At 43.6% G+C, this 71,596-nt stretch overlaps 2 protein-coding genes and 1 long non-coding RNA gene across 10 annotated transcripts in view; all 3 read left to right on the top strand.

The window, feature by feature from the left end:
• Zfp62 (ZFP62 zinc finger protein) overlaps nucleotides 1-11,138 on the top strand; it is a 17,231-nt gene extending 6,093 nt beyond the window's left edge. For both annotated transcript variants that reach the window (XM_075992802.1, XM_075992803.1), the window contains exon 2: nucleotides 7,375-11,138. In XM_075992802.1, the coding sequence (XP_075848917.1) occupies nucleotides 7,375-10,154 (2,780 nt within the window). In that variant the 3' untranslated portion in view covers nucleotides 10,155-11,138. The remainder of the gene's footprint in view (nucleotides 1-7,374) is intronic.
• Nucleotides 11,139-32,932: 21,794 nt separating this feature from the next.
• Mgat1 (alpha-1,3-mannosyl-glycoprotein 2-beta-N-acetylglucosaminyltransferase) lies at nucleotides 32,933-50,828 on the top strand. 7 transcript variants are annotated; one of them, XM_075992809.1, is made up of 3 exons: nucleotides 32,933-33,070; nucleotides 33,918-34,311; nucleotides 48,359-50,828. In XM_075992809.1, exon 3 carries the CDS (start codon nucleotides 48,477-48,479, stop codon nucleotides 49,818-49,820), a length of 1,344 nt encoding a protein of 447 aa, XP_075848924.1. In that variant the 5' UTR covers nucleotides 32,933-33,070; nucleotides 33,918-34,311; nucleotides 48,359-48,476; the 3' UTR covers nucleotides 49,821-50,828. The 7 variants fall into 7 exon arrangements, with proteins under 7 accessions (XP_075848924.1, XP_075848925.1, XP_075848926.1 ...); XM_075992810.1 differs by having other exon boundaries at nucleotides 32,967-33,059; nucleotides 33,904-34,311; XM_075992811.1 differs by having other exon boundaries at nucleotides 33,058-33,175; nucleotides 33,904-34,311.
• Nucleotides 50,829-56,203: 5,375 nt separating this feature from the next.
• On the top strand, nucleotides 56,204-59,688 carry LOC142859473 (uncharacterized). Its single transcript, XR_012912203.1, has 3 exons — nucleotides 56,204-56,394; nucleotides 58,564-58,632; nucleotides 59,213-59,688. It is a non-coding gene; the product is annotated as an uncharacterized LOC142859473 (long non-coding RNA).
• The last annotated feature ends 11,908 nt before the right edge of the window (nucleotides 59,689-71,596 follow it).

The raw sequence follows: 71,596 nt of genomic DNA, 5'->3' as shown, positions 1-71,596 counted from the left end.
TGTGGGGCGGGCTGGCCTTGGACACAGAGATAGACCTCCTCTGACTTGACTCCTGAGTCCTGGGATTAAATGTGTAGACACACCCAACTCTGGCACATTTAAAAGATGTAACAGTTTTAGCCTTCTTTAGCCTATAACATTTCTAGAACTTCTCTTTGTCTTACAAAGGTTTGAAAAATTGAGTTCCTCCACTCCCGACAGCCCTTCAATAGAATCATCTTCATTTTGCATTAACCTGTTTCCTTATGGTTCAGTCCATGTAATAAATTCTTGTCGGTCCTGTCCTCAGGATGCCTTACAGGAAGCATATGATGTTTCTCTGCCCCATAGAAATATTAATGTAGAACATCTGTCAAAGCTTTGCCTGATTTCATGCATAATTACTGTTTTCTCTCTAATAAGCATTATGAGAAGGAATATTTAAATCCAACAAATAGCCCATTCTTTGTAAAACTTTCTCCCTAGACTTAGAATTCATTGGTGGTTTTTATCCAGTCTTTACTCTGATATTTACAGAATGCTAATATATTCTGTTTTAATCAAGAGGCCTCCCCCTTTCTGGCTTTTATCTTTAGGGGTTTGTGTTATCCTGTTTGCAGTAGATTATTTGCCATTACTGTGCCTAAACTGGATGTTCAAGCCGGCTCTTGTAGTGCCTCACCTTCTGTTCTTTCCTTATCTGGGTAATAAACACCACACCACAGCTCATCTTGTGCTTCTCCTGTTCCCAGCCTTTTCTCTAAAGACTTTGGTCCTCTTTAGACTTTACTAGAAGAAATCAGAACTTGATATGCTTATACTATACCACTGTGGTAATTCTTTTTTCTTCTTGGCTTGCTGTCAACCAGAGCTACAGATTTCATTTTATTCTTTGGTTATGCAGAACTATGCATACTATGCTACCATAAGTGAAGACTATACTGTGCTATAGTCTGTGTCTCTGCACCTCCCCTCCCCCTTATGCCCTATTCTCCGACCCCACCCTGTGCAAATATCAGTGTTTCTTCATATTAACATAAAGATAAGCAGCTAAAATACTTTTTTTTCTTCATTTTTTTGATCTGCACTTTCTCAGTTTTTGACAATACAATAGATCCTGGGATTTACTACCTTTCAATGAGACGTTCTCCTTTCCTAGTACTCCTTCCTGTGTATTTTATGTTTTACGTAGCTATTTTCAGTTAAAATTGTGCCATAAAATTTGTTACCTGTACACATGTCCCTATGAGTGCACGCATACTTACATATACACACTTTTTTAGTATTAGAAGTATTTGTTAATTGTAGATTTAGGGGAAATGCATGTATTAGCACAGATTTTCCCACCACAGCTTTATGTAAGTTTGCATTCCAAGCAATCTGTGCGAATAATTGTTTTCATCATTGTCGTATCAACAGGGCATATGGCCAGGCTCCAAACACTGGTCCACATAATGTGTGAGAAACTATCTTACTGAAGTTTTAATATATATTTTAATATATATTTCTCTTATAATTTTTTAGACTACAATAAGAAGGCAAGAGAAAAATCTAAAGGGTGATCAAAAGGTTGAGGAAGTCGACTAGTGACTAGCTTTAAAGCATTGTAAGATTTTTTTTTTCGAGACAGGGTTTCTCTGTGGTTAGGGAGCCTGTCCTGGAACTAGCTCTTATAGACCAGGCTGGCCTCAAACTCACAGAGATCTGCCTGCCTCTGCCTCCTGAGTGCTGGGATTGAAGATGTGCGCCCCCACAGTCTGGTTTGTAAGATTATTTTGGTCATAGAAATAGTCCACTTTTCAAACTAGAGTTTCGTCATCAAAGCCTGTGCTCCAAGAAGCTGTTTTCTAGTCGGGGGGATAAAATTTACCAAGAAAAAAAAACTGAGCCATATTTATGTTTCTATGCCATTTTTACCATAGAAGTATATGTATGTAGTTAATCATCAGTCCTGTATTGTGTCTTGGTTATGATTAGGAAACTTTCTCTATACCCAGGTTATAGGGTCATTACCTTGTGTTTCTTTTCCTAGTATATTACTCTAGTGTCTTATTTTATTTCTATGCTTTCTCTCAGAGTAGTCACTAACCTTCTCTAGAACAGAACCTAACTGAGGTTTCCTCCTTTTTTTGTAATCCCCAGATGAACAGTGTTAAAAAGTACAACAGGAAGTAGCCATTGGGCTTCTCAGCTTTTCTTTGCCAACTCTGTCCCCAGTAGCAGGCATTTCTTTGTGATTTTACAGTGGGGACCTGGTAAGTCACTCTGAAAAGGAACTGATCTATGACTTGGAAGAGATCAATGAGCCACTGCAGTTTGGTGCTTTAGCTTGTCCCGTTAGCTGTTCTGGAAAAGCAAAACCACATATTTAGGGACTCTTTTTCTCCGGCTTAGGTTTGGGTTCCACTTTATCCTTTTCTTCTTTCTTCAGAAGCTATTCTACACAAAGCTAGCTTTTCAACACCCCCTCCTGTCTTCCTTTCACTCCTTCTCCTTCTCACGTTCCCTTCCTTCCCTCTCCCGCTCCTCCTTCCCTTCTGAAAGTTCATACAAGGCTCAGTATATTCCAGATGGTCCTGATGGCTTCTAGACAAGCAATCCTGATGATGCTGGGAATGGCCAGTGGTTTCATGGCTTCCAAGATTGTCATTCAAGCACTTCAGATTTTTTAGATTTTCAACTTTCTACATTGTTGGACTGGTTATGCTAGAATTGGTACAAGAATTGGGCTTGACACTGTAGGGCTCGTCACATACCTGGAATGAAGTTAAATTTCTCTTAACACCCCGGAGACCCTGTTTTTCCAGGAACTTCTTGTTACAGATTCTTAAAGGAGTCACTTTTCTAGGCCCTTTAGGTAGGTTGACTCAGATATTACAATGGAGTCTACAAAGTCTGGCAGAAAGAAATCTGAGCATTCTACAAAGTTTCTTTTGTCCTGGGTGGCAGAGGGTGGGGGGGGGGGTGCTGAGTATATATAATGAGCATGAAGACCAGAGCCAGGTTTGCTTTCAAGAAGCCATTCACTAAGAACAGCTATACTGCTGGATTTTGACTTCAGTCTAGCCCTTGGGATATAACTTACTTTCTGGAAGGGCTCATCTTTGATAAACTAGCATGAGGTATCAGGTGCCTGGGAATCAGAATTGTCTTGAGGGACTCAAATGTAATGGCCTGGTTCAGAGCGGTTGTATCAGCTTTAAAGATCAGGACAGTGGGATCTCTAGGCTTAATGGCCAAATTGCCCAGTCTTTCCAAGCACATAGATAGTTGATTGGCTGGATTTCTATTTGAGTGTATTCCAATTAAAGACAAATGTTTTGTCCCAAAAACCATTAGAACAGCCTATTCTGCTACTGAAGTGTCTCTTTAAGCTGATAGATGTCATCTACCCATTTATATAACTGCAACTCCGGTCTTCAGAGGCATTGTCATGGTTCATACAACTGCATTGTCATGGTTCATACAACTGCATCAGCATTTACCAATTGCATATCATCTGTACTTTGTTCATCCTGTAGTATTCCAGCAACAGAAAACTCCAGCACATCGTTATGCCTTGACAGCAGTTCTAGTACTGAAGCAGCCACTCTGTTCCAGGAAGATTTCTTTTTGCTCACTTAGCTTAGAGTACCAGTAACTATTGATGAGCAAAACAGGCTTTGGACAGACCCAGACACCTTGTCATGCAACCTTAGGTCCTGAAATAGAGTTCTTGAGAGAGTATAGCCTTTTGCCTTACCTTACTACTCTCTTGAGAGTAAGGGTTAGAATTTGTGGATATGCTATTTTTATATCAGTCTTCTGCATCTTGTTTATGATTAGGAAACTTTCTTTATACCCAGGTTATAGGGTCACGAACTTGTGTTATTTTTCTAGCATTTGTTATTCTAGTGTCTGTTACATTATTTCTAGCTTCTTTATATTTAGAGCTCTGTTCCATTTGGAGTTTGTTTCTTTGTATGGTATAAAAGATCTAATTTTATCTTTGTTATTCCCCAGATGGCTTTATATTTGTTACAACACTATTTTAAAAAACTGTCTTTTCTCCAGTAATGCCATCCTCATCATCAATTTCTGTGTGTTGTTGAGATAATTTCTGGCTATGTTTATTTATATGCCAGTAACACATTTAAATTATAGAATCACATTTTTAATTATAGTTCATGTTAATAGCCAATATGGCTAGTAGTCACTTACAGCTCTTTTTCTTCCCTAGCAACTTTTATTTTAGGAAATTGATTTTTATGGCTGTAAGAACCTTCACATTTTTCTCTTCTGAAGAAATTAAGATGGAGTGGCTAAAATTGAAAAGGAAGTGGATAGGATGTCTTCTGTTGTATGTGGAAATAGAGTATAAATAATGTGTGCTCTATGGATTGTGCCAGTGTCGTACAAAATGCCATTGTTCTAAACATCTTTGCATTTGCTTATGCTTGTAGACTACTGTGTTCTCTGTGTGAAGCAGGTCTTTTCTACAGGGGGACAGTTAAGGAGGCCCAAGCTGACTAATTCCTTGTTGCAGGCTCAGTGAAGGGAAGATCTGGTTCCCAGCTCCCTCGGGACCCCAGACCTTAGCACACTGACTTCCATGATGGAAATAATTCAGGCCATAAAGCTCAGCATGTAGACAACACCACCTGCCAAAATGAAAACAAAAGACTTAATCCATCAAAGTCCAAATGTTCTGGGAAAGTCTCTAAATGTACTACCATTGCTTTTTGACTTCTTTTTTTTTTTTTATTTGGTTTTTCGAGACAGGGTTTCTCTGTAGCTTTGGAGCCTGTCCTGGAACTTGCTCTTGTAGACCAGGCTGGTCTCTAACTCACAAAGATCCGCCTGCCTCTGCCTCCCTAGTGCTGGGATTAAAGGCATGCGCCACCACTGCCTGGCGCTTCTTTTGACTTCTATAGCTCTGCTTCTGGCTAACTGTTCTTGTTAACTGAAGTATGTCAGGCCAGGATATGGTTTTTGCGCTTAAAAGCTCACCCTGAGAAGGGCTCAGGGCTATACTGGAATCCCAAACACCCAGTGTAGTCGCAGCTGCCTAATAAAGACTTTCTATTGGCTTAGAAAAAAAAATATGCTGCTGTTGAAGCTTCCGGAACTACACTAACCCACCCATGAGTTCCACTTTTGAAGTGTTGTGGGCTCTACCCAAAGTATTACAGGAAGTCATGGAACTAGGCTGGGCTACCATTCTTCAGTGACCTCATACATGGGACTTAACATTATTTATTTCTTTCAGCTGAACCAGCTTTTGTTTTAATGTCTTCTGGGTGATTCTTTATCTTCTAAATGGTCGTCTAAATTTCTAGCTATTTCTATTCCTAAAGGACATCATTATTTCTATGAAGATGAGTTGGGTAATATGACTCTTTAACATGTTCACTCCAAATTATATATCTTTTATTGCCCATTTTTTCCTCAGATGCTTACATATAGAGTTTTGTAAGATTCACAGAATTTCACAATAATGTTCTGAAATGTTACCCAGGGCAGGAGAGAAAGATCACAATTTATATTATTACAAATGCTTCATTTTCTAGGATTTTACAATAAGTTAGAACAGTTTCTTCTTAGAAGTCGGTATGTCAGAAAGTAGGTATTGGTGTCATGTAAAGTACCTTCAGTAGAACAGGATCACCACTTGGGTATTATCTTCTGCTTTGGGAAGTTTATCTTTTTCTGAATCATGCTTTTTCCGTACATTTTAACCCTGGTCCAATAGCTTAACCTTTAATACCATAATAAATAATAAAATGAATTTTATTAACATTTTTCCCTGATCGAGGGATATGTATTGTTCTTACTGGTTTTACATGGCTATCATCTAGTATTTACAAATGATGCTACTACTTTCATTTTACAGATGAAGAAACTGCTGTACAGAGAAATCAAATAGCTTTCTTGAAAGTCATGTAACTAGGTATTTGGACCTAGTCAGTATTCTAGTCATATTCTGGTCTATATGAGTGGTTGGTATGAAGATCTCACAGATAGCAGAGTCTAACACAGATGCTCAAGTCCCCTACTTAAGATGATGTAGTATTTACAAATGACTTTCACACATCATCCTGTGTACTTTAAACCATTTTTTAAATTACTTACAGTGCCTAAAAACAATGGAAGTCTTTGTTGTATTGTATTATTTATGGACTAATAATAAATATTAAAAGATTATGTTCAGTACAAAAGTAACTGTTTTTCTGAATACTTTTCATCCATGGTTGGCTGAATCTGCAGATGTAGAACCTGCAGGTATGGAGGACCAGCAATACTTTGCTCAGTGGCTTGAGGTGTTGTCATTGTTTCACCATCCTCAGGACAAGGTCTTACACTGTAGATCAGACTCACCTGGAACATGTAGCCAGCCACCTTCCTACTTAAGCCTCCAAAGTGCTGGAATTATAACATTGAGCCATCACACTTTGCTGTTTATAATCGTTGGCATGCTATATGACTAAATTATTCATAAATAGTAATGAAAACTTTATTCTTTGGCAGGCTGGAACATGTTCTACCATATAAGTTCTTCCATAATTAGCTACTTTCCAAGGACAGTGTTTTCCATACATAGAAAAGTCCAGAAGGCCAGATCAGTTTCCAGTAGCTGCACATTTCTTTCTTTCTCATTTCTTGGTCACTGTCCTCATAATCTCATAACACCAACTACCTGTCTCATCTCTCTTCTAGGGTACTGATTTAGTTTTACCTAAAACTTCATTAGTTTTACATACTCTTGTCTTGACTTATGTCTAACTTTCCAAAGAAGAATTAACCTTGCCTTTGTTTTTCCAATTTTTTTTTTCTGTCATCTGCTTTTCAGAAACTTTTTGTTGTTTTTCTGTGAGGTGACACTGAAACTGATTGGTATTGGCTGTGGTTCTGTGCATTAGTCTAACCCATTTCTAACTTTATTCATGCTAGGTCATTAATGCAGGAATGAAAGAGCTCTTTGGATCGTTAAGAATCTGGGCTCTAGTTTAACAGTAGTTCTGAAAGTTTTGAAATCTTATTAATGTTCCCCATTATATATCCCCAACAGTTAAAATGGTGCTTATGGGACTGGAGAGATGACTCAAAACTTAAGAACACTTAATGCTCTTGCAGAGAACCTGAGTCCAGTTCCTAGCACTCAATGGTGGCTCACAACTCCAGTTCCAGAGGATCCAGCTACATTTTCTGAACTCATTGGGCACCAGGCAAATACATGGTGCACAATCCTACACACAAGCAAACACTCTTACAGTTAAAATTTTAAAGATTATTTTGAAAATGGTACCTATCACATAACAAGCAAATACCTGTCAAATGGATAAGTTGATTTTGTTATTTGCTATTGTTATGCTTTCATTTTTTTCTAAACATATCATTTTCATTTTCTTGGTCTAGTGTCACATTTGAAGACAAGCATGGAGGATGAGGAATCAGCTAAAAAGAATGAAAGTAATTCAAATGCAGAGTCTCAGTGCACAAATGTGAAAATTCTTCACAAGGCTCATATGCAGACATTTCAGATCGGTGACACTTGTGATTGGGTAGAGAAGCAATTGGAAAGACCTGAATGGAAAATAATGAAGGAAAACAAAAGTAGCATTAGAGAAAAGATTGACAAATCTAAGAACACAGAAAATATAAAAATAGAACAGGATGATGAGGCATCTGAAAAAAGTCTGTACCCAAGTGCACAAACCATATACCAGATTATCCCTATTGAACCAAAAATTAGTGAACAAGGTGAGCACGTGGAGAACATGAATGGAAACGTGCACCCTAGTCCACAGCAGAATTCTGCTGCTGTTGAGAAGTCACATAAGTGTGATGAATGTGGAAAATCCTTTAAATACAATTCTCGCCTTGTTCAACATAAAATTATGCACACTGGAGAAAAGCGCTATGAGTGTGATGACTGCAGGGGAACGTTTCGTAGCAGCTCCAGCCTTCGAGTCCATAAGCGCATCCACACTGGGGAGAAGCCCTATAAGTGTGATGAGTGTGGGAAAGCCTACATGTCCTACTCTAGCCTTATAAACCACAAGAGCACCCACTCTGGGGAGAAGAACTGTAAGTGTGATGAGTGTGGGAAGTCCTTCAACTACAGTTCCGTTCTGGACCAGCACAAAAGGATCCACACTGGAGAGAAGCCCTATGAGTGTGGGGAGTGTGGAAAGGCCTTCAGGAACAGTTCTGGTCTGAGAGTCCACAAGAGGATCCACACAGGGGAGAAGCCCTATGAATGTGACATCTGTGGGAAAACCTTCAGTAATAGCTCTGGCCTGAGGGTCCACAAAAGGATCCACACAGGGGAAAAGCCCTATGAATGTGATGAGTGTGGGAAAGCCTTCATTACTTGCAGAACACTTCTAAATCATAAAAGCATCCACTTTGGGGATAAACCTTATAAATGTGATGAGTGTGAGAAATCTTTTAACTATAGCTCTCTCCTCATTCAACATAAAGTCATCCACACTGGTGAGAAACCTTACGAATGTGATGAGTGTGGGAAGGCCTTCCGGAACAGCTCAGGCCTTATAGTGCATAAAAGAATCCACACAGGAGAGAAACCTTACAAGTGTGACATCTGTGGCAAAGCATTCAGCTATAGCTCAGGCCTTGCAGTCCATAAAAGCATTCATCCTGGAAAGAAAGCCCATGAGTGTAAGGAGTGTGGCAAGTCCTTCAGTTATAACTCACTTCTCCTTCAGCATAAAACCATTCATACCGGAGAAAGACCTTATGTATGTGATGTGTGTGGTAAAACATTCAGGAACAATTCAGGCCTCAAAGTCCATCGGAGGCTCCATACTGGGGAAAAACCATACAAGTGTGATGTGTGCGGGAAGGCTTATATCTCACGCTCAAGTCTTAAAAATCACAAAGGAATCCACATGGGGGAGAAGCCCTATAAATGTAGCTATTGCGAGAAATCTTTCAACTACAGCTCTGCTCTTGAACAGCATAAAAGGATTCATACAAGGGAGAAACCCTTTGGGTGTGATGAGTGTGGAAAAGCCTTCAGAAACAATTCAGGCCTTAAAGTACATAAACGAATTCACACAGGGGAGAGACCTTATAAATGTGAGGAATGTGGGAAAGCCTATATCTCACTGTCAAGCCTTATAAATCATAAAAGTGTACACCCTGGGGAAAAGCCCTTTAAGTGTGACGAGTGTGAGAAAGCCTTCGTCACATACCGAACCCTTTTAAACCACAAAAAGATTCATCTTGGAGAAAAGCCCTACAAATGCGATGTGTGTGAGAAGTCTTTTAACTACACCTCACTCCTTTCTCAGCACAAAAGAGTTCATACTAGAGAGAAACCCTTTGAATGTGACAGGTGTGAGAAGGTCTTCAGAAACAACTCAAGCCTTAAAGTTCATAAAAGAATACACACTGGGGAGAAGCCCTATGAGTGTGATGTGTGTGGAAAAGCCTACATCTCACACTCAAGCCTTATTAACCATAAAAGTACGCACCCTGGCAAGACACCTTTTACATGTGATGAATGCGGAAAAGCATTTTTCTCCAGCAGAACTCTTATAAGCCATAAGAGAGTTCATCTTGGGGAAAAACCGTTCAAGTGTGTTGAATGTGGGAAATCATTTAGCTACAGCTCACTTCTTTCCCAACACAAGAGGATCCACACAGGGGAAAAACCTTATGTATGTGATTGGTGTGGGAAGGCATTCAGGAACAGCTCAGGCCTCACAGTGCATAAAAGGATCCATACAGGTGAAAAGCCCTATGGATGTGATGAATGTGGGAAGGCGTACATTTCACACTCAAGTCTTATCAATCATAAAAGTGTCCACCGTGGAAAGCAGCCCTATATTTGTGAGTGTGGGAAATCTTTCAATTACAGATCTGTCCTTGACCAACACAAAAGGATCCACACTGGAAAGAAGCCATACCGATGTAATGATTGTGGGAAGGCATTTAATATCAGATCAAATCTTACTAAACATAAAAGAATCCATGCCGGAGAAGAATCTTTAACTATGTCACATATGGAAAGTCATAGTGGCACATTCCAGAAGATAATCTACTATGAGGGAGGTAGTGCTCTGGAAGGGACCAGGATGCGGATGCCTATGCCTATATGGGAGGCACAGCCTACCAAGTCTCAAAGAAATCAAATAGAAGAAAAACTTTATGGATGTAAGAATTTCTGAAATTCTTACTTAGAATTTTTATAGTGTAAGTGAAAAAATTATAAATGATGATGAGCAATTCTACATGATTCAGTTATAGCAAGGACAGTTCTAGTGTCAAAATAGTTGAGCCCTTTAGGAATATAAAATACTACTAGATATAAAACCTTTCAAAATGATGGAACATTTAATAAAAATCCTCCCAAGTAGGCATACATTTCTGGACATAAACATGAAGGCAAAGGACTTCAGTTAGAAATCATATTCACTATTACAAAGATGCTATTTGGATAAATGAGTGGATAAGAATGTAGAAAGGCTGACATAATTTTGAACTTTATACTTTGATCAGTGGGGAAAAAAAATCCAAGGGCCACTAACAGGCAAATTCAGGGAGAGACTAGCTTCAGGGAATATCAGTTTATTAGTGGTCATGAATTAGAGACTTAATGATGGTTTGCGTTAGGGAAATGACAACTCTTGAAACAAGATGTTCTAGGAAAAGGAATGGCATAGTCAAATCTGTGATATAGTCATATTAAAATGCAGAATTGTTAGAATATAATATTATATTAGACTGATAAGACTTTTAGAGTTTCAAGTGAGCTCCTTTAATAAGTAAAATATATATGATAAATGAAAACCTGGAAGGTGGCATTCACACATACTAAGAATGGAAAGGATTTCAGTATCTTCCGTAAGTAAGGAAACGGAACACATCTTCAACATGAGTTTGCACCTTACAGAAAAAAGTTCAGGGAATCCTATGAAAAAGATATTTCAAAGAAAGGCATTTTATTACAAGAGCAAAGTAAGTATCAGTAATTAGGAAGAGGAAATTCATGTTTTTCAATATTGTTTGTTTCGAAAGTTGTCAAGAGTTTATGTACTACATGTGTATATTGTCTGTTGTAAAATATGAATATGTTCAGAACTCACTTTGCCATAAAAGGCAGATAGTTATGGTAAGACAAAACCCCAATAAAGAAATGCCTCAAGTATAAAGATTGTGAATTAGATGGAATAATATAGAAAGCCATTTGTGTGTCGTAGCTTTCCTTGTAAGTAGTACAGGACCTAAGCCAGAAAAGCTTCCATCTCATCTGTGAAGACTCATCCACCAAGCTAATATCTGAGGTTTCACCGGAAGTTAGACCGTGCTTATCTCAGGAAAAACATGGTATTTGAAGAGAGCATGAATAAGCAATCTGATCCTGATATTGAGGCTGGATTGTAATTTATTATAGTAGGTAGGCTCTATGAGTGATCTAACACTATACAATTCATCATGAACAGAATTTAATACAAACTATTAGTTATTTTAGCAGTATTAGGTATCTCAACAGTAAAAGTAGACTTTTCCTGAGTTGAGCTCCAGTCATAGTATTTGGACAAATTATTAATACCAGGTGAAGTCTCAGTTTGTTCTCAGACTTCAGAATCTACAGTCATTACAAAAGACAGTCTCCAGCCAGACCTAAATTTCTCTAAGGATTCCTTTCTCACAAAATAATCTCCATGTCTCTCTCTGGGAGTACAACAGAGTACTTTGTCTCTGCCTCAAAATCCCCACCAGTGAATTTTGAAGATAGCGTGAAGAAAGGGAAATACATTGTTACCACTCGGTGCTTCAGTATAATGCCCATATTTGCATTGTTTTCTGCATGAGAGACTGGTGAATGTGACCGTATCCACAGATTCAGTTTACTTAGCAAATGTTTGTTGAGAATCTGCTGGGTACAACACACTGTCCTGGTACTAAGTAGGGGAAAGTGGGAGCAGGAATTAGTTAAGACTATCAGCAAATCACTCTGATAGACATACACATACATGCACACATGCTGGGGCTAACTTATAAAAGTGTTCAGAGAAAATTGACCATAGCCAACAAGGAAGAAAGGTATGGATATTGGGTTTTTTCCTGAGGAGTGAGAAATAGAACATCCTGATTAAGATAGCAGAACAAGTGTTCAGGAACCCTCCAGAATGACTTCTGGGGCAGGTAGACCAGATTATCTACTCCCAGTAGCTGTTGAACAAAGGGGTTGGACTTCATCTGCTAAAGAAAAGACCACTTTCCCCGTACCTTATGGCCAAGTAGCCGGTGGCTTCAGTCCCACCCCTCTCCACCCCTGTCCCCCGACGTGAACTCCAGCTCGACATAAGGTATTACCTAGTTTCAGGGATGACACGGGTTAAGTAAGAATGTTAAAGTTGGCCACCACCTTTCAGAAAAGATTGTGAATTTTGTGGTGCTGTGGATCAAACTAAGCACATTTATGCCTGCTATACATGTGTCTTACCACTGAGGTATATCCCTGGCTCTGGTCACCCTTAAAAAGTTTTAATATTTCCTCTTAATTATATGTATGTATGGGGCTATGTGCTTGTGAATGTATGTGTCTGAGCAAGCTGGAGGCATCAGATCCTACTGGAACTGGAGTTTGAAATACTTGTAAGCTACCTGATGGAGGCTAGGGACCAAATTTGGCTCCTCTTGGAGAGCAGTTCAAACCCTTAAGTACTGAACCATCTCTAGAAGCCTTTTAGATTGGCATCCTGATTGCCCCAATGGACTGAATGCTGGGGACAACTACTGCAGCCCCCATCTATTCAGAGGTGGGAAATAAAAAGGCTAGTGGCCTCTTGACTTGGCCTTGGGTATGATATCTAGGGCCAGATAAATGATACTCAGATGGACTCAGGTGTGAATGGGTCTCCTGGTTGCTAGTCCCAAAGGGATACCATGTTCCAGATTCAATGAGTTTCTTGTGGATAAGCTTGTTTGTACCAGTCCATGGATGTGAAATCCGTGATCATCCTTGCCTTTTCTAGTAAATGATATGCAAGAAGAAAAAAAGCAAAAATGTTGTCTTGTAAGTGAACCAAAATATATTTTTAAAGTTTGAAAAGTTAAGAGAGAATCGACATGGTTAAAAGTAAATTGGAATCTGGAAGACCAGAAGCCTAAAGTGCTATAACTAGGAACAGGTTCAAGATGTTTAGGTTTTATAAAGTTAAATATGTATGGAAGGTGTCATCGACAGGTGTTAACAGGATAAAGATAAAGTTTAAAAATCTATGATGAAGATCCTCAATATGAAAAATGAACACTCAGTTTCTGGTAAAGATGGGCTAAACTATTTGTGTCAATTTTCCACTAAAAATCACTTCCCAAAGGCCCAACCATACAATATATTGGTGATTAAGTTTCCACATAAAAATACAGGAGTAGGGGGCAGTCAACGTGAAGATACCTCGAGAGAGCACTGAAGCTCAAAGGACAGTGGGCAACCCCAAGACAGATAGGACTCTGGGACTGGAGAGATGCATCAGCAGTTAGGGCTTACTACTCTTGCAGAGAACCCAAGACAGATAGGACTCTGGGACTGGAGAGATGGATCAGCAGTTAGGGCTTACTACTCTTGCAGAGAACCCATACCATGTTTGGTTCTCAGCACCCACTGGGAGGCTTACAACCTTCTATAACTCTAGCTTCAGGGATTTTCCGTGCTTCTGGTCTTAATGAGTATGTGCATGCACACGCACACACACTTGAAAAATAATAGAGCTTTAAAGTGGGGTCATATAGGTAAGATAAAATTGAGACTATAGTGTAGACTGTTGATGCTCTCTGGATGAGAGAAATTCAGTGCCAACAAGGTTTCTATTGCTGTGAAGAGATACCATGACCACAGCAACTCTTATAAATGAAAATATTTAATTGGGATTGCTCACTTACAGTTCAGAGGTTCAGTCCATTAGTGTGGTGGGATGTAGTGGTGTACAGGAAGACATGGTGCTGGAGAAGAGACACTGAGCAGTATCTTCAGCATATATGAGACCTCAAAAGCCCACTTCCACACTTCCTCCAACAAGACCACACCCACTCCAACAAGGCCACACCACATAATGGTACTACTCCCTTTGGGCACCATTTTTCTTCAAACTACCACACAATCCCAAATAGTGATGAATGGGAGACCTTTGAAAAGCTACACTGGATTCTCAAACTGCTATACCCTACAGAGTATAGGAAAATAAGCCAGTATTAACCCCTGTCCTAAGTGTAGAGACAATGACCTTGTTAATAATAGAGTGGCTGGGCAGTGGTGGCACATGCCTTTTAATACCAGTACTTGGGAGGCAGAGGCAGGCGAATTTGTGAGTTTGAGGCCAGCCTCGTCTACAGTACTATCCCAGGACAGCTAGAACTGTTACACAAACCCTTTCTAAAAAAAACCAAAATAATAGAGTGGTAGAAGAAAAAGTGAAAACATTCCTGGTTTTACTCAAGTTTAGGTAATAGCAGCCTGAGACATGGCAGACACATGAGAAAACTAGCTCAATTTAATCTCAAGTTAACACTTAAACTACCCACCCCTTCTTTTTTCCTTTTGTGACAAAGTCACTGTATCCCAGGTTACCCTCAAAATCACAACCCTGCTCCTGCCTTCTGAAGTTTTGAGGTTACAGGTATTTGTCTCCACACCCAGTTTCCGTAGTTAATTTTTACAGCAGTAATCTGCAAGCAAAGGTAATCAGATATATTGGGAAAACAATATAATAAAGTCCAGCAGAAAGAAGCATACCTAATAGGCTTGCCATACTGAATTAAAAGTGTATTTATAAAAATACTTAAAGAAGATTATAATACTTAAAGGAGCACTTGGCAAATGAACAGGACACATGAGAAAACAGGTTTTGTTTTCAACTGAAAGACGTATGAAGTTGCCTAGGATGTAGCTTCAAAATGGGAAAGTTAGTTGTATGGTGAAGTTCCATTGACACTTGTTTTTCAGTGCAGAGAGACATTTTTAACATTTAATCATAGTTGAGAAGGGGAACTGAGCTGAGAATTTACCAGTATTGAAAACTGCAGATACAAAGCCCCAAGATTATAAAGTGGGTAATTTATAAGAATTGCATTTCACCACACTTGGGGCAGAAGAAGGTGTATCTCTGAGTCTATCCTCAGAAGAAAAGAAAAATAAATAGGCCTCAGAAAGGCATGCAGACACAGTTGAATCTCATGATGCTTGCCTGGGACTGCACTAGGGGATTAGGAATTCTGGAAAGAAGCACCTTATTTTTAAGGTGAACCCACCTTCCTGGAGGTGGCTGGTCCCCTAGCTAGGTCCCTGACACTGTCCAATTGGATTCACCATTAAGAGCATGTCTCTACCTAAAAGTAGATCCCAGTCTTTACATGCCCATTGAGAAACTTCCCATTTAGTTTCAATTTCTTCTCAAGCCATGAGTTGTTACCAGAGGTTTCTGTCCCTCTGGTCCCATAACCATTCAGTCACAAAGAAACACACAGAAGTCTATATTAATCATAAACTGGTTGGCCTATTATCTCAGGCTTCTTATTAACTTGTCTTACATCTTAAATTAGCCCATTATTCTTGTCTATGTTAGCCACATGGCTTGGTACCTTTTATCAGCAAGGCATTCTCATTTTGCTTCCTCTGCATCTGGGTGACGACTGCAGACTGTGTTTTCCCTCTTCCCCAAATTCTCCTGTTCTCGTTATCCCATCTCTATTTTCTGCCTGGTCACCCCGCCTCTACTTCTTGGCTGGCTACTAGCCAATCAGCGTTTTATTAAAATAATACAAGTGACAGGATAAAAGACCATTGTCCCACAGCAATGAGTAGTGTTGGTTGTGCTTAGAAAGCAGTGAAACCCATGCAAAGAGGCAACAAAATGCGGTGGCTGAAAGTAGGATTTCTCTATCAGGAAACCTGGATTTAAAAGAGGACTCTTGGCCAGGCAGTGGTGGTGCACGCCTTTAATCCCAGCACTTGGGTGTCAGAGACAGGCAAATCTCTGAGGGTTTGAGACCAGCCTGGTCTACAAAATGAGTTCCAGGACAGCCAGGGTTACATAGAGAAACCCTGTCTTGAAAAACCAAAAGATAAAAGAGGACTCTCACTTATTCCCAGATGGTCCCAACCCAGTAACTAAACCACTTATGTTGATGTTGGTGCTTCCTCACCTGCCTTTTGTTAGGATAAGAGTTCAAAGGTTGTAAAGAGACTAGAAAAGTCAGTGTAATTGCAGACCCAGGAAGAGTGCCTGAAGTGAGTAGTGTAAACGAGGATGTATCAAGTATGGCTGGCCAAATAGTAGCTCTTTCCCAAGCATTGTGGAACATTAAGACACTAAGATAACAGAAGGCAATTCTTAACTGAAACTCAAGAAAAATTCCCAAGGTTCATGTCATATACAGATAAAATATTTTCTCAGTGGTCATTTGCTCTAAAATAAGCCATCTATTGTTCTGAGCAAGTATGCTTTATCTTTGCCAGAGGGATTCAGAAGAGCCTCCAACTTGAGACTAGCATGAATTTTCATTTCTGGTTTAGGCAGCCTTAGGCAACCTAGACATTCAGGTTATGCACATTTTTGCTTCCCTTGACTCCTACCCCCACTTTTAGCTTTTGTTGCAGTTAACTATGGTGATTTTATTTTACGTAGTTATTCTCAGATATTCTAGAGATTATGCAAAACGAGTTAGTGAGTGCCAAGCTCCCACTATCTTAACTATGGCTGTTTTTAGTAAGTGTCCATTAAGGTCTAAAAAGATAAGAGATCCTGGGGTTGTTAGAGACTCACTGAAGAGAGCAGACAAAGTTCATCTGGTCTCAGATACAAACTTAGGGCGTACATTCCAGTCAATGCAGTGCTTAGGAATTTATTTCCTGTCCTGCCTTCAATTTTCTCATCTGTAAAACACAATTCTTTAAGATTAATAAAAAAGGGTCAGCAAAATTGCTCAGTGAGTAAAGGCCTGCCATACCTGACAATCTGAGTTTGACCTACATGGTCAAAAACAGGACTCCTGTAAATTGTCTTTTGACTTCCACATGTGTGCCCCCATACATATACATATGTAGATTGAAAAGTTTTTACGGCCCAATAAACCTCTCCACCGAAGCAATAATCCAAATCAAACTAAATTAGAAAAAGCCCAGGTTTAATGGATGCCAGACTCCCAGGTGGCCTTCTAAGCCCTCAGAGAAGAGATGGGGAAAGGCGAGAGAAAAACCACAGAGAGGGGAAAGGAAGACCTTGTGTTTGTTCTCTGGGGGTCAGTTTAAATAAATACCCTGTGGGAGTGGTCTTGAGCTTCTCTGGGGAGGGGTCCTTGTTGGCCAGGCTTTCTCTTCTCAGAAGTGGAGTCTGGACTGAGGCAGCTCCCAGAGGAGGGGGCTTGGGATGGAACTTTCCACCCAAACATTCCAGACTCCTTGGATACATGGATACCAGGGGCAAGAGTGAATCCTGAACCCAAACATTCCAGAGTCTTGGGGGTGTAAGAATGTTAGGGGCTGAGGTGACACTTCCTTCCAACCAAACACCTCAGACTCTTTGGGTATATGGATGCTGGGGCTGGGGTGACTCTTGAGGTATATGGATGCCAGGGTCTGGGGTGACCCTTGGGGTATATGGATGCCAGGGTCTGGGGTGACTCTTAGGGTATATGGATGCTGGGGCTGGGGTGACACTTCCACCCAAACCCAGATGTCCTGGAAACTGAACTGAGTTCATCAGGCTTTGCAGCTAGCACTTCCATTCCCTTGTTTTGTTTTTGTTGTTTTGAGACAGCCCTCACTTCGTTTGCTTAGCTAGTTTGGAACTTGCTCTATAGATGAGACTGGCTTCTAGCTTGCAATCCTTCTGCCTCTGCTTCCTAAGTGCTGGGGGTTGTAGGTATGCAGCACCACTCCCAATGAAGCCTACATTTTCTGTTAAAAATACCACGCAGACAGCTGCTTCCGGGGCTTCTGTTACGCTCACTCCCCTGCACTCTAAGTCAACAGGTGTAACTTTCCTTTTTCCATCTTTCTCTCTCTTTTTTTGGTCACTGGTCAAAAGCCTAAGCATGCTGCTCTGACACGGGTCTGTCTTATTCTTTCTCCAAAACTCTCCCACATCTACCATGCAGCTAGCTGTCTGGTGCCCTCCATTGCTAAACTTGCTTGCTTTCTTGGACACTAACTCAAAAGGCATGGCGAGCTCTCTTCCTTTCCTCATCTCCCACCCATCGGCTGCAGCTTGACTTTCCTGTTGTTTTTCTTTCAAACTCTAATAATACTGTCTTGGAGTTTCAAAAAAAATACTATCTAGACATTGTCAGATTGTATGATGTTCTGTCTTATTTTCAAAGCTCTGAAAAGGAGAATAAGCATTAATGAAAAAGACAACAACAAAATAGAGATCAGCAAAGTCAAGGCTGGCACTTCAAGTGTAGGAAAATTGATAAGCTTTTGGTGTGATTGAACAAGAAGAAACAGAAAAATATGAATAATCTAAGTTAGAAATGAAAAGGAGGGGATCATAGTGGAGATTCCATAAGAAGTTGGTTTATTTTTAGATTCCCTGATATTTGGGTGTCCTGGTTACAGTTTTGTTATTTTACTGTGTTCAGAAAACATTCTCTGTATTTGCTGTCCTTAAAAATGTGCTGAGACGTTTCTTCAGATCCAGCATGCTTTTCCTTTAGTGAAGGTTCGCAGCATTGGAAAAGAACATGTGTTCTGCAGATGTTGGATGTGGTCACCTCCATGAAGATATTACGCTGACTCTGTAATATACCACGCATATTCACTGTTACGAGTGAATGGTAGTTTGCTAAGTTACCCTTTACTGTGGATTTGGTTTTGTGGAGGCCACATGGATATAGGCTAGCAAGTTGAAACTTTACAGAGGAAAACTTGATTCTAGTGATGCCTTTTGCTTATTTAGTCTCTTTTCTCTGACATTAATATGCTAACTTCTTTCTGATTATTGTTGCATGGCCTAGCTCTATTTTTTTTTGCTTTCAATGTTTCTGTGCTTTTTTACATGTTTGATGTGACACTTGGAAATAACATGTAGTATTGTTTAATCCAGTCTAATAATTTATTTTAACAGGAATATTAATTAGCTTTTTTTAATGCATGATTATTGATTGCTTTAGATTTAAAGCTTATTGACTATTTTTAATTTCACCTGATATCACTTATAGCCTATCATGTCTTTAAACTATATCAGAATTATTCTATTTGAATTCTATTATAATTATTCTATTTTTCTCCTCTAGTATGAAAATAGTATTCTCTTGGAATGAATTAAAACCTATTTTTTGAGTTAGGGTTTAGCTATATAAATTAGGTTAGCCTTTAACTTGCGGTCTTTCTTTCTCAGCCTTCAGCTGCTGGAATTCCAAGTATGTCCCACCATGTCAACTTAAGAGACAGTTTTGTCAGGAATGCATCTCTTGCTGAGTCCCATGTTCTTTTGTCACAGCAAACCACCTGCCTTTGAATTTTATGCTGTCCATGTTTAAGACATATTTTAAGATTTCTTTTAAGGTTTGCTTCGGTATCTTTGGTTTGCTTGTGTTTTGTTACTAAGTATCTTAGTATAGACGATTGTTTTAGTGATCCTATCTTTGTTTCTCTGTGCTCATACAGTTGTGGCTTTATGCCTCAGCAAACACATGCTCGAATATTAGCTACACATTCTTCTCTTCCTTCCATGATTTAAATAAAGGTATATTTCCTTCTCATTGTAGCTTGTGTCTATTGGCCTTTTATTCCCATCTATCAGTTCCCCCAAGTTTCATTCCGTATCTAATTTGTCTTTCAGTCTACTGGTTTCTCTTCAAGTTATATGATCTACCACTAAATACATATATTAAGCATTAAGTTATGAATTTTTGTTTTACTTGCAGACTTCACAGTAAGCAGAATTCTCAAATTTAGCCTTATTTTCCTTGAAAATAGTATGTTTCCCCCATTTTTGTTTATTTTAGGAAGATGGCAGTCTTGCATATCATTGTTAGATATTGTCCATTTTCTATTAAGACAAAGTTTCCCATTCACTTGAAACACATCAAGTAAGTCAAACTAGTTGGCCAGCAAGTACTAGTGATCTATCTGCCTGACTGCCTGCTCAGCACTGGGATTACAAGCACATCCCACCATGCCTGGGGGGCATTTGGGGGGTAGGTTCTGGGGATCAAACTCAGAGCCTCATGCTTACAAGGCAAGTCCTTTACAGACTGGGCCATCTTCCCAGCCCCTAACATTTGTTACTTTGCTTTCTCTAATGCTGATTTTTGAGTAGTCACTGATGCACATCATTAGATTTCCTCTGTCCAAGTACTTAGTGGTTTTTTTTGGGGGGACATGCACCTTCAGCACCTTTAATCCCAGCAGTTGGGAGGCAGAGACAGATGAATCTCTGAGTTTGAGGCCAGCATGATCTACAGAACAAATTCCAGGATGACCAGGGCTACACTGAAAAACCCTGCCTTGAAAAAAACAAAGGCCAAACCAAACAAAGCACGGCTGTTTTTTTTCCTTGTTGAGATCTGATTGGCTACACTCTGGAAGCCTGTGAACTTGAGCCTTACATTTCCTCAGAATTATTTCACAGCTCACATCTCTTCTTGATAGTTTATTATTTTTCAGGAATAAGGAACTTGGCTCAAGAGCTCAGTAAGTTTTGTTCTAAAATCAAGATTCTAAAATGAATTCAACTGAACAAAAATTATCTGTTCAAAATCCTTTGGCCTTAGCAACGTTCAGTTTTGGGGGTGCCATTGCCATTTTCTCCATTTTGTTTCCGTTTATCTCTTTCAGAGCAATTTTATCTTCCACTTTTTCCAAAACAATATCTGAGAAGAGATTTACTGCCTATTGATAGTCGTGGTACCTTAAGGTCATTTAAAGTCAGTATCTTAGCCAGGCATGGTGGCACACCTTAAATTCCAGCACTCAGGTAGAAGCAGGTGGATCTCTGAGTTTAAAGGCCAGCCTGGTCTATGTAGTCAGTTCCAGTATAGCCGGGCTACACAGTGAGACCTTGTATTTTTTAAGAAAAAAAAAAGTATCTTCAATTTCTATTTTCTAAATTGCTTAAATAACTTCCAGATTTTTTTTTTTTATCTAGGCTCTGTTTTCTGAGAATGCCATTAAAACAAAAACAAAGCCAAGGCATGGGATGTCCTACATATCAGGAGGCTTCTTTTAAATTGAAGATGAAGCCAAGCCTGTTATTATAATAGAAATACTGCAATAGTAACACTGTTTCCTCTCTTCCTGTCATTTCACCACTTCCCTCCTACTAAAAAGAACTTTAAAAAAAAACTATTTTGTGGGAAAGGTTGCAGCTTTACCTTCTCCCACATCTAGAACCTTGGAAGCACTCTAGTTTTGTTTTGTTTTGTTTTGAGCGACCCCCCTCCCCCGCCCAAAGTTTTCATGTTCTGGAATCACCTTTCCCAGAGTGGTAGTAGAGGCGGATGGAGTCTAGTACTAACGGTTAAGTTGTAATGGCCATCACTGCTGGAAAGGGCCTAATGCTGGTCTCCTGAAGCTAGTAAGCTCTTTAAATAGGTTGTTAGAGGCCAGACAGTGGTAGCACATGCCTTTAATCCCAGCATTCGGGAAGCAGAGGCAGGCAGATCTCTGTGAATTTGAAGCTAGCCTAGCCTACAAGAGCTAGTTCCAGGACAGGACCAAAACTACAGAGAAACTGTCAGGGTCCAACCCCAACATAAACTATCTCTCTGGACTGGTGTGGAAGCGTGGGAATAATTGAGACAGTTCACACAGCAGTATCGGAAAGGAGTCTCAGGGTTCATTCAAATCCTGAAGATCACCCGCGTTTATTCTCCAAACAGCTCTTATCTCCAAAGGTAAACTGAGGGGAAAGTTCATTAGCATTCTGTTTCCAGGGTAGCAAGACTAAAGTCACTAGCTTGGATTAACACCTCTTTCCAGGCGTCCCCATAATTACAAAGAAGGGAGCAGAACAACTCAGCACATCCTGACCCAGGGTGGCAGTCAGTCTGTAAGTGCTATTGTGATCACCTCAGGTGCCACTGTGGCTTGAGAGCCTGGCCACCAATGCAAAGCAGAAGTATGTGGCCTGTATAATATTACCCCACAAGAAACCCCGTCTCAAAATAAGATAGGTTGTTAGAAAGTCAGTTCCAACCTTCCATTTCTATTCCTCCACTCCTCTAAGTTTTTCAAGACAGGGTTTCTCTGTGTAACAGTTCTGGTTGTCCTAGAACTCACTTTGCAGACCAGGCTGGTCTTGATCCGCCTGCCTCTGCTCTGAGTGCTGGGATTAAAGGTGTGGGCTACCACCGCCCGGCCCCAGCCTTACACTTCTAAAGCACTTTATTCTTTCTGTACATGGTTGATTCCCCTTTTGATTCTCTGCCAAGCTGTGATGCAGCCAGGTAATCCTCAGTAGAACTCTGGCACAATGCTGTTTAGAACCATTCAACTATCAAGAAAAACCCCACTGCATTATAATGTACACAGCATCAAGTACCTTGTTGTAGCAACAGAAAACAGACTAATACATTGGCTAACACTGGTGAGCCTTTAGAAGGGCATGTTTTGAGTCTCTCTTGTCCCACACGAACCTTTAACTTAACTTGAAGTTGACTGTCCCATTATGACTGATGCATAGGAGAAACAGGATGTGCCCTGGAGTTCATTACTAACCCCATCCCTATTGTGTCTCATCAGTCAGGAGCAGAGGCCAGTGCCCCAATGAACTTTTCCAAGAGCAAGGCCTCAGTGACTGAGCAGCCTTATGGCCCTTACTATGGCGCCTACTTGGGGACTCTTTGCTCACCTCTTTACCTTCCTGACAGTATTCCTTCAGCCAGTCTCAGAACTGCAAGATTGTAGGTAGGCTAGGGATGTGAGGGAAGGGACCACATGTTGATTGCAAGGTTAGATCAAGTTCTTGATTAGCCAGGGACTGAAAGGTTTAACGAAAGGAAGATAGTGGCTATGGCAGAGAAGAAACAGATTCCGCACATCACAATGAAGCTCTGCTCTGTAGTCTGAGATCCCTAAGAAGATAAGAGCCAACCAGAGTGGGAACATTCCTTCCTTGTAGAATACAACCACTGTAAACTCAAGTATTATGTATGTTTTGGAAGGAGCTAAACTAATAATCCTCCCATTTATACTTCTAGGAATTTGTTCAAACAACCACCTCTTAGTTCCTGAAACAGCCATAGCGTCACTAGGGCAACATGTGGGGGAAGTCAAATCAGCAGCTTGGCACCATTCTTAACTGCTACTCAGCATCATGCCTCCAAATGTGTACTTTCCTCTCCAAACATATGGTTTTGATTTTCTAACAAAAGGGATCTTAGCATTACCACATTTGCATTTATATAGTGACTCAACTCGCTTGTGAAACACACATTTTTTGCATTCTTCCTGAGGGATTCCTAGCTAGTTATCATCACTGTTTAGTTAATTTAACTAGCCTTTTCACTGGGTCCTTCAATACTTACTGTAGGAAATCAATGGTTACACTAGCCCTAGACATTGCCTTGGAAAGAACAGTCTATGTGTTTCCATCTAACCCTTGCTTCCTATCCTGCCCCAGTAGGCTTGTGTCACAAAACTGAACTCTTTCCCAGGCAGCCTGGGCCTTAGCTCAGTTTATATTCTCATGAAAAGATAAGATCTATTCACAGATGGATACCCTAGTTCGTGACTGTAACAAATTGCCACAGGCGTGTGACTTAAAACATAAATTTGGTATCGTAGTGTTCTGGAGATCAGAAATCAAAAATGGGTCTCATTGAGTTGTGGAAGCCATAGACTGCCAAGGAAAGGCCAACATTGGTGCCCGGATGGCCTCAAGAGGCCTTCAGCTGCTGCTCTGGGCCACCCACCTGCTCACCTGTGAATGTTACCTTAAGGACAAGATGAAGGCCTGACTTGTTGAGGCCAGTGGATTGGCCCATAAAATTATGTTCCCTTTCAGTTTTCTCTTCTAGTTTTTAACAGCCCAGGGGGTTGCAATCAAAATGAGTTGAACACAAGACAGAGGGGAACACAAACACCGTATTATCTTTTGCATGAGCAAGAAATTAGTATTTGGTGCCAATAAGCATTAAGTCGCTGAAGCTTGTATATCCCACCTTGGCTTATAAAACATCCACTGACCTCCATGCTACTAGTCAGAAAAGGCGAGGTTGCTATTACAAAGAACACCACAATGTATTAAAGGTAGAGTGACCAGCATAATTCATTATACAGCTCATTCCAGTGTGATTATTTTCAAGTGTTTCTGGCTGGGTGACAAATTATGTGGATGTTTATTTAAAGAGAGAAGTACTTTGTACCACTCTTGCTTCAGGCTATGTATTCTTGCTGCAATCTCTCTGCTATATCAGGGCATTGCTGTTAACTGGATGGGTTAAGTTGGGTTGTTACCAGTCAAAGTTATCATTAATGACCTTTTTGATTTCTTAGTTGTAACTTAGCCTTGTAATTAGGCCATAAGCATGAAACCAAGGATTTGAGGGTTTTGTTGTTGTTGTTGTTGTTTGCTTTTTACTTGAGCTTGAGCTTATATAGATTCACATGTGGGGAGATGTGAGACTACAGAGATCTGTGACCCTTTCACCTATTTCTCTTTAGTAACATCCTATAAAATCATAGAACACTGTCACAACTATGAAGTTAAAATTGTCACAGCCCAAAGATCTTGTATATTGTTTGTCCAGTTTTTCTTGCATTACTCCAGATTTAGTTCCATACAACTTTAAGTTTGACACAACTTATTCCTGACAAGATCTGTCACTGAAGATACAAAACAGCCAACTATAGTTTTGCCACTGTCATTTCTCCAAGGCCAAGCATGATCCACATGGCACAAAGAAGACCTCCAGTGAATCGTTGCTGAATGATGAATTATACACTAATGTTGGTTCTAAGGCACTGTAACTGAAATGCAAAACTCTGTAAGTATGCATAGGATACTTGTAGCATGCCAGGGTAGGGTTGACATGTAAGCATGCATAGGATACTTGTAACATGCCAGAGGCAGGGTTGACCAGGCAGCCACTCTACCAGTGTCTCTAGCTCCACCATGTTCCCAGCTAGCATGCAGGGAAAGGTAGGTCCTAGACCAGCAAGAGCAAGAGGTGGTACATCACATTTTTTCATATTCTTTTAGCCAGAACTTAGTTGCAAATACGTATGAAGCTCAAGGGAAGCTAAGGTATATTTCTACAGTTCTTTTTCTACTTGCCTTTCCCAAGATTCACCAGGATGGAGCATATGCCCTCATTTTGCTGAGGCTGGGCTCTGGCCAATGGAGTGTGAGCAGAAATGATAGTGTGTCAGTTTTGGGCTGAGATCTTGAGGTGATTCAAGGATTTTGTTTCTTCTCCCACTGACACTTCTGCCATCCTTCATGAGTTGAGTCTCAGTTGGGTAGCCATTAGTAAAAAGCATCAGAGGCAAAGGACACAACTCTAAATTGGTCCATCGACTGGAGCAGTGCTGCCTTTGATGACACATGGGAAAACTATTTTATCAGTCACTAAGATTTGAGTGCTGGTTGCCACGAGTTTGGCCTTTGATTGCAAGGTTACTTTTACTATTACACATGGGAAGACCGGGCATTTGTGAAGCATAAGTATTTTACAAACATGAAAGAAGCTGTTCCCAGGACAAAGCAAGCAATTCTACTTGGAGAAGATCCATTAGTTCAGAGCATAGGTGGCCAGACTGGTTGCATTACTGTAATGTAAGCATGCTTTCCACCTTTACTGGGGAAAGGATAGACTGGTCAAACATACGATGAGAAAGCAGGAGCACATTTGCCTGGAGGCATCTTGGGGATTAAGGCCAGAAAAACGATGGAAAACTAGGTCAAAACAAAACATTAGTAAACCAGGTTGGGAAGTTTTCACATTGAGTAAAAATGTGGCGCTAACAATGTAAGCCTGAAATAAGTGCATTTGAAAATATTACTTACTTCATGTCTGTCTGTCTCTAAGAGGCCTGCATCATCAACTGAAATCTACCTCAAAGGATAATTTCTCTAGAGAGTTTCACTGCCTCCAACTTATGCAAATCGAATGCAGCTTTTTATGGGAAGCAACTCTCTGAACTACTTGATTATTCTGCCAACAAGACTTTGGGTAGTAGAAATGACATTGATTTTTTTTTCCCTACTTGGTTAATTGCTAGAGACAGGAAAGGTAAAAAGCTCTTGAGAGCATAGCAACTTGGGTGTGAATATCCACTCTGAGGTGTATGAACTAGCCTCTGATCACATAGTGGCTGCTAACATGAAACTGGCTGAAGAAAATACGATGATTAACACATTTCTTCAAATAGAAATATATTCTAACTTTGACCCAGTTTCTCTTAATTCTTTATGAAAAGTATTAAACACTTAGGTATCAACACACTGGAACTATAAATGCCTTCAGCTTACATTCAATGTGCCAACATCTTATAAAATTTGAATTTTCTTTTCCACAAGCACATGGATATAAGTATTTCTAAAAAATATAGTAGATAAAGCACAAAGATTGCTAAAAATCCTTCATTATAAAACACCTAATAAAGACAATCTTTTATAGAATTTACTCCTATTACATTAAAGGAACATAGCAATTGTTCTATTGGTAATCACAACTAATATACAAGTCATTAAAAACTAAATTTATGTGTATGTGCATGGCACTTATGCCATAGTGCATGTGAGCACGTTAAAGGACAAACTGAGGAAATTAGTTCTGTAGCTTTGGTGTCTGTTCTGGAACTAGCTCTTGTAGACTAGGCTGGCCTCGAACTCACAGAGATTCACCTGCCTCAGCCTCCCGGAGTGCTTGGGTTAAAGTCGTTCTTTCTTTCCTCTATGTAGGTTCCAAGACTTCAACTCCAGATTGTCAGACATGGTGACCTTCTGAGCCATCTCCCCGGACCCTTTAAGTCACTTTTAAAATTTTCTAATTGTCTCCTGAAGATTTTTTTTTTAAATATTTATTTGTTTATTTATTTATTATGCATACAATATTCTGTCTGTGTGCATGCCTGAAGAGGGCACCAGACCTCATTACAGATGGTTGTGAGCCACCATGTGGTTGCTGGGAATTGAACTCAGGACCTTTGGAAGTCGAGACAATGCTCTTAACCACTGAGCCATCTCTCCAGCCCTCTCCTGAAGATTTTTATGGAACTTTAATCTATGATGCAATCAGGGTTTGAGGGTTCCATCTGGAGGCTAATTTGGAAAATCTCCCCCACATTTCCTTCTCTATGGTTTTGACATATGGCACAGACTTGAAGAATTTGGGTAGCTAACTTGAAGGCTGCACATTCTTGGCTTATCTATTGTTTTCCAGTGTCATATGTTTAAGTAGTATCACCTTCAAACGAAGCCTAAAGGTCTGATTAGATTGGGGTTTAACAGTTTTTCCAAGAACATTTCATAGGCACCGTGCAAGAAAGCCATTAATTGAAATCTTCCACAAGGGATGAGTAATGACTAAGGTTTGGCTGGGAAAGTAACTGCCATGTTTCCATGGGAAAGCACCTTTGCCTAGAAACAGACTGAACAGATAGTTTATATGCTAATACAGTGTGAGTGGTACAGTCTTATGAAATCTAGTGAGAAGAAGGAAAAACAGAAAAAAGGGAAAACTACAATGAAGTCCCCTACCGAGCTCTCCATGGCCCCATAGCTCGGCTGAAGAGTAGAAATCCTCAAAGGAGGAGACTTTCCGTGTAACAAAGGTCATGGAATGTTAATGCGCGGGGACTTCTGAACAGAGTTCCTTGTAGTGGAATCCCAGTAGAATCATTGTATCTAGGGTAAATGTTGGAATGGTTGTTTTCTAGAAGTAGTTTGACCTTGAAGAAATTGCAGGAAACAGTGATTGTTTTCTATTATCTATAGAGTTGTTTTTCTGAGGCTTTACAGCCTTTGCCTGACTTTGGTCACAAGATGGTCCTGGCACACTTCAGTGTCTTGCATTACTGAATACTGCAAACAGTGCGTAATGAGTAAAGTTGTAGGGGTGTGATGCTTCCCTTCCCAAAACATACAGATTAGATTAGGGGCTTTAGATGGGAGAACTTGTTTTACCCAAAAACAACTTTTGTGTAACGATCAACGGATTATGCTTCTGCACAGCAGTTCGAGGTTCATAAAGACTGTTCCTCCCAGCTGCCACAGAGCCTGAATTACTCTAGAGTGACCTTTCCTTGACTATCCCATGTAACTCAGAACATGGACAGTTACTGTTCCTGGCAAACCACTTGGGAAATGCAGGGCAACTATGCTTCCTGTGATACTGATTTGCTGTTGCAGATCCAACCCTGGCAGGTGTAACGACAGCCTTGCTAAAGGCCTATCATCTCAAGAGATAAGATGAAAATTGGTAATGGTCGTGTTTATCCAGGAATCAGGACCATCACCCTTTCCCCAGCCTTCCCTGCTGGTCCCTTTCCTACAACTCTTTCTCCTCCTGCCACTGTACAGTTCTAGTTGTTGATGTTTTTGTTTGTTTTTTGAAGCAGGGTTTCTCTGTGTGTAGCTCTGGCTGACGTAGAACTCACTCTGTAGAGGAGGCTGGTCTTGAACTCAGAGACCCATCTGCCTCCACCTCCTAAATGCTGGGGTTAAAGGAGTGGGCCACCATACCTGGATTGAACCCTAGTTTGCTTTTTATTGCCATGATAAACAACACGACCAAAAGAAACTTGGAGAGGAAAAGATTTATTTCATCTTATCCAGGAACTGAAACAGAAGCCATGGAGAAATACAACTTACTGACTTGCTCAGTTTGCTTTCTAATACAACCAAAAACCTACCTACCTGTTCAGGTTGGTACCACCCCCCGTGGGCTGAGTCCTGCCACATCAATCACTAATCAAGAAAATGCCTATTGGTTTGCCTACAGGCCAGCATGCTAGGGACATTTTCTCAAATGAGGTTTCTCTTTTCCCAGATGACTCTAAGTTGTGCCAAGGTAACAAAAAACTAACCAGTAGTGTGGCAATTTTTGGAAAACGAATGCAAGCAATGATGAAGTATGTTTTTGGCTTTTTTGGGGGGCGGATTTCTAACCCCACAGGCCAGGTCAGTCTTTCAGGGCACATCTACCAGTCTGCAGTTCTACATAGAATTGTGAGAAGCAGCATACTGGCTAACAGCCACATAGAGGGTCTTGAAGCAGTCTGAGTAAGTCCTGGCTATAGAGCTCTGTTAAAGTTGTACAAAGTATCTGTAACTTGATTTCTTCATCTCTTAGTCAGCTGTTTTGTGCCTGACTTATTTTTAAATATTTTAACTGGCTTTCTATATTTTCTAACATCTTATCTGCTTTTAGAATTAACATTTTAATTGAGCTTCCATTTCTTCTAACTTCTTGCCAAGACCTGAAGTTCTCTTTCATGTCTTAATTTGTATACTTTCTTATTCAGCAAGTGAGGGTGTACAAGGTTTCGATGGCAGCATTTGAACTCAAGGCTGCATGGACTTGGGTGTGCTCTTATCCTCTTTGCCATAGCTCCTCCTGTGCAGGACAGACTCCCGCGTCCCCAGATTCTCTCATTTTTTAATGGGATGATGTATGTTGTTTTGTCCCGGGAACAACTATTTTCTATTTTCCATTATTCTACAAACTTGACCCTCCTGGTTCAGATTTCTACAATGTGTAACTGATTTTCTAACATGTTTTGCTGTAATCTATTTTATAGCATTTTTTTCTTTCATTGGAAGCAGTAAAACTCATATTTTAATTCCAGCCTAGAAATCCAGTTTTTTTTCCTCATAACTTGCCAAGTTAAATCTTTAGCATTTTATAACTCTTTTTTTTCTCCTCCTCTTTCTCAGTTTTGATTCCACAGCCTCTTCATGGGAAAAGTTCTACACAGTGAATCACCAGAACCCAAGATTCTTCTATGCCTTGCTCCAGTCTCCTCTGTACCCAGGGCTGCTCACTCTTCCAGCTCTTCTCTGGATGTTACTGTGGTATTGTAGATCCGAGGAATGCAGAAAGGGATAAGATCAGGGACCGGGTGGATTTCAATACAGGCAAGGGAAAAAAGTGTCAACCACACAGTGAAGCTTCAAGGAGAATGGCATTTAAGTTGGTAATAAAGTCTGATAACTTCATGAAATGGAAGACAGGGGACATCCAAGGCTGAAAGGAGCTGGGTCTCAAGTCTTTGGGCACCTCAGGTCAACAGTATCTGGTCTCTGAGTCCCTGAGATAAACTGCCTGACCTGTTCCCAAACTGACAAATCCCAGAAAAGGTAACCTCTCCCACCCACCCAGCATTCCTCTCCAGCTGCAGCTGAGGAGCTCCGATCCATTTTATCTATTAGCCAGTTCTCTACTCAAATCCCAGATTTTTTTCAACCACTCACAACAAAAAAGCCCAAAACATGTCAGAATGCAAGCAAGGAAGCTTGCTAAGCATAATCATGACCTCAAATGGTTTGACTTCTTTAGCAGTCAATCATCTGAAAAAGTCAGCTCTTGACCAGTTCCTAGGAATAAATCAGTTGTTACACACACACACACACACACACACACACACACACGCTGTCACTTATCAGTGAGAACACTGTGAAGTGGCAGTCACTGTGGTAGACTGAAGTGTTATGAAGCCTGTGGTCTCCTCACCCCACAAACTGGACTGCTGAGCCACTTGTAACTTACATTTTCCCATTATTCTGAAGGAGTTTAGTGTTTGGTCTGAGAGGGACGATATGGGTAACATATTTGTCCCACAGTAAGGATAAAAACAATGTGTCACACATCTAGCAAAGAGCAGAGAATGCCCTGGGGAAGATGAGCAGGTGTATTTCTCTATATGCTTAATAAACATTATTATTCAAAACAATAACCACTTAAATGCTTTCAATAAGTAAAAATGGTTATTCTGGCTTTAAGAAACACTTCAAAATAGACAAAGGAATTACAAGGTTGTAAGTTAGTTGACATTTTGTAGCACGAACTCTAATTGGTCTTAATAATAAATACCTGGAGCCAGATATCGGAGTAAAAGCTGAAGGATCAGAGAAGCAGAGCAGGAAACCACTAGAGCATTCTGACCTCTACCAATGCTCAGACAAAAGGGGCGATCCTGTCTCTACAAATCCTCAGACTGAATGCTCTCTACAAAACCTCAGACTGTATTTCAACTCCTGTCTCCTCCTACCTTATATTCCGCTCTCCACTCAACCATATCACTCCCGTCTCCAACTCCCTGGTGCTGGGACTAAAGGTATGGGATCCCAAGTGCTGGGATCACCTTTGTGTAAGCTGTTTCTCTTTTAGACAGTTTCAATCTTCTGTCACCTTGAGCTCAGAGTTCCAGCTGCCTTTGTCTCCCAAGTGCTGGGATTAAAGGTGTGTGCCACCACTGCCCAGCCTCTCCGGTTAACTAGTGGCTTAGCTCTGTACTCTGATCTTCAGGCAAGCTTTATTTGTTAGATCACAAACAAAACATCACTACAGACATTGTTTCCCCCAAAGTTCTGATGTTTTAGAGAGGCAGAGGGAAGGGATTTGGTCAGGGTACATGATGGTCACTGGAATCAGGATCAGAATCAAGCTCTTGAACTTGAGAATCAGAACCAGTTTAGAATTTAAGAAGCACATCTAGTCCCAGTTGAGTACGGTTGTACTTGAAGCAAAGGGTGTATTCTCACACTAATTGAATAAGGTGAAGGACTTTCATTATTCTTATTGTAAATATGAAAAAATAGAGGTACGAAAAGTTCTAGTAACTTTTCCACGTATCACAGTTGATTGTTGACAAAAGGCAGACTCCTGAGATTAAAGGGTATTTTGTATCCGGGAAAAAAAGCAGAAAATCTGGAACTTTAAAGCTGGTGCTTCAAAGAATAGTTTATTTAAAACGATTTTTAATTTTTGTGTGTGAATGTTTTGTCTGAATGCACAGAAGTGCACTATACATACATACATGCATGACTGGTGGCCCAAAGGTCAAAAGAGGGTACGCGATCCCCTATAACAGGAGTCACAGACAATTTTAAGGCACCATGTGGGTGCTGATACCTGAATTCAAGTCCTGTGAGCCCTATCACCAGGTGGCTTTTAAAACAGGTGGCACTTGACAGAGGCAAAACCATGTGACCATGTGTCAGTTACCCCAACTGTAAGACTGGGGTAGGTTCTAACAAGTCTGCAACCTCCGTTATGCTTCTGTCGCTATAGGAGACCATAGTTGGGGTTCCGACCTGTGATATTTGGTTACTAGTTATGAAGAGCTCAGCGCAGTGAGTGTTCAGTAAACGGTAACGGGGCGCTTTCCATCCTCTTGGGAAGGTCCTACTCAGTCAGCGATGCAGTGGGAAACAGCGATGCATGAAATAAAAACTTTTTCTGGCACTGCTACACAGGAAACTCAGCTCGGTAACAGGTTTGTGCTAACAGGCATAAACAGTGCCTAAAAGACCTAAAAGGGCCCCTGGCCTCAGAAGCCACTTCAACCAGGCCGTTGCTAGGCGACCTTCCGGCGGTGGAATAGAGGCAGGGCAGCCTGAGCAGGTTCCGCCTCCACTTCTCGCCCAAGTTCCCTCCCACTCGGGCAGTCGGAGCGTCAACTCGCGCGACCGGCCGAAGCCCGGCGGCGCATGCGCGCTACTTCCCGCGCCGCTCGGAGTGACGCACGCTCCGGCTCTAGGCCTCAGCCTCCGCCCCGCCCCCCGGCGTACGGCTCTCGCCCCGAGCCCCCGGCTACGTCCTCACGGGGGGCTTCTCCAACGCCCCTTCCTCCACTTCGCCAACACTGTAGAACTGGCTCAAGCGTGCAGACCCACCTCCCGTGCTCCCGTGGCGGCGGCGGTGGTGATGATGGGCCGGCGAGGACCAGGCCAATGGGCGGGATGTGAGGAGGCAGCGGTTGCCCGGGACCTACTTCCGGAGGACGGGCGGAAGTGGCTGCGGCGCCTGGCGGGAGGGGGGAGAGGAGCGCGAGGGGAGGGCCGGGCCACAGGGGGTCGAGGGGGTGGGGCCTGCTGGCGGCTGGGACCCGGCCCCGGCCTGGATCTGGAGCTGGGAGGGCCGAGGCTCCCAGCCGGGATCGGGTGGGCGGGGTCCAGGTAAGGAGCCCGTGCGCCGAGGAACCGAGTCGCAGGCGCTGTGGAAGCGAGGGTTCGCAGTGCTGGGAGGGTCTCCGTGTCACTGTGCCGTGGGAACGCCGAGCGCCGAGCGCGGGGTTCGGAAGGGAAGGGTGGGAGGAGTTAAGTTCTTAGCAGGGGGTGTCCTGTGTCCGCCACGCCCCTACAGGAAGAGGGGTGCGTGCCTGTGCGCGCGTGTGTGTCCGTGTGTCCGTATGTCTGTAAAACTCACAGAGGGCAGGGGCACCAAGGAGGGCTCCCAGACTGAGAAATTGGGGCTTCTGCCAGCAGGACTCAGGCCTCAGATAGTCCAGGAGAGTGCTCTCGGGAGTGGCCCTGGGAAGGAGTTTGAAAGAAATTGGGAATTACATCCTTGGCATAGTTTCGGAAGCTGTGGGGGAGGTGAGGGTTGCAGGGGATGCCTGTGGAAGGTGCCAGCATCTAGGTCTGGGTAGGATTCAGTCCCATTGACAGGAGGTAGGAGATTAAAACACTGAACCCCCAGAGAAGCTTGAGAGAGAGAGGGTTAGTAAGTGGTGTTTTAGAACGTGGGACCTTATTTTCTGTATTTTTAGAGGACCGTCTTTCCACACTGACAGTACTTTTGGTTGCATGTCTGTACTGAGAATAGTTAGGACCCAAGCACACATACACGTATGCTCAGAATGATGGGGCTACAGTTTGTGTATGAAGTATGTACTTTTTGTACAAATTGTGTGGAGTAGTTGAAGAAGAGCGTTTGTTGGCTGAACACGGTAAAGGACTATAGTCAACATGGAGGTCTCAGAAAGATTGGAGAGTGTCATAATGTTTAAATGTTCCACAGGTTCCCAGAGAAAGCCTCCTGGGCCATGTCGATGTTACAGCCTGTTTCTTCTCCTGAGCCCCAGCAGAACACAAGTGGACCAGTGGATGGTTTCTCTTGCTTGAGCAGGAGATGGCATAATACCTGGAATCGGCCTACCACGAGCCTCTGAGCTTTAGAAGCCCGCTGGATGAAGGGATGTCATAACCGCCTGGAAGGGACACGGAAATCAGCAGTGGGGGGGGAGGGGCCTGGACACACCCCTTCCCCCCCAGACTCCTCCCTGTCAGGGTCCACCCGGCCATGGACTTTGGACCTGGATAAGTGGAGAGAAGCTGTGCTTTGGTGAATCTGATTCAGTTTGAAAATGGAGTATTAAGTGGGAGGCTTGATGATCTCCAGGGGAGCCACTGAGAGAAGAAAAGAAAGGTAAGGTTCTTCCTCCTTTCTCACTTGGTGCCCTGCTGTTGCTGTGCAGGAGATGGGAATGGGGACAGTCTGGGAAGGCAGCCATGTCTAAAGTCAGGGCACCTCCTGTACCCTGATGAAAAAGAACCTTATTCTGATGGTACACAGGAAGCATCACCTCTACCTCTCTTTCAAGGGGCAGATAATGACCCTAACCTGTCCCTTACTGAGGCTACAACAGATAGCTGGTAAAGGATTTGAGTGCTTGCAATTGTGAGCTCAGATAGGTGAGGTGAGGTCAAGGAGAGCATGCAAGGCAATCGGGCTGCAGGGCTGTTGGATTAGGTGCCTTTCAAGGCCCTTCCACTAGTGAGCTAATAGGATTTCAGACTGGTCTGGACTGACCGAAATGGATTACTCACTCTGGCAGAGGCAGACTGCTTAGTTTTGGGAATCTATTAACTAAGGGAGGGGTAGAAGGCGAGCTGGAGTAGGAAATGGCTAGATAACTCCCTAAATTGTCTCTTTGCCTTTTTCCCCAGTAAGGAAGCTGAGGTCTTGAACCCTCATGGAAAGAACAGAAACAGCTTGAGTTTGGGGAGCAGTAAAATTTGTGGTCTAGCTCCAACTTTCCTGTTCAGAGTGCAGCCTGAGATACGTTAATCACCTTCTGTGCTGTTCTCGTCACACCAGACAATACTTCACTCAGGTTGCTTCTAGGAACAAACGAAATAATTTTGCCTTTTGAAAGACCTTGTTCATATAAGACAGCCACATCAATTTTACTTGATTTCTTGTTTATTGTAATACATAGAAAAGCTCTGGATGAAAGTTCTGTTCTTTTATTCAATGAGCATGCTTGCCAGAGCCATAAGCAGATATCTCTGTTTGTTTTTCGAGACAGGGTTTCTCTGTAACAGCTCTGACTGTCCTGGAACTCTCTTTGTGGACCAGGCTGTCCTCAAATTCACAGAGACCCACCTGCCTCTGCCTCCTGAGTACTGGGATTAAAGGTGTTCACCACCACTGCCAGCCTTAGCAGACATCTTATTTAAAGGCCTTCCTGGCATTTGTTTCATCATGTTATGTAAAAGGTGAACAGTTTTAGGAAAGCTTAACTCAAGGGGATCCTGTCAGATACTGCATTGGCTCTGATGGCTCTCCACTCAGCTTTGCAGCAACTTCCTCTGGGGGAAGTTTTAAGTCTCAAGGACTAGTGAGAAGACCTAACCCAATTTCTTGGAGTGGGTGCTGAACCTTTTTTCCTCTCTCAGATCCTTGTCTGCTCTTTCTGGTGCCAGGTGGCTCCAAACTGACATCTCTTGGGCTTTTATTTATCTTAAGACTGTTCATAACCCAAGTTATTAGCTGTCTTTGTACCTGCCTGCTCCTTCTTTGAAAATTTCCCTACACCGAGGTGCCTGCTTTTCCTAGTGATGATAAACAGCAAAGAGCAGGGGACGCACGCACAGCACCTGCATTTGAGGCAGCAGCATGTGGTGGCGAGGGCTAGGGTCATGAAGCCTGTAAGTCAGTTACAGAGGGACCTCACATCCACTGAAAACAATGCCTGTTCTTCCTTGCCATAGGAGTCCCAGTCTTTCCTCAGTGGCCTGAAGGCTGGGCATTTCAGCTGAGTAGGTCTTCTGGCTCTGAACTGTTCTTTGTCTTGTCTGAAGCTTGTCACGGCCCCCTTGGAGGCCAGGCTGCTGTATATGTATGAGTCTCAGTGTCGATGTGTCATCTTCCCCAAATCTACTGAGCAAGTGCATGGTTACCAATCTTTGCTTATACACAGGTATCACAGTGATCTCTTTATGGCTATGTAATGCCAAGATGCCTCCTGAGCCACCTGCAGGGCATGGTGTGTTCTGGAACTTTCCTTATCCTACGTGGAGTGCCTACAGCATCCCAAGTACTGAGGAGTTACATTGCATTGACCAGTGTTCATGTCAATCAAAGTGTCCAGGCTGTTATCCAGCTTACCTCACTCTAAGGAAGCGCTTGAGGATTGCTTTCCTTGTTTGAGGAGGACCTATGGAAGCCCTGAGCAGGAAGAGCTCACCTAAGGGGTGTGGCATAAACATATGCCACACCCCTTAACACTTGTGCAGTTGAGTGCTGAGTTGCCTTACAGCAGCCTCCAGGGAGAGAGAGAAACTCGGTGCCCTGACAGCCTCCCTGGTAAGTCATTTCCTCCTTAGTGTGAGCTAGAGTCTTTGACCTGCCAGAGCACTAGCTCTCCTGTCCCCTGCTGATTCTTCTGCTAGACATTTCTCTCAAACTTTTTCACAGGGCCAGCAGATTGCTAGGGTACTACACTCAAGTGTTTAACAAGGCTGTTAGCCAGGAGATTTTACACTGAATTTATTTAGACCTTCCTTTATTCTAAAAGGAATTGGAGGTGGCTAATGAAAAGATTTCATAGGCATTGCTTAGTGGTCTGTTGTTAACAAGCTGAGTTTCTGTATCGCTGTGTGGTTTGGGGCAGACATGTTAGGAGGAATGATAAAAGAAACTAAAACACGAGTTTAACACTTCCGTTTTGCTTCCTCTTATGTTTTTAAGTAAAGATCTGTCACAAATTCAGAGCATGAATTCTTTCCAAACTGCAAGCACTTTGGGGTATCTAGGCTGTAGTTTATAAGGGGCAAGTTCCTGGAATATTTTTTACTTTCCTTGTTTGTTTTGTTTTGCTTTTGTGTGCTAGTAGAGTAGGCAGGCAAGTGTATTACCTTTTAATTCTCTGTTATCCTGAGACTAGATCTTCCTGTTTTTCCATTTGCACATAATCTGATCCCAAGCTCATCCCCAGAGTCTCGACACCCAGCTCCTGTTTCTTTGGTTCTTCCCCAGTGCAGCCTCTAGAGCCCAAGGCTTCATTACTGATACATTCTTGTTGCTTGGACCAAATGCTATCTATTCCTCCTGTTTAAAAACTCATCCCATCTCAACTCCGTGTTCCTATCTTGGAGGGGGATGGGCTTCTTGTGTTTGGCGACTATCTTGGAATATAAGCAAAGGACTGCAAAGATGGACATGGTGGTCAGTTGTGTTCTCCCCACCTGTTTCCTGTCTCACTGCCTTAAAAGGCCTGGGCTGCTCAGTCTTCCCATCTTCAGTACCCGGTATGTATGTGTTTTATCCAGGATGGTGATTTTAGCTCCCTATATTTTGGATCTAAGGACTGGTTTCCCAACTTTTTATACTTATAGAGAAATTACACTTCGTTGTTTTTCTTAACACTTGGGCACTAAGTGTGAGGGCTATAAGCACCTTAATTCCTTTTTATGGGAAGTAAGAAGAGGACCAAAGGTGTAGACAAACAGTGGCATTCTCTTGGCACATGCATGGGCTTGAGTTTCCTGTCACAGTCTGTGCAGTCAGCTAAACTGGAAATGGTGGGCATTCACTCACCACACCCACACTCAGTCCACTCCACTGACGTGTCAGCCTTTCCTGTACTTCAGGGCGGGATTTCAACTGCTGCTATCAAGATTTCTCTGCTGTCCCACTGTGTTCCTGTCCCGTGGGCACAGAGCTGTCCCAGCAGTTCTCAAGGACACGTGGGTGCTAGGTTTGGAAGCTGGAATGCCTAATTCTAAAATCTGGCTAGGGCTTATGACTTGACAGGAAATGTATACTTAACCCAAAGCCCCAGACTTGTCTGTAGAATGGGGGTGATGCCGGGAGAGTGTACGGAGAGGTCAGGAGAACAGACTTGGAGGGAAGGGTGACTTTATACCTAGTGACTCCTTAGAATTTTAACTCCTCGCCTGCTTAAGGAGCCCTAAGAGTCCCAGACAGTGGGGTAAGAGCTGGGTGGTGGGAGCTCAGGGTTACGCAAAGGTCAGGTACAACAGGATGTGGGAGGGTGAGGTTGTGGTAGAGGTGAGTGGACAGTAGGGATTCTCAGATACCTCTTTGAATTCCAAAATGGCCCAGCCCTTGAAATCTGGCTTGCTCTGCGTGGCCTATTACCCAGGACTCAGACCTCAGAAACTGCTCCAGGGCTGCTGCTGACACCTAGGTCAGGCCCTGAAGTTCCTGGTTTGCTTTTTCCCTCCCCTTTCTCAGGCTGCTTGAGGCTCTGACTGTGGCATTCCTTGCTTAGCACGTAGGTCCCCCGGGGTTCTGCTGAGTGCTTGTCTCCACCCTCCTCAAACTCCCTCCTGGTTTCTTTTACTTTAAAATACCAAGGAATCCAGGTCCAGGCACACACACACCCATTTAGGGTTACTACAAAAGCCTCTGATTCTTTCCCTCCCTTAGGCTTAGGGCTTACACTGTGCACAGGCCTATCTCTGGTTTCCCCACCCACAGAAGAAAAAAAAAAAAACAAGAAAGAATCGAAATGACTAGCTCTGGCTTGCCTTGGGCAGCAGGTGTTTCCTCTCCTGCTTCCCTTTTTGCACCTAGTACTTGTTGCTTGCACCCACTGCACTCACCCCTCGCCTTTCTCCAGCTCAAACTCTGCAGCTTTCCTGGTTTGGGTATAGGCAATAGTTTCCAGGTTCTTCGTGTTGGGTTTGATGAACGCTCTACTTGGGAACGCTCCACCAAGTCCGCACCCGTCAAAGTCGGTAAAGCTCTAGACTCATGGGCTGGGCTGGATTAAGGGACACTCGGGGAAAGTCTGTACTGGACGAGGCTGAGGGTGTGAGTGGGATCCGCATCTACACTGAGAGTTGTGACTAGGGAAAGGGCCCCAAACAAACATCTCTTCTACCACTGCCTTTCTAAGTTGGAAGACCGGGGGAAACCCGCTGTTTAGGTCTTGACGGGTGATCTGAAAGTCAGCAGAAGAGGCAGGCCCCCGAAGGAGGGGCCAGCGCGGACTCGCCCGTGGTAGGGCGGGGACCAACAGAGGGGGCTAAGGGAGCCCCGCCCCGCCCTCCCGGGGAAGGGCCACGTTGCCCGCTGGCAGGGCTCGGCGGGCGCCGCAGGAAGACCGGCGAGACGGGACGCGGCCGCTGGGTCTCGCCGGTCCGGAGCGAGCCTGGTTCCAGGCAGGGAGAGTTGGGAGTATCTGGTGAGTTGGGTCGGCGGATGCCGGCGTCCACGGTCTCAGGAGGGCAGGAAGCTCGGCGGAGGGAGGCCGCGCGGCCAGGGGATTCGGGTCTGAGTTCCGAGTATGCCCGAAAGCCCGGGCTGTTGGAGTGGCGGGCCCACCCGGGGCTGCGCAGCGCGCAGTCTCCCCCGCGCGGGGAAGTGGGAACTTCTCTCAGCGGCAGGATTCCCGGCCTTTAGCTGGGGGTGGGGAGGGCTTCTCCGGGAGGGGCTGTTGTGAAACTCGGCTGGAGGGCACTGCTACTGCGGGTCGGGGAGAGGTGGGGTCGCCTCGAGGGAGCAGGGGACTGGAATAGAAAGTGGGCTTCCTCCAAGCCTCATCCGAGTCTAGGCTTCATAAGTTACTAGGGCTTGTTTTTGCCTAGCCATAAGGAAAATTGACTCAATATTGAAATATGTAAGTTGGCAATAAAACTTTTCCCTGATCTCTTTGCTAATGTGTGTGAAACGGGGCCCCCCAAGAGGTGCAGAGCCCCCCATTTTACGAAATATTCAGAGGGACTGGGCCACCCAATTGTCTCTATGGATGAGTGGCCTTAGCCCAAAGCTTCATTTTCGTTAACCCTTGCTACTGTAATGGCTTTCGTGCTTAAGAACATCGTTGGCCCGTATTATTGTCTGCCTATTTTAATGCTATCAAGACAGGAAAATTCTTGATTCTGGAGTCTTCCCATATTCAGTCACTAGTACTTGATCTTTTTGTTTGTTTGTTTGTTTTTCGAGACAGGGTTTCTCTGTAGCTTTGGAGCTTGTCCTGGAACTAGCTCTTGTAGACCAAACTGGCCTCGAACTCACAGAGATCCGCCTGCCTCTGCCTCCCGAGTGCTGGGATTAAAGGCCACCACCGCCTGGCTGACTACTTGATCTTTTAGTGTGGAGATCGCTAATAATGGCGGCATTGCATCCCTGCTTCTGTTTCTCAGAAGGTTCCACCACTGTGTGTTCAAACTTTGTGGCAGTTGCAACAAGTTAAACTAATTTTCTACTTAGGACATCGGGAAATTGTTATTGTCATCCAGACATCAGGGACCTTGGAGATGACCAAAGTCAACTTGTCTGTTTACAGATGAGGAACTGATACAATGATTCATCAGGTTACTGGTTCAGGGGCTCTGGGGGCTTGCTGTTGCTGGGCTGTGGGGCTTTCATGCTTTTGCTGTACCAGCATTGTGTTTCTCTCTCACCTTTTCCCCCAGGTCTTACCCTCTACACCCTTGAATTATTTAACATATCTACTCTGACTCCTTTTCAGTTCTTCCTTCCCTGTGAAGTTATTTAGCCTGGTGCCTTATACAGAGTGTAACAACCAGAAAGTAGTTCACTTAGCCATTGTCTGTGACGTGTTCTTCGCGCTCTGGATTTTTAAGCTGTGCTTTTTAAAATAGTGGGCAAGGCAGAAAGAAATAGGAGGGACAGTTCAGTAACATTCCTTCCTTCTTGATCCTTAAAAGCTAGGTATAACATTTGCTTTCCTGATCCTGGTTGGAAGTTGACCGTTTCTGTTCACTTGTCGCTTAAGGAACACCTTTGGCAGAGAGGGGGCAAGCATGGATGAAATTGACCTTAGAGGCTAGATGCGGAAAAGTGCAAGCTTGTCATAGCAGAACTCTGCTTGTTATACCTGCTGTCTTGGAGCCCTTGGAAAGAACACATGATGGTGTTCCAGCCAGCTCTCCAGCCACTGTCCCAGTTAAGGTCAACATCAGACTACTGATGTGTTAAGAAAATGACCATCTACAGGAGCCTAGCCCTCAGCATTTGAGTCGTCCAGCCCAAGGTGCTGACAAATGGCAGAGACAGGTCCTTCCCTCTGCCCCATTTTCTAAATTCTTCAACTATTGACATTGGGTGAAGGAATAAATGATTGTCACAGTTTTAAGCCAATAAGTTAAGTAAGTTAACAAAAACTACTGGTAAGAAATGGGTGAGAGTAGAACAGTCTTTAAAGTCTGGGCTGGGACCCGAGTGTGGCAGGTAGAGAGGGGCACTCGCCCTACTTATCCGGGATTGTGTTCCATTTTTCTCATTTAGGTACAGTCTGCTGTAGTGAATCACCCCAAACTTAGTGGACTTTGTTGTTGCAGTCAGATATAGCTGGTTCCTTTCCATCCTTAGTGGTTAGCTCTAGTAGTGAGCGGGAATGCTAGCTGAGATTGTCAGCTGGAACACCTTGGATGTCCTGTCTTGCTATGCAGCCCAGATTAGTCTTGAACTTCCAGCATTTCTCTTGCCTCTGTTGCCTGAGTGCTGAGATTACAAGTGTGCTCCCAGCCATCTTGTCTTTTAGGGATAACTTAAAGGAGTCCTAGGTCGCCTCAGAATCACAGGGAAGGTATGTGGACCCTCCCCTATGGAGGGTCCACATTTTGAATGAAGAGCTTCCAGAAGGAGAGATGTGGCAGTCCTCTGTGGAAAGTTCAGTTCTTCACTTTTGCTGCTGTTTTCCCCTTCATTCTCTATTCCTTAATAGCAGAAGTGGTCCTTCATGCAGCCTCTCGAGACTTCACATGTCCAGGCACTGTAGCAGGTGTAGAGGACACGGAGCCTCTTTTCCTAAGGAGTGAGATAAGAGCTAAGGAAGGGATGATCAGATTCTCTTACAGTGTGCAGAGAGTGCGGAGGAAGAGTAGTCACAGGGAGGTTTGGTTGTATGTGTCTGGGATGTTTCATACGCTTAGGGAATGTGAATGTGTTTAGGTGGAGCACTGGTAACAGCACTTCAGGAGCAAAGACACCAGTGTGCAGAAGCAGTTACTGGGAAGGACCCAGTCCTAAGGCTCATGTGGGATCCATGTCATTCATGGTAGAAATGCGATTACAGAAGGATGCATATCAGTTGTGAAGCCCATTTCTGTTGCTGGGGGGCCACCACCCAGCTCCCAAATAAATCACACATGGAGGCTTATTTTTTTCTTATGAATTCCTGGGCTTAGCTTGGCTTATTTCTAGCCAGCTTTTCTTAACTTAGATGATTCTGTCTATGTTTTGCCTCTGGGCTTTTATCTTTTTTTTTTTTTTTTTTTTTTGGTTTTTCGAGACAGGGTTTCTCTGTGGCTTTGGAGCCTGTCCTGGAACTAGCTCTGTAGACCAGGCTGGTCTCGAACTCCCAGAGATCCGCCTGCCTCTGCCTCCCGAGTGCTGGGATTAAAGGCGTGCGCCACCACCGCCCGGCTTGGGCTTTTATCTTTATTCTTTCTGTATACCTTTCTTCTTACTCCATGGCTTGTTCTGTAGCCAGGTGCCTGCCGCCTGGTGTCCTCTTCTTTTCTAACTCCTCCACCTTTTTCTTTCCAGATTTCTCCCACTCTCTCTGCCTGCCAGCCCTGCCTATTCTTTCTCCTGCCTTGCTATTGGTTGTTAAGATCTTTATTAGACCAATCAGGTGTTTTAGACAGGCAGAGTAACACAGCTTCACAGACTTAAACTAATGCAACATAAAAGAATGCAATACACTTTTGTATCATTAAAACAAATGATCCAGCCGGGCAGTGGTGGCGCACGCCTTTAATCTCAGCACTTGGGAGGCAGAGGCAGGTGGATCTCTGAGTTCGAGGCCAGCCTGGTCTACAAGAGCTAGATCCAGGACAGGAACCAAAAAGCCACGGAGAAACCCTGTCTCGAAAAACCAAAAAAAAAAAAAACAAAACAAAGCAAAAAAAACCCAAATGATCCACAACATAAACTTGACACATTTTTGTCAAACTAAGGAGTTTGAATTTCTTCCATGTGGGTAGTGGCAGCCTCTCTTAATTTTACTGTGTCCAAGTATCTCCTGCTACCAGAGGTTGTTTAGAGAGAAGCCACAGGTAGGTCACTTCAGCTGGGGAACTACCAGGGATTCCAGATTAACAGCTTAAAGGGGTTGAGGGCTTGAAATAAGAATGGCGATGAATGGGGAACTGTTTCAACCCTTGGCATAACTCTGAAGCTTTTAGGGCTAGCCATGTTTCTGAAGTTAGAATCTAGTACCGAGTGAGGAGTTCTTCATGAGCCCTCACCCCTAACTGAGGAGCTGTTGACAGCCACTGGCTTGGGGAGGAGAAAGAATGAGTTTTCTTTAAAAGTGTGACTTCTGCTAGGTCACCCATGTTCCAGTGGATGGCTCCATATCATGAGTCTATGGGCAGCACGAATGGGAGTGCAAAACAAGAGGAGTTAACGGTGGGTTTGGACCTTGGATGTCTTTGTCAGTTGCGTGTGTGTGTGTGTGTGTGTGTGTGTGTGTGTGTGTGAGACAGAAACTGTGATCAAAATATTACTGTATGATATTCTCAAAAAAACTCTAAGAACAGTGCATGATAATCCACTATGTTCATTTCTGTAGCAAAAATGTGAGTAGACACTCAAGTGGGGTGGAGAATATAAACAGCCCCATATTAGATTAGATCCAATGCCACCAAATGTGGAGCTGTGGGATTTTCTTGTCGAATGAGTTTAGGAAACTGTTTGTCGGTACGTTTGGATTGGAAATAGCAGTGGAGGGATTGTGCATATGTGTGGTGTCCACACTGAAGACACTTAGGTTGCATGCACATTTGCATGCTGAAGTTTGTAGTTTGGCATGCGTGGAGCTGATCCAATCCTTGTGTTGCCTTTTGCTGGTTTCACTGGCATGGACAGTGATAGGGAGGTGGACTATCATGATCTGAAGACATGAAAGATATCTTGACATTTATTTTGTTGTATAGCTGGTACTGTTCTAAATGCGCTATGGATTGTCTTACTAATTCTTAAAGCAGCATACTGAGGTATTCCATGATCGTTTCTATCTTAGAGGTGAGAAAATTGAGTCTTAGAGATGTAGAAAAATACAGGATGATGCCAAGCAATGCTTCTTGTCTGACTTTATGCATGTCTGCTGTGTCCTTCTTATGGTGCCTGAAAGGACTCAGGAGCTTGTCCCCCTGCCAGCCAAGGTCTGAATTGGATCACACCTCTAAACATGGCAGCTGCTGTAGAGGGCATCACTCGTGGTCAGTGTGCATTCACGGAAAAAGGGCTGAGCGTGCCTTCTGCCTGTGCTTCTAGTACCTCAGGCCACACCCTAATGGGCTAGTATCTAAAAGGCTATTGCCTGAAGGAATTCCCACAACAGGAATTGCGCTCTTCGTGGCAAAACAAGCAAGTACTGTTGAAGAGTTCATATGGAAGGGCTGGGAAGGAGGACAGGAAGGAACCAAGAGCCTGAGAGAGGTTTTCCTGTGAGCCATCCAGCCACTCGAAATGTTTGTAGACTTGCTAAAAATCCTGCTGACAGGCAATCCTGACTTGTTTTGATCTGCATGCTAGTGGGTGCATTGCACCTAGTTCGGCATCTAGAGAAAATGAAAAGTCATTTGAAGGTGATTTCTTGAGGGTTTGCCACCAGCCTGAAAACGTGTAGGTAGGTTTGAAGTGTCTCATTGACGATTCAAGGACAGTCCAGTCCCCTATTCCAGAAGACAGCACTTAAGTTAATGAAGTTCTGTCTCTTTGTCTTGCTCCCATCCTTTTGTATTAAAGCCTTTTCCTGCTTAGACACTTACTTAGAAGGCAGGAAGATAGGGGTACCCTGAAATCCTGGCCATGGGAATATAGGGAAAGTTTCAACATTGACCACGTTTTGAAGGGGAGTAAAGGAGAACCTGGCAACTGGTACATCTCAACTCTCCCAAGAAACTAGTATAATGAAGTAGGGATGTAATGCCACAGCTGACTGGAAATGACCTAAGGTTTCTGTGAATATTGGCATTCTAGAAACTGCAGGGGCAGATGGGCTTGGGCCAACAGGACCCAGATCACAGGGCTGTAGAGAGTTTATCTGGAACCTAAGGGTTTGAGCTAGGATAGCAAATGGAGGTGTGAGTGCAGCGAAGGGTCAGTGAGACCATGGCCTTTTCTTGTGTCCTTACCCCTTGAAAAGCCTGGCCGGAGCAGGTATGCAGTTGAGAGATTCGAGGTAAAACTGGTCAGTCAGCTTTGTTCCCCTTACGAATGTGCCCAGCTGGGACAATAGCTAATGGATGAAGTTTATTCAGATGGAGTACACATTGCCTTATTTTATTTATTAAAGAAATTTTATTTAGAAACAGTTTTTACAAAAAAGTTTCAGGTATGAAAATGGCCTTCCAGGGCTGGAGAGATGGCTCAGAGGTTAAGAGCATTGCTTGCTCTTCCAAAGGTCCTGAGTTCAATTCCCAGCAACCACATGGTGGCTCACAACCATCTGTAATGGGGTCTGGTGCCCTTCTGGCCTGCAGGCATACGCACAGACAGAATATTGTATACATAATAAATAAATAAATATTAAAAAAAATGGCCTTCCAGAGTGTCACTCAGATAATCACGTTCATGTGCTGTTGAGGGTGTGCCCCATTCAACCTGTGCAGCTACGCTGCTTCCTGTTCTTATGCACCCCTTTGCCTCTAAATATTTCAGTGTGTATTCCCTCAGAATTGGGGTGCTCTCTTGCATACCTTAATAGATACCGGTTATTATATCTACTTTAACTTACTGTCTAGATCAGTTTTACTTTGTATGATTAGTAACTTAAATTTTTTAAAAATTTTGTTTTTTGTATTTTATATGAATGAGTGTTTTGTTTACTTCTACGTGTGCATTCATGGTACTGTCAAAGATTAAAAGGTGTCAATTCCCCTGGAACTGGAGTTGTGGGTGGTTGTGAGCCACCTTGTGAGTGCTGGTATCTGAACCCTGGTCCTCTGCCAAAGCAACCAGTGAGACATCTTCAGCCTTTAGTGTCTTTTTTGTAAGAGTTTTATTGACATATAATTGACACACAGTAAACCACATGTTTAAAAAGTACAGTTTGTTTTGATATATATATCTCCATAAAATGATTACTATAATCAACATGATAATCAAGACAATAAACATATCCACTCACCCCAGAATTTACTGACGTCCTCCAGCCCCAGATTGAGAGCTTCAGTTCTTCAGAGGTCACTAAGAGACTTGAGACAGGTTTGGATTTTTTTTGTCAGTCTCATGAGTAGTATTTATTTAATTTGCATTTTGCTTATGCTTGAAGTTGAACATTTTCTGATATGTGTAAGGACTATATGTATTTCTTATGAGCTACCCTTATTGGCTCATTTTCTATAGAATTATTTGGCCCTTTTTCCTCTGTTGTTTGAAGTCTTCCCCTCGTGTGATAATGTGTGTCAGTGATTGATGCTGCACAAGTGCTCAGTCCATTCTCTTTCCTCGTGCTCTTTCTCCCCATATAAAAGTCTTTCAAGTAAGGAAAAACATCAGTTTGCTTTTGTTGCACCAAGAGTCAAACCTAGAAAGCCTTCCTCAGCTCCCTTATTTCCTCCTAGACTTCAGTTGTTGGTTTGCTTGTTTTGTTTTTAATTTGTTTGAATTTCTGGTGTACTTGGAAATTATCCATATATAGATATAATTTTACACCTATATTTTTCCAAATTCCTGTATAATAGTTACGGTCTTGTTCTGTTCCATTGCATATTGTACTTATTTATTACACAGTCTAATTGCAGACTTTTAGTAATTATTATTTTGATATCTCATTGAACAAGTCCCTCCACCACTCTTCACCACTCTTCTGCGCAAATATTCCTGTTTGTCTCCACACAAAAGCAGATTTATTGAACTTTTGATGGTCCAGTGTAATTCAAGTAAAAGGATGTTGAAGTATTTTACGTTTTTTTAGGAAATGTAATTTTGTTTCATACAGGCTTTTGAATGTTAAATTTATCTTTAAATATTTGTTTTCATAGATTTTGCATAGGATTTTCATCTCCATTACTTCTAATTACTTTTTGTGCTCTGAAGGCCATTGCACGCTAGTATGTTAGTGGTTTTTGCCATTGACTGCTGTGTAACTGTTTCTAGAAACCCGCACAACATCAGCAAACAGATAGTTTTGCTTCAGTCTTCAGTTGTTTCACTTGTATTGGCTGACTAACAACCACTGAGATTGTGGGCAGCATGACTTTAAGATTAATATAATTACTATTTTCGTTTCTTTTTTTCTTGGTTTTTCCAGACAGGGTTTCTCTATGTAGCCCTGGCTGTTTCTGGAACTAGCTTTATAGACCATGCTGGCCTCAAACTCAAGAGATCTGCCTGCCCTTTCCTCCCAAGTGCTGGAGTTAAAGGCATGTGCTGCCACATCCAGCCCCTCTTCTATTTTCTTTTTTTTTGTTTGTTTGTTTGTTTTTTTTGTTTTTTTGAGACAGGGTTTCTCTGTGGTTTTTTGGAGCCTGTCCTGGAACTAGCTCTTGTAGACCAGGCTGGTCTCAAACTCACAGAGATCCACCTGCCTCTGCCCGGCCGGCTCCCTCTTCTATTTTCAAGTTGTTGGTATGTTACCACAATACTCTCAACAGGAGCTGGGTAATGCTCCATTGTATATGTATAGCACATTTTGTGTGTCTGTTGGTCTGTCACCGACACTGAGGCTGATTCCATAACTTGAATATTGTAGGCAGTGCCTCCATAAACACGAGTGTTGTCGGCAGCCTGGCGTTATTTCTGACGTCATTGTATTAAACAGAATAACCAAACACAGAAAGACAAACATTCTCCTTCGTTGTGTTTCCTTACTAAGTCAGGTGTGATATTTGATTTTTAAAAAATCAGTAATTTTAGGGTAGTTTGGCTTGAAGAATGGGAGTTAAATGGTCTTACCTCTCCCTCCTTCTGAACTAGACTGTGGCTGAAAGACAGAAAATGAGATCTGGCTGGTAGGGAACCAGGAGTGAGTGACTGTCTTCCTTCCTTCCTTCCTTCCTTCCTTCCTTCCTTCCTTCCTTCCTCCCTCCCTCCCTCCCTCCCTCCCTCCCTCCCTGTCCTATCCCATTACCATCATTTTCTGCCTCATTTTGAAGCATTAGAGCATGCCGTCCTGATCCTGCAGTCCACCTCCTTGCTTCCCTTTTTCCTTAATTACTCCCTGTGCCCATCCTCTTCCCTGTGGCATGTGGAATTATACATACTTGAGGTAACAGTTGGTTTTCTCTCTCCTCTTTAGGTTCATGGCTTCTTCCTAATCTCAGCGTGGAAGAATCAACCCTTAGATTGGGAAAGTGAGCCAGGCAAGCCCAAGGCAGCCTTGAGCCCCTTGCCTGCCCTCCCCTGTGGGGGCCAGGATGCTGAAGAAGCAGTCTGCAGGGCTTGTGCTTTGGGGTGCTATTATCTTTGTGGGCTGGAATGCCCTACTGCTCCTCTTCTTCTGGACACGCCCAGCACCTGGCAGGCTACCCTCAGACAGTGCTCTTGATGACGACCCCGCCAGCCTCTCCCGTGAGGTGATCCGCCTGGCTGAGGATGCTGAGGTAGAGTTGGAACGGCAGCGGGGACTGTTGCAGCAAATCAGGGAACATCATGCTTTGTGGAACCAGAGGTGGAAAGTGCCCACTGTGGCCCCTCCAGCCTGGCCCCGTGTGCCTGTGACCCCCTCACCAACAGTGATCCCCATCCTGGTCATTGCCTGTGACCGCAGCACTGTCCGGCGCTGCCTGGATAAGTTGTTGCACTATCGGCCTTCAGCTGAGCGTTTCCCCATCATCGTCAGCCAGGACTGTGGGCACGAGGAGACAGCACAGGTCATTGCTTCCTATGGCAGTGCTATCACACACATCCGGCAGCCAGACCTGAGTAACATTGCTGTACAGCCAGACCACCGCAAGTTCCAGGGTTACTACAAGATCGCCAGGCACTACCGCTGGGCACTGGGTCAGATCTTCAACAAGTTCAAGTTCCCAGCAGTTGTAGTCGTGGAGGATGATCTGGAGGTGGCACCAGACTTTTTTGAGTACTTCCAGGCCACCTATCCACTGCTGAGAACAGACCCCTCCCTTTGGTGTGTGTCTGCTTGGAATGACAACGGCAAGGAGCAGATGGTAGACTCGAGCAAACCTGAGCTGCTCTATCGAACAGACTTTTTTCCTGGCCTAGGCTGGCTGCTGTTGGCTGAGCTGTGGGCAGAGCTGGAACCCAAGTGGCCCAAGGCCTTCTGGGACGACTGGATGCGCAGACCGGAGCAGCGGAAGGGACGGGCCTGTATTCGGCCAGAAATTTCGAGAACGATGACCTTTGGCCGCAAGGGTGTGAGCCATGGGCAGTTCTTTGACCAGCATCTTAAGTTCATCAAGCTGAACCAGCAGTTTGTGCCCTTCACCCAGCTGGACTTGTCGTACCTGCAGCAGGAGGCCTATGACCGGGATTTCCTTGCCCGCGTCTATGGTGCCCCCCAGCTGCAGGTAGAGAAAGTGAGGACCAATGATCAGAAGGAACTGGGGGAGGTGCGGGTACAGTACACTAGCAGAGACAGCTTCAAGGCCTTTGCTAAGGCCCTGGGTGTCATGGATGACCTCAAGTCCGGTGTCCCCAGGGCTGGCTATCGGGGCATTGTCACTTTCCAGTTCCGGGGCCGGCGTGTCCATCTGGCACCCCCACAGACCTGGGGTGGCTATGATCCTAGCTGGAATTAGCACCTGCCTTTCCCTGCTGGGTCTCCTTGGCATACCATGAGCTGAGACAGGCCTGCAGTCCCTGGGCTATACCATCCTGTCAGTGTTTCCCTCTTGGGTCTATAATCTTTCTATTTCTGTGCCCCCCTCCCCAGTGGCATTCTAGTGCACAAACCATGATGAGGGTTATACTCCTGTTATCAGGAGAACTATTGTGTGGTGTATTTGGTGATACTGAACAAGAAACCACTGTGTGGTATGGGGAGGCTTGAGCTTGTTGGGGCCAGGGTGTTCTCTTGAAGGCATCTGCAGAGAACTTGGCAGTTCTAGCTCTCTTGACCAGGCCTGTTGACCCTGACCTGGCTTCTGTCAGAACATGAACCCACCTTATATACCTATTCTCCCTTTCTTCACCCTCCCCCAGTGTGGGGCTAGGTTATGGAAGGAAGAATGGGTTTGTGGCCAAATGAGACTAACCAAAGGGGCTTCACTCTCAGGGTCAGATTGGAGTTGTTGGGGTGCCAGGGGCCACTGCCTCCTGGCCTCTCTTTCTGCTGACTCTCTAATGTTCTTCTCCTGCAGCACAGCAGCTTGTGGTTGGGAGATGGGAGGTGGAAAGGGAGAGCAATTTCTGTGCTAGGGCCAACTGTCGGGAAAGCCCCGTACTTGGGCACCCTCCTTTCTGGAAATCAGTTCTCTCTGTGTCCGTGAGGAGGAGTTGGTGCCAGCCTGGTGGGAGACACTGGGCTGACTTATGTGCCTCTTTTCCCCTGGGGTTTGGTGTAGAGGCTCCTCCCTGAGGGCTGGCTCCTGGTGGCCATCTCAGAGCAAAGTATCCCAGGACATCTCTGGCCCCAAACCAGCTTCTGTCCTGCCTTCCTAAGCATTCCCACATCTCCCCCCGCCAAGATGCAGGTAGCAGATTGGAGAGAAATTTGTGTGTTTTTGTTTGTTGCCTGACCTTAGTTTCATGGAAGAAAATTAAATCTACAGAATTATTTTCAAAAATAAAGTAAAGGCTGAATTGTCTGAGTTTCCTGTCTGTGTCCTAGGAAAGGAGGTAAAAACGGTGGTGGTAGGGGGGGGACAGAGGGAGGGAGCGAAGTCTACGGGAAGAGCTAGGCAGGTGAGAGAGCAAGAGACACTAGAAGGACAGAAAATGAGAACAACGGTAGCTGCGACTGGGGGAGGGCAAGGGACAGCTGAGGAGGGGACCGGGTGGGGTAGCCAGGCTGGCTTGTGGGGAGGGCCCCGGGCTGCAGGCCTGCTGTTAATCTTCAAGTTGGTTAACAGGTGGGTCTGGGAGTGGTCTGCAGAAAGCATGGCGTCTCCACCCTCCTAGGGCTGTCTTGTGGCGTGTGCCCTTGGCTCACTCAGGCAGTGTCTACTGGGCACCTCAGCAAGCTGCCCACGAGTCCAGGGTTTGCGGATATAGGGCAGGCTCTGCAGTGGACTGTGGCCTCAGTGACAGCCAGAGCACATCTGTCCCACCCTCAGTGTTTACTGAGACTTCACCCATATCAGTCAGTGCACTCCGGAAAAAGTTTCATTCCCTGCTAGTGTGTGTGTGTGCATGTATGTGTAGATACACGTGTGCACTTTTATGGAGTCCAAAGGTCAGCCTCATGTCACTGCTCAAAATACTGTCTGTGTTACTTTCCCACTGGCAGAGAACTTACCCATTACGCTAGGCTGGTGGTCACCGAGCCCCAGGAGTCCACCAGTCTACCTCAGTGCGACAGCTGGCCTTTTACATGGGTTCTAGCAGTTCAACTCGGGTCCTCTTGTACAGCAAGTTATTTGTTAGCTGAGAGCTACCTCCCCAGTCCAAATTTTTTACAAAGCGATTCTTTAAAACCCTGGATCTTACTGAATGACAGTCACATTTGGATCTGGCCAGTTTTGTTAGAGATCACTGGGTAAGCTCTGTCCAGAAGGGAAGAAGGAGGAGCTAGTGACTTTGGTTTGGGGCTCAGGAGTGCAGGCCTGAACGATGATGGACTCCTCTTCACTCGTCTTGAACTTTTACATTGGTTGTGTCTCCCCTTGCTGCTCTGAGATGAATTATTTAACTCTGATTTTGAAAGGAGATAGCCCATTGTTTGTAGCTGCAGACGCAGGGCCTAGAGAGGAGACACATCATCTCAGACCATTGAGTGGGGAGTAGTTTGGACTTCATGTTCTCAGCACTTAATGCATTTAGCAGCCTCTGGCCAAATGCTTTGTTCTGAACACTGCCAGGATTGTGTGGCTGCTGTTTACCAGTGGAGAAGCAGGCACAATAGGGGCGAACTTGATCGGGATGCTTGGGGCAGACCCAGGATTTGAATGGAATGTGTGCTGTAAAGAACTGAGATATGGAACCGGTCCATTTTATCCTTCAGTGCCTTCACCCCTCCCCAGCCTCATCTGGCCCCACGGCAGCGCGTGATACCAGGCTGCCCTGGATCGTGGGCATGTTAGTGTGAGAGCAGGAAGAGGAGGAACGGGATGATTTGAAACCCGCTAAAGCTGTACAGAGGCTTAAGAACAGCCTGGCTTCTCAGGTTTTCCTCGAAATGAGTCCCTTTTTGAGGTCTATTCATATTCTGTTTGCTTTTGAAGTGTGCCCCAAAGCGTTAGCTTTCTGCTTTGAGGGTCATGTGTACATAGTCGACAGGATCCCTGATGCTTTTGTGGACAACAAGGGGGTGCTCCAGCTGGAAAACACCGCGGTGTTAAATGTAGAGTTGTCTTCTCTTACATACAGTTCAGAGATTCCACAGTCGTCCCAGGTCACCTGCCTCGGGGCTTTGCTGTGGTTCTGCTTTTGTTCCTACTCAGCACCCCTTGGTCCACCCACTGCCATTCCTCCTTATGCCCGCCCTTTGCTCATGACTCTGAGGGCTCAGGACCACTATCTTTGTCTTCCCTATGGCCTCACCCTCTCTAGGTCACGTTGAGAATCACCCCAGTGTAGACAGATGTATTGGATGTAGTCTCTGTGGCAAGGCTTCCGAGTCTTCAGTAGACTTCACCTGTCGGGTGGGTTGCCAGGAGGACTGAACCTCTTAGGAAAGACCAGGAGGGTAGGAGTAAGAAGGTAATGACAGCACTTGATTGAATGTCTTACTTTAAGAATGTCTTCTCCCCTTTATTCCAGATTTGTTTTAGGAAGTCAAAACAGATTACAGTAATATCCATGCCTCTCTAGGTCACGTTGAGAGTCACCCCAGTGTAGACAGATATATTGGATGTAGTCTCTGAGATTTATACTGTGGTGCAGTATCCTACCAGACTTCTTTTGCACACAAATAGAACATATATTTATCAAAAATTCATAAAATTCTGCAAATACTTAGCTTATATAAGTTTACGTAACTAATAAGTTTATGTAACATAATGTTAGCCTCATTTTTAAGAAATATGGGTCTCAGATTTCTAGGTGGGAGTTTTGCAGCATCAGGTGGTTTGCCACTCCAGGAGCCGTTGGCCCGGTTTTCTACTCAGCACTTGGCTAGCCTGGGCACATCTCAAGGAGTTTGTTTGAAGCAAAAGTTAGAGACCCCTTCAGGTCAGGGATCGAGTGCTACCGCCTCTGAGGCCCAGAGACCAAACATGGTGGTACAGATTATCCGTAGCACCCGTACACGAGCCGGGAACTAGGCTGGAGAATTAAACACACACACACATAGACAGAGATACGAGGACACGGGTCATCCTTGATACAAGAGTGCCAACTTTATTGTGCTCCAGGCTAGCTTATATAGGGACCCTTAGCTGATAGCCATGCCCCAGCTCTCGGGAATCTTTCAGCTGCAGGCCTCACCAGAACCCACTCCCCTGCCATCAGGGTCTCATGCTCAGAGCAGCTGCAGGCACAGGTAAACAAGTTTTGCTCAGTTCACTCCAGCAGGCAAAGGGTCTGAGGGAGGCAAAGAAAGTCAAGGGGCCAGGGGTCTGCAGCCCCCAACAGTTACCCAGGTGAAGGGCCTGACCAAACCCTGCACCAGGCCCGTTATCTGCATGTCTTACTCTGGAGAAGACAGACCTTGGAGCCTGCCAGAACTTCGTCCTGTGAGATCAGTATCTTCTGGAAGGTTATGAAGATGAATTAATGTCTGGAAGCAACATGAAGACAGTCCCGTGGAAATCTTTTGTTTTCTTTCCCGGTGCTCACCTTGGTCCCCCTGCTTTGTTTCACATGGGTCTAAAGGAAGGTGAGTGGCCATTTTAGAGGCTGTGGACGTGAGGACCACGTGGTACTGAAGTCGGAGTGCTTTGCCTCGGCTGCCTGCCCTCGCTCATTTGAAGTCTGGCTCTCTACTAAAACACAAATGACTCAGAACTAGAGTTAGCTGCAGACAACAGGAAATTTAGATCTAAAGAAATGAGCCATAGGGGCTGGCGAGATGGCTGATCAGTTTAAAGAGTGGATACCGCTCATGCAATAGGACCCAAGTTCAGTTCCTAGCCCGTACATCAGGTAGCTTACAACCACTGGCAGCTCCAGTTGCACAGAATCTGAGCTCATGCTTCCTGGGGCATGTTGTATATAGACATACACGGGCACAGACATGCAACTAAAAATTCTTAAAGAGAGGTAGGTGATGTGGAGCTGGCTTGGTGCCTTCTGATGTCATCAGAGCCTCAGATGCATGTTGGTCTCGCCCTCCTTAGCATGAAGCTTCCATTCTAGGTGTTACTCCTTGACTACAAGAGTTCCAGCCATCACCCAGGTTAGGCTGGAGGAAGGGAAGACAGGCTAAAGAAGGGCTTTTCCATTTCTGGGAACCTGAAGTCAGTGCCTGGTCACAGGTCCGTGGCCACAAACAGAACGCACAGACATGCTCTCGGCAAAGGAGACAGAGTAACTGCCAGCTAAACTGATTTTTAGTTAAACTAGGATTCCTGTTACTGAGGAGAAGGGGAGTGAGGTGTGGGAAGCCATCTGTGCTGTAAGGCCTGCAAGACTAGAGCTAGTCATGGCGGGAGAAGGTTCCTGGGGAAGGGAGGGTGATGGTGTTACGGAAGTGCGTTAAGAATCCTGACCTGGAGAACGGCAAAACTAAGCTTCCTAAAACCCTTCCAGGGTTCCTTGAGAACTCTCCTATCATGGTGAGGCCTGCCCAGGGTCGCACGAGAGTAGTCTTACCGTTTTGTTTATTTTTCAAGGCAGGGTTTTTCCATGTAGCCCTGGCTGTCCTGGAACTCTCTGTAGACCCGGCTGACTTCGAGCTCAGAGATCTGCCAGCCTCTTCCTCCTGAGTTCTGGGATTAAAGGCGTGCGCCACCACCACCCAGCTAAGAGTAGCATACTTCATGACCACACCCGTCTATAGAAGTGCTGATTTGCAGGCACAGGCAGATGGAGGAAGGAATCATCTTCAACATGGCTGTAGGCTCACCATCCAAGACGGACCTAGGCATCAGGAAGGAGTCAAGGCAAAGGGAGAACAAACAGTTCTTCACAGACTGACATCAGTGCCCACATCACCCTCCAGTGCACACATGCACACATGTTCCATTTGTTAGAACTTAGCCCAGCCCGGGTCTCTTAGTCACAGGTAGAGTAGGAAATGGAGTCTCCGCTTGACTACGGTGTGTTCAGCTAATGCTCTTACTTAGGGCGGGCATAGGTGGGGTGGGATGGTTAATGGCCAGGCAGTATTCGTGAGTATGGAGATATGATACCTTTATTATATTTCAAGGTTTCTATTTAAGAAAAAGAACTCAGGTTCTGAAAACTCACCAAGACCCTCCATACCTTCCCAGAGGAAACCACCAATTAGCAGACACTGTGGGAATGGCTGCCTCCATTCTGCAGGAAGCTGTAACTGAAGTCCAGCTCCGTGTATGCAGAGTTAGGTTATTAAAGGTACATTATTAGTCCCTCTGTGTCAGCATGTGAAAATAGTAGACACAGATGGTCTATGAAGTAGAGGCTTATTTTGGCTCATGGTCTGGAAGGTTCAAGTCTAATACGGGCCATTCTGCTGGCTGGTTGGCAGGATGCATGTCCGTGTGAGTGGCCACATCTCCAGCTCGGAAGAAGATAGATGAGATGAGCCTGGGTCCTCCAAGTGACCTTAGATCTCCCACAGATTCCATCACTGTCCAGACACCACTCTGGGAACCAAATCTGTACCCTAGGGCTTCCGGATGGGATTCGACATTCAGCTACAACAATAGCAAAGCTGCTTGGTTTGGTTAGAAATCTCACTTCCCTGAGAGCATCTCGTACTGGGGAGGCCAGATGAGATGGCTGGGGGCAGCAGCTGCAGCTCCTATGAGGGAACTGCTCTCGATATCCCGTCCCGTGGAGCCTTCCGAAACCCCAAGCTTGGGCTGACATCGAGCTGCAGCTTGGTGGGAAGCAGCAAGTACCCGGCCAAGCCCTTCCTCTTATTTCTAACCCACGAGTAGCAAAATCAGGGGTTATTTTTAGTTACTAAGTTTTTGAAAGTCGTTAATAAGTGAAAATAGTCCCTGGTCGGAACTCTCGGCTGTTGTGTCCTGTCCTTGAAATGGAGAAGTCTTCGCAACCAGAATGGAACGCTTAAGCAAATATTTTGAGGATAAGAATTTCCAAATGCTTACTCAGTACTACCCAAGGGTGAGTACGGTGTTTGTTCTATTACTAGGTAGAAATTATCTTTGGATTAAAGGATATGAATTTTATTTTATTCACCCCCCCAACTTTTTTCAATTTTATATTCGAAGTATTTTTCAAGTTTTTATCATGAAAATTGAAATCCACAGGGAAATTGGGGGATTAGTGCCAAGGAGATGTACATTTCTTCTCCAGAGATAATGTAAGAATTAATACTTTGTCACGTGCATCTATGTGGGCATTACACACACCTGTTATCTTCCCATCAGATAGGAGGTTATTGGGCAAGTCTTTTAAAACTAATTGCTTAAGTTACATCTGGGGTCACGGGCTTCTCTGGAATTTTCACACATTTATGCCGTTATACTTCGTTCTCAGTCATCCGCCTTCTCTGCCTCACCCCCACATCCGCTCTGCCCGCTTCCAAGCAGTTCATTCTTCCGCTTTCATGGCCCCCTACTCCAGTGCTCCTCACCCTCTAGGTCACAACTCCCTTGAGGGGGACTGGAGGTGTCAAATGGCCCTTTCACGGGGGACTCGTATCAGATATCCTGCATATCAGATCTTTGCATGACAATTCATAACAGCAGCAAAATTACAATCATGAAGTAGCAATAAACTAATTTTGTGGTTGGGGGGTTATCACAACACGAGGAACTGTATTAAAGGGTCACAGCACTGGGAAGGTGGAGAACCAGGGACTTGTTACTCTCACTTCCCTCCCCAGGAGATCACTTCCTCTTTTCTTAGATCACAGTCCCCTTTCTGCTTTCTGCACACACAAATTCAGGTTCCCTGTATGAGAGGAAACATGGTATTTCTCTTTCTGCGTCTGGCTCTTTTTCCATTGCGTAACAATCTGCAGCTGTTGGCTCCACTCTGTGTCACGGTTTAACTTTTTCCCTACAGCTGATAGAATTCCTTTGTTTCTGCACCCCGCCTTTTCTTCCTGTGTTCATCTGATGGATGGGCGGCTAGGCTGTTTCATTTCTCAGCTATCGTAGGTGCTGCAACAACAAACATGGATGTCCAAATATCCCTGCCGTGTGACGACACAGAATCCTTCAGGCACATATCCAGGAGTGACACCACTGGGCCATATTTTTATTCTATTTTCAATAGTTTCAGTACCATCTATATTGACCGCTAGAATGACTCCAGCTCACTCCCACAAGCTCTGTATAAGGTCCTGTCTCCCCCCACCCCCCGGATCTCTTTTCCTGGTGGTAAGATGGATATCAAAGAAGTTTTATGTTGCATTTCCCGCTGCCTAAGGATGCTGAGGTTTCAAACACTTTGAAGTATTTGCTGGTCATTTGAGTCTTCTTTAGAGTAGTATCTATTAAGATCATCACCCCATTTATGGATTGGATGATGGTGGGCTGTTCATTTTCATCCATTATTTATAAATGTTTTTAGTAATCATATAAGTAATGTGTTAATTGCTCTGCCATCGTAAAATGTAGGAAATTAGAAATAAATAAAACTCATTAATAATTTCACTTCCTAGATTACTTTTTTCCCCTAGATTAATTTTTAATCTAGGTATACTGTGTGCTCCATTTGATCTTCATTAGGCGGGAGTGCCCTCTAGTGGTAATGTGTAAAATTGCACTAGACGGGAATTTTTCTTTGCAAGGTCTCATGGTTGTCCTGATTGATTAGACTCGAGTTTCTAAAACTGATGAATCCTGCTGACCACATCCAGGGCTTCCACCCATTACAACGGCTGCCTGTCTCTGCTCCTGATCCGGTAGCTCTGTACTTCAGTCAGGTGACCCACACATTGACGTAAACACCTTTCCTCCCCAGCTGAGCAGATGTCTCGGATTTTCCTAGGTTCTTTCCGTCTTCCATCAGTTTGTCCTTCTTGTCCCTTCCTCCAAGTACATCTTGTCTTATGTGCATGTTCTGCCTTCTAGGACTTCTGATACAATTTGCTCTTGATATTTTTTTATCCTACCAACTTTGGCTTCATTGCAAATTAGCACACTCGAGCATCTGCATTTAAATAACGAAGTCTCTATAATACGTTTAAAAATAGAAGATTTCTTTCCTCACAAAATTAAGAACAATAAAAAGACCCTACACATAGCACTGGAAACTGTTGTTTGCGAAGACACAGGCAGGAAGCTACACACTTCTGTAAGCAGTATTTCCATACCTCTCCAGGCAGTTCAGACAGCAACCACGCGTCACACACACTGAGTCGACTGAGCCTTGCTCCATTGATGTGCACAAGTAAGAACAATTCCTTCTTTTGGGATGAATAAAGTTATTGTAGTTGTGACAAACCCGTCAGGAAGAAGTAAGTGGGGACATTTGTCTCTGTGGCGAGCATGTGGTGAGCCGGACTGAAGAAGAGAGCCGGCATTTGGACATTTAGAAAAGGGGAGGTGTTGATCCAGGGCGGCCTGGAGTGCAGCTGCAAGACAGAACTGGGTGGATCTCAGGGTCTGGGGTCAGTGATCTTATCACTGTGCCGTAGACAGCTGCTTCTCAAGAGCCTTGCGCCGAGAAAGGTGAAATGTCTTCAAGCCCCTTTCTCACCCGGCACATCTGAGAACTGTGATGTGACTGGCTTGTGAAATAAGATGATCTCTAGCTCAAATCCTACAGTGGCAGCCAGTGGAATTTTCCAGGGCCAGGATGAGATGAAGTATGGTGTTGAATAAAAATGCAGTGATGTGTTCGATGGAGGATGTTAGAAATTTTATATGAGAGATGGGGGTAGATTCTTATCTGCCATATTTATAATTTTCTCACATCTCTATGGTAAATGGCTTAATGCTTTGAAAACCTGTTTTCTCTGAACACATAGCCACAATGTATAAATAAGAAAGAAGAAACCTTGTCTTGAAAAACCAAAGAAGAAGAAGAAGGAGGAGAAGAAGAAGAAGGAAAAAGAAAGAAAGAAGATAGACATATCTTTGGTGAAGTATAATAATAAAAAAAGTATTCAGTGCTGGAGAGGTGGCTCAGAGGTTAAGAGCACTGACTGCTCTTCCAGAGGTCCTGAGTTTAATTCCCACAATGGCTCACAATCATCTGTAATGAGATCTGGTGCCCTCTTCTGGCCTGCAAGCAAACATGGAAAGAATGTTGTATACATAATAAATAAATCTCTAAAAAAAAGTATCCAGAGGGACTGGAGAGATGACTCAGTGGTTAGGAGCATTGGCTGCTCTTTAAGAGGTGCTAAGTTCAATTCCCAGCAACCACACGGTGGCTCACAACCATCTGAAATGAGATCTGCCGCCCTCTTCTGGCCTGCAGGCAGACATGCAGACAGAACACTATATACAATAAATAAATGAAAATCTTTTTTAAAAAATCCAGAAGAAACACACATGATAATGGCACCTGGGGCTTGCTGCTTATGTCCAGGAGACAGTGGACTAGCATCTTCAAAAAGTTGAGAAAATTAATCTGCTTCCTAACTTTTATATTTGGCCAAAACTATATGTGTTAGAAAAGATAAATGCATAAATCATTGTCATATGAATAATATCTAAGGGACTTTGTTTCCAGAGATTCTCAGTAAAAGAAACAGTTGAGGTTAAAATGGCCACGATACATGAAGTACAAATATCTTTTACAGAAAGAAGGGGCTGGAATTTAAAACAATAGCAAGCATAGTTACTAGCAGGTAGGGAAATTTTCTTAGCCAGTGCATGTAAAACTCCCCATTGCTTTGTTTAACGTGGCAAGTGAATCTAACACTCCCAATGAGAATAAGGGAGACTGGAAACAGCTATTTGAATAAATATTATGCATTAAAGTCCTATTGGGATGATTATAGTAATGACAATTGTTGGAAATATATAGGTTGGGCCTCTCTAATCTGAAAATTCAAAGTCCAAGCACTCCGAAATCTAAATCTGTTTCTCTATAACCTAGACTGGGCTGGAACTCACTATATGACACAGGCTGGCCTGGAATTCAGGGTCCTCCTGCCTCTGCCTCCCAGATGCGAGGCTTACAGACAGATCTATGCTATTAACTCAAAAACATTCTATCAACGTGACACCACAAATGGGGAATTCTGCAACTGACCTTATATGAAGGATCACAGTCAAAACATACGTACATTAAACATATACACATATGTTCATCTATACATACATATATATCTGCCTTCAGTGTATATATGTGCAGGACATATATGAAATAGTAGGCTTGGGTCCCATCAAGAGTGTGGGGGGTGGGTCCCATCAAGAGTGTAGGGGGCCATTCGGAAGTATCTGTAGTTCCAAGCATTTTGGATAATATTAAGCCTTGCCTGTGCTTTGGACTGTGGTGCCCCTCTCCAAGATTCCCCGTGGCCTTCTCGGCGCAGGTTGTGGGTGGCCACTTAGAAGTTCAGTGGGCAAAGCTTCTCGCAGGAAGCAGGCCAACACTATGCCAGGGGGCCTGCAGAAGGGCAGGCTGGGAGAGCCAGATGGCAAGGCCAGCCTCCTGGCGGCGAGGCTTCAAGGACAACTTGGGACTTTTTCCTGAGGACTCCCTGGCCACCATCTGTAGTCCTACCAGTTTGACCATACCTTGTCCTGCCTCCACGCTGACCCAGCCCTAGACCTCACACCTGGTTTGCCTTTCTGGCCTCCTCAGCACCTCAGAGCCACACACATCCTGGCGGTTTCCTTATAGCTTAGCAGGTAGATAGAGACTGAAGGGTTCCAAAAGTAAAACCCACATCTGTTAAACAGGGTTCGAGATGTCCAGGCCTCTGGGCTTACGGAACCTTTGTGGTGAGCTAGTCTTTGCACTCAAGGGCTGTCTAGCTGTCAGTGTCTGAAGGTAGCTTGGTCTCCAGTGGGAACGGCTGTGATCTGATGCTGTCTTTAAGAGGCCCAGCTGTGCATCTAATCTCAGTTTGCATTGGAGAACTCTGATATCTGCCCAATTCCCTTCAGTGGTTGTCCTGGCCTCTCTATTCACTCTTCCCCAAATCCCGCTGCCAGCTCAGGAACAGACTTTCCCAGGGAAGGACAGCAAGTCTCTGTTGTTGGAAGCCCAGGCTGCCTCACTGTGGGCCAGGGGGTCAGTGTGCCTGCTGAATTTGTCTGGAAACAGTTTCTGCCTTCTACCCTTCATCACCACATAGTGTACCAACTGGTCAAAGTGGAGGTTGAAAACCGTATTGATGGGATCCTATCATTCAGGTGGTATGTGGCTCCTTAGGAGGGCAAGACAGAAAGACGATTCGAGACAGGATAACACTGACTTTTAACCACACACCCATGAGTCCCTGGCAACTTTATTCTACTAGCAGGCTTATGCTAAATCCTAGAAATCCAGGTACCCGATTGTGTATATATATGTATATATATACGCATATACATACATATATATATACACACACACATATGTATGTGTCTGTGTGTGTGTGTAATGATAACAGGAGATTGTAGTACCTTCAAAGTCTAAGCAGGAGCCACCCTCTCCCCCATTTGTTCCTAATAATGAGGTGTATGCACATTAGAAACACTTTGGAAAAGATTTTTAAAAGATCACCCGTATTCCCGGCACTCTAATCACTGTTAACACTTTTGTCTCTCACTAGTTCTCTGCAAACATTTAAGGGCAGCTATCGTGGGGGCTAGAGAGATGGCTCAGTGGTTAAGAGAATGTCCTGATCTTGCAGAGGACCAAGTCTCTTCCCATCACCACGCTGGGTGGCTCACAACCACCTGCAACTCCGACTCCAGGGGATCTGATGCCCTCTTCTGGACTCCATGGGTACCTGCAGTTAGCTACATGCACATACCCACACACAGACATGCACATAATCAAAACTCTTAAATGAACACAGTTATCATTATTGCATAGTTAATGATACTTTTTTTCTAATGAGAAAAGTGCTTTATGGGTGACACATTCGTTATCCGGGAACAAAGACACACTACACAGGAAGGAGCCGGGAAGCTCAGCCAGGACAACAGTCACAGAACAAAATTAGAGCTGTTCAGAAGCAGCAGTTGAACGCTAAATCATTTTTTCCAAGCGTGAGTCAGAGCCTCATACAAAAGGAAAAAGGGGAGAAGCCACTCGTGATGTTAAAAGAATATATCTACACAAATATGAACACCCATATTTTCTCGGTGGCCCCCACCCCAGCACCTTTTTCCACAAGGAACAAATGAGACAAAAGAAAAGTTCATTTTCCCCGAGTCTTCTATTCGCTGTGGGTTTGCGAGAGGAGCCTCACGTGGGCGTGGATTCAAGGAGGCTGATCGGTGCTGGTGAGTTAGGGTGGAAATGCTTAGGGACATAGGCTCGCATACTAAGGACAGGAAAACACAGAGCCTCGCTGGGACATGGAGGTGCCTGCCTTCAATCCCAGCACTGGGCGGGAGGAGGCAGAAGGGAGGCAAGCAGATGTCTGTGAATTTGAAGCCAGCATGATCTCCTTAGCAAGGTCTAGCCAGCCAGGGCTACCTAGTAAAAATCTGTCTCCAAAACACCCCCTCCATAAAACCATGGCTCACGGAATTTAGACGTTATGAATAAGGGTGCCCGTGGCTCGAAGCACATTCAGACTGTTTATTGAATGCGTAGCAAGCTTCTCACTTGTGGAAGCAGAGCCATGTCGAGCCCCGAGATGGAGGGAAGCCGTATTTTGACACTGGGTCAGTCGCATGTGCTAGTTCTGGCAAGGCTGGGCAGCTGAACGCTTGGTGGGTGAGCTTTCAGTGTCCCTGGATTTTCCCTCACTGGAGCTGCAGGCAGCCTCTCTGCTGTTCCCTAGGGACCCCACACTGCCCACGACTGACACGTGTTTAATTTACTGTTCTCCAACTGCCTTGTCCCGTCCCATTTCCACCCCCGCTCCCCCACAACTACCCCGTAACATCCAACAGGGATTCTGGGAAAGGAGAAATGGACCACTCTGTGCTGATGACGGTCGACTTTCTCCGACGAGGCCTTCTCTTGAGACTCCCCGCAAGATACTCTCCTTAGAATTCAGCTCATCCCCGAAATGCTCATGCCAGCTTCTCCCTGGAGGAATCAGTTCCTGTATTCCCTGTAAGCCTGGGCCAGCGTTTAAGCATGTCCTTGGATGTTTAAGCCTTCGATTCTTCCGTGAAGAGGAACTTTTTTTTCTTTCTTTAACATTCTAAACCGCTTTGTGTGGTACCATGTAAAAAATCAAGACTTTTTAGTATTTGACAACATCATACAGAACTGGAAACAAGGAGGCTGGAGAGATGGCTTAGTGGTTAAGAACTGGCTGTTGCAGAGGACCCGGATTTGATCCCAGCACCCACAAGTGAGTTTTAAAACAATGTGAATCAATTTTATTTTGTTCTGGGAGGAGGAGTTTGTAACCTGAAAATTTCCCCTCTTTTCTTCTGCTTTAAACTATAGCAAATTGTTCAAGGCCAGCCTGCTCTATGGGGTGAGTTCAAGAACAGCCAGGGCTATACAGAGAAGCCATGTCTCGAAAAACCAAACCAAACCAAATCAAAACAAAACAAACCAAACAACAACAGCAAAAAACTATAGCAAACCTTTCTATTATAGTTTATTTAACGTGTTAGTTACATTGCTATACATAAAGCAAAGTATGTTTTACTTTTCAAGAAATAATATGTTTAATTGCCTGTTTAATTTCTGCTGTTTCAAAATAAGATGAAAATTTACCACCCACTACTATATTTAATTATTAATCACTCATTGCCTTTTAGGAAGACCTGTGGCAAATGCTAGGTCCTAGAATTGGTTTTTGTCTTAACTGTTTAGCGTATTCTGCACATGCAAGGGTTTATTTATTTTTTTCTTTTTATTGATTTTTATTGAGCTCTACATATTTCTCTGATCCCCTCTCTGCCTCTCCCCTCTCTTTCAACCCTCTCCCAAGATCCCCATGCTCCCAATTTACTCAGGAGACCTTGTCTTTTTCTATTTCCCATGTTGATTAGATTTATGTATGTCTCTCTTAGGGTTTATTTATTTACTGATTGATGCTGGGATGGAATGCAGACCTCTCGCGTGCTGGCGAGTTCTCTCTCACTGAGCTGCACCCTGACCTATATACAGGATCTATCATCAGCTTCAACAAAAATCTGAGGATGGAAAACCTATATAAAGAGAAAACAGGAAACTTTCTCATAGGCAATTTCGGCTTTTTATATATTTTAGAATAACCCTGACTGAGGAAACCCTCTTCCTTGAAATCTATGTTGCCCTCCCCCCGGCCCCCGCCTCCCGTTCTCAGGAACACACTGGTTGGACTCCTTTGTAATAATTTCACTTCTTAGAATGTGTTCTGGCTGAGGTTCTGTGTCTAGCAAGTCTATAAATACTCTCAGTGAGGCCTTTCGTTCCCGCGGGTAGGCTGAGCGTTGTGCCTGCCATATTGGCTGTAAGGGACTGCATGTTCTCCTGCCTCCGTGCTGGTGGCATCAGGTGGCAGAGTGTGTGAAGGTGTGAGCAGACAGGTCAGCGCTGCACGACCTGATTTCCTTCCACATTTCCTAAGTGACCTTGGGCGCTGGTTCAGTGGTCGCTGAAATGTGCTATGAAGTGAATGGACTGTGGGCTTTTTTATTATCTAACACCCATGTCGACCTTTTGCTGGCCCCGTGATAGGGTTTTGAGTAGGGCGCCCTCGACTAACATCTCAGGATTAGATGACCGCTCTGCTCTGCACCTGCTTACTGTCTGGTACTTTTCCATTCTCTAGACCCTTTCGTTACCTAGATAGCTGACGAGATAGATAACCCTGTGACTCTGTCAGGTTTCCCAGGCTCAGTGCTGGCCGGTTCTCTGGCTGAATCAGACAGGGAAGTATTAGTCTTACTGGGGCCTGGGCTGGGAGGAAGGTGGTGGAGATGGAAGAGCTGTCCTGTTACCTCACTTGTTTCCTGGTCGGGGTGGGTCTCCATGGTGCTTTTGGTGTGCCCAGGCAGCCAATGTGGCATATGGAAAATGAAGCGAGTTTTCAGGGTTGATGGATTTGAGTTATGAATTCTGCCTTGGGTAAGTCAGCCTTTCAGAATCTCATCCTCATCATCCATCGATGGAAAAATTCTCTGTTGTAATAGGCACTCTGTAGAGGCAGCTGCGGGGCTGAAGATCTTAACCTGCGTCTGTCTGGAGTGGGAGAATCATGGCGACTCACTGACTCGGCTTCTTTCTCCCAGCATTCTGTTCTGTCTACTCCGCCTACCTAATTTTCTGTCCTATCAGACCAAGCAGTTTTCTTTATTAGTTAACCAATGAAAGCAACAGATAAGATACAAGACTCTCCTCCATCAATTCCCTGCTGGGTTGGTGGGAAGATTGGCCAATGTCTCTAAACTTGCAAGCATAGTTCATGGCAATGAGTGCATGCTCAGGCAGGGCTCAGTGCCAGTTGCCCAAATGTTCTTGATTGACAGTTCATCATCTTGATCCTCGTGAGTGGTGGAAAGGGAGAGCAAACGGTAACTGTCCAACAAGAAAGGCCCCCACAGACCTTCCGGAGAAGGCTTCTGAGGGGTATTTTACCAGAGGGTTTGACTTCCATTAGGGATGGAGCAGCCAGGAGGTTGCAAGATTCCGATGTAGGCTGCCAAGTGATGGTTCCATTAGGGCAGTCTGCAGAGGCAGAAGGGGGAATAAGATGTTACAGGGTGTGGAAGAGGCCACAGCTAGAGGATATAGAGGCTTGCATGGGGAAACAAGAGAATGGATGCTCTGAGCATGGCCCCACAACAACAACTCCACCTGGTTGATATGACATCATGACGTTGATAGCGCTACTTTAAGACCAGTTTTGGGTACCAGCTGCTCAAGGTGGTTCCAACTTGGTTAGCTGAAATGGTGAATCTTCTTACAATGTTCTGACCAAAACTCTAAATAATAATTAATTTAAAAAATCCTATCAACTACTCAGAGACTATTTGCAATTGTACCAGACAGTAATTTTAAAAATTAACTATCATTTTAGTTTTATAGGATCCCATAAAAAGAACATTGCCCCACATGACAGCTGGAAGTAATTCTAGAAGACAACATCCCCTCTCCCAACAAAGTTTGTCCTCAGGGTTAGGGACATCAATTAAGGGTTGATTAAAACAGGTTTAGTTTGGGGGGTTGAGGTGGAAGTTTTGTAGGCTCAGGGATCTCACTTTAAAAAAAGAGGGGGAGAATCGAATAGGATAATAGGTAATTAGTGTGAACTTACTCACACTAATAATAATAGTGAGTAATAGAGTGAATACTTGTGAGCTATTATTTATAGGCAACTTACATTGGTATAGATTCTTGTATGTTGATACAAATTAAAATTATATTTGTTATATTGAATATGCTCCTATTTCTGTTTACAATATTTGTACACCTATGCAAAGTTATTTTGTCATATTGTATGCATGCATGCTTCTACCTCTGTTTAAGACATTTTGTATATTGATACAGTTTTAAGATATATTTATCATATTGCACTATACATTTTTACTTCTGATCAAGATACTTATATATTGTTTACATCTTGAGGTCATTGTCATCATTTGCTGCACAGTTGTTTAAAGATTATATAATATTCTAATATGAGTATTAAATATAGTCTTTAAGCTATACAGGTATTAAGTATTATAGGTTAACAGTCATCCATGTTTGTCATACTTAGTTAGACTAATCAGGTTCTTTAGATTGTATTCTGCATAGATAGGTAATCTTCAACCACTTTAAAGAACTAGAATATGGCATTTAAATAACAGGGTTCTGTTGACATGAGACAAGATTATTGCTCCTGGCAGCAATGATCTATTCCCAAGAGAATGTTGGGCACCGAAGACACTCCTCTTGGAGCTTGTTTTCTTCTTGGCAAAACTGGCCTTTGGGTAAGGAACTGCCCATGCCTCAACCACTGACAAAATGCACGGTGTCTGGACTGGACAAGCAGGATACAAGAAAAAAAGACTGCCAAACCTTGCCAAGACAGGGTAAGATTGTTTTGAAAAAGTTCTTGCCCCTGAAAATGGTCTGTCAGTTACTCTAGGCCTTAGCCAAAGTTGGTTGCTCCAACGTTGCAAATGAGACTTTGGGTGATTGCCCAGGTAGCCAGTTGTCTCTGTCATTTACTGCACGTTTTGGAAGCTGTTTGATTGCACTTCCTGCCTTCTCAAGTAATATTACGTCACTTTTCAGGCCCTTGAAAGGGTTAAAGATTGGACAGTCATAGAATACTGGTTGCCATTCTCTTATGATCTAGCCAAGCCATTTCCAATACGAGACTTAGACTTCTTAGGATAGAATGTTTGTTAAAACATTAAGATATGGGCTGGAGAGGTGGCTCAGAGGTTAAGAGCACTGACTGCTCTACCAGAGGTCCTGAGTTCAATTCCCAGCAACCACATGGTGGCTCACAACCATCTGTAATGAGATCTGATGCCCTCTAATGGCCTATAGGATATATGTAGGGAGAATACTGTATACATAATAAATAAATCTTAAAAAAACATTAAGATATGATCCTTGTTTAATATTATTTATGCTGGTTGTCATTCTAATCTTATACTTGGTGTCTGTTCTGAGTGCATATAGTTTTGTATTGGGTTTAGAACTCTCTTATTTAAACAAAAGGGGGAGGTGCTATGAGAGCTAGCTCAGCTCTGTTAGCCAATAGCCTTTAAGATATTAATAATCCCTCCCTTCATAGATCTTCAGTGGGGTTAAAGACTAGATAGTTGTAGTTACTTTCCTCTTGTAACTAGCCAAACCATTTCTAATATAAGACCTAGACTCCTTAGGATAGAATAATTATTAAAACATTTAGCATATGTTTCTTGTTTAATATTGTTGTATGCTGGTTGTAATTCTAATTTTTATACTTGATATCTGTTCTTATTGTATATAGTTTGGTGTTGGGTTTAGAACTCTCTTATTTAGACAAAAGGAGGAGGTGCTGGGGAGCCTCCTTCAGCCAATGGCCTTTGAGAGGCTGGACCAGGTTTGGTGTGGCCTTGGGTACCAAAAAGGTGTGTGTTCATGTGCCTTCTTTCACCCCTCCTCGCACTTTCTCTCTCTCTCCTCTCTCGCCTGGCTGATGGATTCCTTTCCTGTTCCCCATTCATACAGAGGACTATGATCTGTGAGTCCCCTCTAAATAAAAAACCCTTTATTATACTCAGTTTGGAGCTAGTGTGGGACTACTTTATTCACATTCTCCTACATACACCTAACATTTAAGTAGGCAGATTAAGGGGGAAACATATTTTTTTATTTTATTTGTTTACTATGTGTACAGTATTCTTCCTGCAGGCCTCATTACAGATGGTTGTGAGCCACCATGTGGTTGCTGGGAATTGAACTCAGGACCTTTGGAAGAGCAGGCAATGCTCTTAACCGCTCAGCCATCTCTCCAGCCCCGGGGGAAACATATTTTAAAAAGAACAAACCAGCAGTGATTTTATCTTGTCCTCCATTTTTTACCCACTTGCCTTGGTACAATGTGGTTTGAAGTTTAGAAGTGGACACTGGGCACAGACTATTCCAGGAAAAACTTGTAGTTCTGTCTCAAGAAAGAGAAGGGAATTCGTATACTCTGGGAGACTATGGGGCAGCACATTTTCTCAGTCTTTTGTGTCCAAGGGCCCCAAACAAAATGTTTGGTGAAAACAATGCTGAAGGAGAGGGAGCCTGCTACAGAGTCCATGGAATCCATATCTTGTGAGACTAGAACATTCTTCCATCCACAAAGCTCTGTTGCTTTCCCACCTCTTAGCTCCAGCTGCAGACACAGAATGGAAGTGCGTAGAATACTTTTTTAAAAGTGTCATATGTGGAGCTCTGTGTGGAGAGCTGTGTGTAACAGGTCTTTCTTTGGACCACCAGCTCTGAATTGATGACACAGAGACTTTTTATTAAGTGTGAAAGCTTGGCCTTAGCTTAGGCTTATTCCCAACTAGCTCTTAGAACTTAAATTAACCTACTTATATTAGTTTATGTTCTTCCATGTGGTTCATTACCACTCCTTAGTACCGTCCGTCTGACTTCCTCTGCATCTGGCTGGTGAAATCTCCTGCCTCAGATTCTTTCCCAGAGCTCCTGCCTCTGCCCAGAAGTCAAACCTATCCTCTCCTGCCTAACTATTGTCCATTCAGATCTTTATTAAACCACTCAGATGGTGCCTTAGGCAGGTGAGGAAGGACAGAGACATCTTCACACAGTGTATAAGAAGATTATCCCAAATACCCCCTTTCCAGTCCAATAAAAGGCTCTTTATCTAATATCAATGAATAATATACAATAAAAACAATTATCAGGTAAAAATTACATTCACAATGGCTAATCCATTTGTAATTTTGGAAAAAGTACTCTATAATTTATCCTAAATCACTATCATAGCATGTATTACCAGCCTAAAAATATGTTTTTAGACCTTAAAATATTTTCTTAGATAAACAAATTAAACTTTTATGTTTCTCAACCTTTATAAACTTTACATTTCTTTTATGAGTTCCTTTTCTGAATTTGGTAACAAGAAAACTGTAGAACTATAACATTTTTTTCTAGTCTTTAACCCCATCAGAAACCCAAGAAGGATAAATGTTAACTGAATAAACAGGAAGTGCAGAGGAAACAACTTGTAAAACTATAGAAATGACAGAGACAGCTGGCTGCCTGGGTAGTCACCCAAAGTTCCTCTCCATTATTGGGGTATCTATCTTCAGCCTAAAAGCCTAGAATATCTGACAGACTTTTCTATGAGGCAGGAATTTTGAAGGCTTATCCCACCTTGTCTTGGCAAAGTTTGGCAGTTGACTCCCTTTGTGCCCTGCTTGTCCAATTTGGACATCATACTGTCAACAGTTGAGGCAAGGGCAGCTTCTTGCCCAAATGTCTAGCTTTGCACATTTGAAGCAAACTCCTTGTGGAGGTTCTTTGATTCCTATCATCTTCTCTGAAGTAGATTAGTACTGCCAGGATGTGTCTCACTGTCATGAAAAACCTTATGTTATTAAAACATCTTAAATTCCATATTCTTTAGATCTCTGAAGTTTTTGAAAACTACCCGTCTATCTTAAATATATCTCTGTTTAACCTTGAAAGCATATCTAACATGACCGCAAGTTTGATTGTTTTGGATGACTAACTACTAACCCGCAGTTATTTATTTATTTATATTTATTTGAGACAGGGTTTCTCTGTAGCTTTGGAGCCTGCCTGGAACTAGCTCTTGTAGACCAGGCTGGCCTCAAACTCACAGAGATCTGCTTGCCTCTGCCTCTCGAGTGCTGGGATTAAAGGTGTGCGCCACCACCGCCATGCTAACCTGCATTTCTTAATTATCCTAAACAGTTTTAATAGTAGCTTTCAAGAACTAGAACTTTATATTACAGTCTCAATGAGTTGCATAGGTAAAATACTTTAAACAAGAATAGAAACATATATACAGTGTGTAATAACAAAAATAACCTTAAATTTGTATTCATATACAAAAATCCATACCAATGTAAAATTTTTGAGATTAGCAGTTGCTTTTTTAGCTTAAAAGTAAATTCAGTAAGCTACCCTTTTATCCTATCATTCATATATCCCCCCTTTTCTTTCTTCTCATTCCCCCCCTTTTTAACACTAGGTAGGAGAGAAAGAATAGAGGGAAAAAAAAGAAAGAAAGGAATCCCTTAATGTAACAGCCTTTGTTTAGTTTCCTCCCTGACCATGACCAATAAAAACTTGCAATCAACTCCCTAAACAGTGACAAACATCCATAACCCAACGAATGGCCAAAACCCACCCACCACACCTTTTGTGAATGTGGGCATCATGTTCTTAAAATTACTCTTTGTTGTCTGGGTGTGATGGCATCCTTAGGTGATTCTGAGAAAAATGGGATATTGGTCAAGTCCTGGGAGAGATAGCTGTATCATTTGTTGTCCAGTCTGAGTGTGATGGGAAAGTCCAGGACTTAACTGAAGTCCTGGCTGGAGTAGTCTGTGTGGCTGGATCATATTAGCTAGCTGCTTTGAAGTTATCCTAAGCAGATTTTGAGGAAATGGCAACAGAAGCATTCTGTAAGTCTGGATCATCTGGACTAGTGGTCTTTTCTTCATTGGTGTCTAGTCCTTTGTTCTGAAAACATACAAGTTTAAAGGTAACAAGTGTACTAACACAGGTATAGAATGTACAGTGTGCACAAGTCAGCTTAAGATGACTTTCTATCCTATGTTTGAGCATGTTAAAGGCAATTATCAACTTTTTTATTCAAATT

This window comes from Microtus pennsylvanicus, chromosome 11, assembly GCF_037038515.1.
Source record: "Microtus pennsylvanicus isolate mMicPen1 chromosome 11, mMicPen1.hap1, whole genome shotgun sequence".
NCBI lineage: Eukaryota > Metazoa > Chordata > Mammalia > Rodentia > Cricetidae > Microtus > Microtus pennsylvanicus.
The sequence above is the reverse complement of the archived record's forward strand: the minus strand, read 5'-3'. Positions and strand labels throughout refer to the sequence as shown.

Excerpts from the sequence above, each read along its gene's own strand:
- Mgat1 (XM_075992809.1), top strand. The coding sequence starts at position 48,477 with ATGCTGAAGAAGCAGTCTGCAGGGCTTGTGCTTTGGGGTGCTATTATC.